This window comes from Suricata suricatta, chromosome 1, assembly GCF_006229205.1.
Source record: "Suricata suricatta isolate VVHF042 chromosome 1, meerkat_22Aug2017_6uvM2_HiC, whole genome shotgun sequence".
Classification (NCBI taxonomy): Eukaryota; Metazoa; Chordata; class Mammalia; order Carnivora; family Herpestidae; genus Suricata; species Suricata suricatta.
In genome coordinates, this window is record NC_043700.1 from 140,234,786 (window position 1) to 140,306,874 (window position 72,089).

Sequence of the window (72,089 nt, forward strand, 5' to 3'; positions counted from 1 at the left end):
ATAACGTGCAGGAGGGGGTGGTGGAATTTTCACGGGGCCAACAAATGGAGGAAGGGGTGGTGGAATTCTCCCTGGGCCATAACGTGCAGGAGGGGGTGGTGGAATTTTCACGGGGCCAACAAATGGAGGAAGGGGTGGTGGAATTCTCCCTGGGCTATAACGTGGAGGAGGGGGTGGAGCAAATCCTGGACTAAAAGGAAAGCGTGGAGGAGGAGGAGGAGGTAGTGGCCTAGGTCGATATCCTCTCCTGGGATCTCGGTGACTTTCAACAGGCTGTGGGAAAACAGTTTTTAATTAGATATTTCTAAGTCAAGCATAAGAATGTACACTATGGCAGGCAGAATTCTAAGACAACTCCCAATATTCCTGCCCTTGCTGGTACATACTGACATAACCTTATTGGGGGAGTCCTTTTAAAATGGGTTCTGCAAGTCTGATAAAGTCAGAGATTTGAAGCTGCAGCAAGTGCTCCTTTATTGGGTTTGAAGCAAAGAAACGTGTTGTGCCGTGGGCCACATAGAAGTAGATGGTAGTAGTGGGCCCCGTGGCTCATAAGCTGCAAGAAAGTAAGAATTTCAGTCCTATAAACGTGGGACTGAATTCTGCCAACAGCCATGCAAATTGGAAAAAGAGGACCCCGATCTCTAGGAAAAAATATAGTCCTGACAATACCTTTTCAGTCCTGTAAGACTCTGAGCAGAAAATTCAACTAAGCCAAGGCTAGAGTGTGACCAAAGAAACTGTTGGATAATAAATGAATTTTTTTTAAAGCTAGTAGTTTGCAGTAATTTGTTATTTAGCAATAGAAAACTATTACATACTTATCTAACTTAGACGGTCTGAAAGTTTATCTCAGAGAAAGGGAAGATTTTCACTTTCACCCTCTGAATGCCTAGGCTCTTAAATGAAAGCTGAGGCAATTTTGATGGGGAAAAGATTGTGGGTAAAATCACATCCCATGCTTTTGGTAGAGCCTGTCATTGGAATTAATTCCAAATGAGGAAAATGCCTCTATATCTCATTCAAGAGTTTGGGATTGTTTCAGGCTTTGAACACTAATAAACTATGAAACCCGTTATTGAGCACCTATTTTGTGCAGTAGGAGCTGTGGGCATGCAGCTTTGCCTTTTGCGAGTCTACAGACCAACTGGCAACAAAATGGCCCAAATGGTAGCAGAATGCTAGTCTTTCAAGTGCAATGCCAGGGTTTGAATTCTGCCTCTGCTACTTAGAGATTGTGTGAATGTTGGAATCCTTTTTGAGACGCTCCTTCCTCATCTGGAAAATGATGTTTTAATAGTGCCCACCTCCTGCCTTTTTTAAAAAAATGGTATTCATGTTTATTTCTGGGTTTTGAGATTATGGGTAGTTTTAAATTCCTTTTTGTAGCTTTGTAAAGTTTTGAACACTATTACAATTTATGATCAGAATTGTTCCCTTTTTTCATGTGTGGTATTTCAGAAACTACCCCCCTTTCATGCCAAATTCAAGTTTGAGACAACTTTGAAGTTGTCTGAGATTTGAAGTGGGTGAGATGTCTCAGATTTGTTGTGAAATATTACCTGTAAAATGTTTCGGGCAATGGCTGGCCCAGATTTTGTGCTCAATACATGTTATATACTACTATTTGTTATGTTAGCACCTCTTATAGTGGTTGCAATTTTTGGAAATTCAATATTTGGAAATAAAAATAGTTGACAAACAGTGTGGGAAACAAATACATAAGAGATTTAGAACAATTGGTTAGGGAAAGATTAAGGATCATTTAACTGACAAGGCAGACTTTGAAAGGAAACCAAAATAACATAAAATGGGGGCAGAGCACGCCGAATGGAGGGCATATATACCTATACGCTAGGGTAAGAATGCACAAGTCCTATTCTGCTGAGAACTTCTATCAGACACAGGTGTCTGCATTTCCCTCTTGCTGTTCTTAGGTCCTTCCTGTATTTGTTCATGTGGCACTTTGCCCTTGCAAATTCTAAACTTTATGTCTTCTGAATCATCTGTCTCCCTGATTCCCATTACAGGTTTCTGAGCAGTGGCAGCAGATGTGAGAGGTACTGAACCATCACCAATTTATAGTCCCTTAGCACTGCCTTGTGATCTTAAGTGTCTCAGGTTAGCTGAACCTTATTCTTCAAAGGCATATAATTTTCTAAGTTTATGCCAATTTTCTTAAAGTCCCCCCCCCCCACCTCTTCTTGACCCTCAGCCATTAGGATGATTTTCCTTCTATCTCAAAATGATGCAGGCAATTAGAAATGAACTTTGCCAATTAACTGGCCACACAACCACAACATTTTTAAATCTACATATTTCCTTTTCCCTCATGAGTATTTTCTCAGCACTCTGTCCATCTTTCCTTTTCTTCCCCTTGAACCTTAATGTGTGTCTTTTAACTGGCTTCTTTTCCTTAGGAAACAATTATCATTTATGTTCAATTTACCTTTTTAAAACAAATCTACTTTCAATCATGAATTCCCTTGTTGCTGTCACTGTCTTGTCACCTTTTTCCTTTACAGCAAAGCTATGTATTTGGAGTTAATTTCTTGTATTACTTAGTTTAGGAACAATCCAGCTAAAACATGGATACTTTAATCTAAACTTATTTCTATTTTAATGGGATTAAGAGTAGTCCATTTATTAGATTTGCTTTGAGGATTAAGTGGGATAATGTCTGTAAAGCATTAGGAAAATTATCTATAACAGAATGAAGACCCAATAGTACTACTTACCCTGCTATATGCAAAGGATATTCTACTCTGCATTTCTGTATTTCAGTAATTGCTAATCATCATCAATCTCATACAATTAAGTTGGTGACAGGCCTATTTCTATTTAAACTATTTTTTTAATGGTATTCATGTTTATTTCTGGGTTTTGAGATTATGGATAGTTTTAAATTCATTTTTGCAACTTGTAAAGTTTTGAACACTATTACAATTTATGATCAGAATTGTTCCCTTTTTTAATGTGTGATATTTCAGAGACCTCTCCCCCCCCCCCGCCCATGCCAAATTCAAGTTTGAGACAACTTTGAAGTTGTCTGAGATGCTATGGGAGTGAGGGAGAGAGACATCTTGATGACCTGTGTAGCTCACTTTCTCCCCGCCCCCCGTGGAGGACTGGGCAAGGAGAAGGTTCAGCAGGTTAGATTAGTAAAGAACAGACTGGGACCACCGCTGAGTGCTGAAGACTCCTCCTTCCATTTGTAGATGACCTTTATCTGATTAAGGAAATTTCCTTCAATCCTGTTTGCTAAAAGAGGTTTTAAAATAATGAATGAATGTTAAGTTTTACTAAACAATTTTTATACAATAAAAAATAAACGATTTATGCTAAACTGCTTATATTATTGGAACTCTCAAGTTATTTTGAAAAAAATCCTTGTTTAGATAATCAAAGCCTGATCCCTTAAAATAATGTGTGTTTCTCTTACATTCTGAGGACACGAAAATATTGAAAATCAGCTTTAGGGTCAGGTCAGTAAGACATAATATAACTTTTAAATATGTCAGTATCTTTTATTGGTTAATCAAAAATTATGTAACACTTATAATGTACTTATATGGCCAAGGTCAGACTACCTGAGTAATCTATTTAGTTGCCTGCTTTTGTTCAAGTTTCTGAGAGTATGTGGATGAAGCATTATTTCATGTTTCAGAATGCTATAGTTTTATGTTGTCTGCTTTGTAGAAGTCTTAGTCTTCTGAAAAAAAACCCACACTTTTCCCCCATTTGATGTATTAGATTTTATAATTCTTTGGTAGTAATTACTATGGAATTAATCTCTTCCCAAACTGGAGTTACTCTATCCCTGTTTTAAAGTTACCATTTTAATACTTAAGACCCAGACCTATGGCTTTTTAAAAAATCTCTTGCAACTTGGAGTATTTAGTAACTTCCGTGGTACTTAACCCAGTCCTTTATGCATGGTAGGTGTCAATACAAATGTCAGTAGCTCCTAAGTCCACCGCAAAGTGCATGCTCCCAGGTCCTGCTCTCAGACACTCTTATTCCTTTGGGAGAAGGCCTGGAATACTCTGTTTTTAATAAATGGGTCAAGTTATTTTCATTTAGATGGCACATGAACCCCATGTTGAGAAAAAATGCTCTATTTTAAGTGTCTCATTTTATTTTATTTTATTTTTATTTTTAATAGTTTATTGTCAAATTTGTTTCCATATAACACCTAGTGCTCTTCCCCACAAGTGCCCTCCTCCATATCACCATCCCCTTTCCCCCTCCCCCTCCCACTCTGAGATCCCGGGATAAGTGTCTCATTCTATAGATGAGGAAACAGTTCCAATGAAATAACATGTTCAAGGATATTCAAATAACGTCTTTAAGAATATCGGATCAAAAATTTGCAATAAATTTGTTTTACCTACTTGTGAAATTGCTCATATATACGGGAACCCATATTTATATGTGTCTGTATAATGCAGTCTGATATTATGGATCTAAATAATCCAAAATGGTAGCCCTGAGCCATGTGTGGCTATTTAAATTAAATTAGCTTTTATTTTTTAAACTATTTATTTATTTATTGAGAGAGAGAGAAAGAGAGAGAAGGGGGGAGAGAAAATGAGTAGGGCAGGAGCAGAGAGAGAGAAGGAGAGAAAGAATCCCAAGCAGGTTCTGCACTGTCAATCAGAGCCTGATGTGAGACTCAACCTCACAAACCACAAGATCATGACCTAAGCTGAAATCCAGAGTTGGCCACTTAATTGACTGAGCCGCCCAGGTCCCCCAAATTAAATTAGATTTTAAGTTTAAATTTTAATTAAAGCATGAGAACAGTGTTTCATCCATCATTAATAGTTACTAACATATAAGGAAGGGTCACATTATTAATGTGAGAAGAAATCCATAGTAATAGTTGTGAGAGAATTAGAAGATGTGATTAATGAGACTTACCAAGAAACATGCTGCAAGAGCCAGAAGGCCTGTGATCAGGCACAGTGGTTTCATGGTTACGATGACCTCTGAAAGGAAGCGCAGTGAATGGCTGATCAGCATTCCTTTAAAAAGGTACTATTTAGAATGTATTCCAACTCTTTGTTTATGGTGTAGTACAGAAAAAGTATGGTAACATTTTAAGAAATTTGCCTAAATGTTATTTTGGAGCAATATTGGTAGGTTTCTAATATTTAACTATAAGGTAGTGGAATTAGCTTTCTCTTTTGACTTGTAAATGGACACTGGAGATAATGAGAAAGGTTATTCTTAAAAATGTTTTACTTAATGGGAACTTTTATGACATAAGGATTTTGCTTTCAGAAATAACCACTTTGAAATGGTACTTATTTGGATTTGACCATCTTGTTACAATACTTTATAGATTTCTGCAGACATGTATTTGAGATATTAATGTTTTCACTAGATTGTATGTTTTAAATTTAATTTCTTGGACAACCTCAAAAATAAGGAAATGAAAAGATCACCCTGCTAGACATAGTTTAAAGAAAAATTGCCACATAATATTTTTAACAATATTCTAGTAAGTTATTTTACTTTATCATGAGCAATCTCTAACTAATTCCAAAAATCCATATATGGAACATCAAAGACCAGGGTAGAAAAAAGAGAAGTGTCCAGGTATTTTACTCTCAATAGGCTCTAAATTTAGAAAGTATTGCAAGGATATGATAGCTTGAGTTCTGGGAAAGTAACTCTATGCACCTTTGTGCAGACTGGTTTTCTGACAATCAGTTTTGACCATCAGTTAAATGTGTTGGCCAAACAGTCTTAGTCTTAAAAGAATCCTAGGGACAAAATTTCAGTGAATATTTAATTATAGGCACATATGGTTATTTCTTAAAGCATCCTTTTTCCTATGACACATTTTAATAAAAAGTTTTATAAAAACAGACAGAACTAATAATAAAAATATACTGTAGAACAGATACACAGAGTTATATCTGATAGTATTCTGGTCATTATGAAGCACAAAAATGTTAAGGTATCTTATGGGTAAAAGTTGATTCATTGTGTAATTGGATAGACTTATTGTCTCAAGTGCCCAGCATGAATGCTTTACATACAGAAATTCTTAAAATTTAATGTATTTTATGGCTAATCAAATTTTATATAAGTATATAGTATTTCTTGGTGGAAATCAAGGTTCTACAAAAGTCAATGAAAATGGCATCTTTGCAAGTCTGAGAAAAATTCGGTATTCAAAATAAGACTTCTTCAATTCATATTTCCATGTACCTACCGTTGTATGAGGATCCTTCTTAGGAGGGCTGATTAATCCGCTGGTCAAAATTATTCCTGCCAATTAGGTGACAAATGAAGGTGAGAGAGAACAAGAAATCTCAGCTCTTATATATATTGCAGTAGGTTTCTAGTGATAATAAAGGAAAGATTAGTTGGAAGACAAAATAATCCGTGGATTGATGTTCTTTAAACAGAAGATAGGAAAGTTGTTGTTGCCAATGTTGCAATCTTTTCCTGCATGTTTTTTTTTCATTTCTGAGGCGCTTTGACCCATTCAATATTTGGTGTTCCCTGAGGAAACATATACAATGAGTCATAATGTCTTTTTGTCTAATAAAATCATCTGGGGGTTGTGGTGCACTATTGCCTATTGTTTCTTTATTTTAAAGAACAAGTGTAGCTGTTCTATTTCAAATAATTTTAATGGGTCATCTTTCATTACATGTTACTATCACCATATTTCCTATTTTATCTAAAAGCTAACTAAATTATGTGAGAAATAAAAAAAATCATAGTGTTGAAATTGAACTCAACACAATCAAGAGACATTTTGGAGGAAAAAACAGAATTAAAATGAGAAGTCATTACTAAACAGGTATTACCAGTTATCACATACTTAGTACTGTGGCCAGTTATGGACAGGGTAAATCAAATATATTGCTCGACTGTTTGGACCACTGTGCTATATCTTCTGGGTTTTCCATTTCTATTCTTCTTTTAGTTGAAATAATGAAATGGTATTACCTTTTTATACTTGGACATTTATATGTATCTGGTTTTATATATTGTTTCTCCCATTTATACAACATTGATTTAATTTAGTAAATGTTTTTGAAAGATGAGAAAAAAAGAGTTCTTGGATTAAGATTTGATCTGAGATTTTAAAATGGCAAAAAAAACGTCTAGTGGTAGAAGGAAAGTAGTCAAGATTCATGCAGTTTATATTTTAATTCTCTGTGTCTGTAATTATTTAAAGATATTACTTAAAAGATCCTTGGGGCACCTGGGTGGCTCAGTTGGTTAAGTGTCTGGCTTAGGCTCAGGTCTTGATCTTGCGGTTCATGGGTTCGAGCCCCGCATCAGGCTCTGTGCTGACAGCTAGCTCAGAGCCTGGAGCCTGCTTCAGATTCTGTATATCCCTTTCTCTCTGACCCTCCCCTGCTCATGCTATCTCTCTCTGTCTCTCAAAAATAAATTTAAAAAAACATTAAAAAATAAAAAAATAAAAGATCCTTAAGTGGAATTTTTTTAGGGCATTTCCTTTTGTTAATGAAGAACAGAAACAGCAGACTGAGATTATCTTTTAAAAAGTCACATTGGTTCCTGCTATTATTAACTTGAGAAATTTAAACAAAAATATGATGATGTGAGGTTTTTGATTATGGGGAAAGTTGTACAGTAGTTTTACTTTGAGGTGGATATCTGTGGGAAAGCCACAGCTTTATATTTTTGATAAACCCAGGCTTTGAGAAATAACAATCTGATCTCTGGTTTTTACAGATTGTTATATATAATAATAATATAATAGCTATTATTTATCAAGCCTTTACCATATAGGATGTGGCAGGATGACATGAGCTCTATTATCATCTTTGTTTTACATGTAGATAATGAACCTATGTCTGTTCACTTCAAGGGCTAAATAATGGGTTAACCAATATTCCACATTACCTCCTAAATTTTAATAGCCTTCATAAACTTAACTAACATTATATGTTCTAGTATGCTGCAGAGATTAATCAAGTGAATTTATACTCAGGTTATTTTACTTCAAAGCCCAGTACCAACATTTGTTTGCTGGATAATTTTGGATGAGTTATTTCACATCATTGTGCCTTAATTCCTTCATTTGTAAAAGGTAAATATTTCTAATTTTTGTGTCACAGAATTTAGTTATTTCTTTGTTCATCTAATTATTCACCACTTATTGAGTACCCACTAGGTGTCAGACATAATGCTAGTGTTAAAGTCATAGGATATTTAAATGTTTAGTGTTTTAAAAATCTTTTGGTAGTCATTGGTGGTATGGGAACAAAGAAGCCCTAATTTGAGAGCTGATCTTAGTTTTAAATTACTGTACTTAATTTCATTTGCTTCGTTGCAATTCATGGTCTTAAGAATTCTAATGACATAAATATGTGCAATAAAATGTATTACTGGTTTGCTAATCTTAGGCTCTGATTAGTTATTGAACAATGATATGCATAAATAGTGAAGATGATTCTATCTCTAAATTAACATGGAAAGTTAAAGTTTTCTCTTGTCTGAGAAAAATTCAGTTTGTCAAAACATAAGCATCTCTTCTTTCTTGTTTTGATGCCAACATATTTATTAGCCAACTCTTTTGAATTCAGGTGTGAACTCCACTGTAATGGATCATTGGCTCTAGAGAATGAATGTTGGCAAAACTGAAAAACAATTTCCCAATGGGTTGCGAGCAGCAAAAAATTAGAGGAACACAAGCCAACAGAAGCACATGTCTGTTAAGAAATAGAAATGGTAACTCCAGTAATTATCAATTAATTCATGGCTTTAAAAGATCCTAAATGAATAGTTTCTAGAATAATACCAAGAAAAGCTAAAATTTCTGGCCACAGGAAATTCGAAGTGACAGTGGAATCACACTAGTGTTAGGGTAGAGCCTTATGTGAAAGGTGGAAAGTATTTTCCTCATATAATTATATTTAGCAGAATTAGACTGTCATACAATAACATATTTAAGTTGACTGTCCTGTTTTGCAGCTCTAGTAGTAACTCTTTCTTTGAACCCATGGAAAGCATATGAATATGTTTTTAAAAAATTATTTAGAAGTAGATGATTTGGCTTCTGGATTAATAACACACTAAATGTTTCATGCTTTTGGAATTACAGATTGCTTAAAATTTTTTTTGTGTAAATATTTGTGTTGTAGGATTGGTTAGGATTTGTTGTGTGGCATTAATAACAGGCTTTGAAGACTGAAGAAAAGCTGTAACTGACTTGTACAGCATAGATACTGTATCAGACCCAGACCAGAAATTTCTGTAACTTTCTTGAAGTTTATTACAGACTTTCCCCAGAGCTTTCATTAGACAAAGTTAAAAGAAAAATGCAATCAGCTAAAAAATTCACAACGTCCATAAAATAAACACAGTAATTACTTATTTAAAAGTACAAGAGAAGTACTTTTCCTTTCTACTCAGCACCATGAGAAAATTTCTCATCTATTTTCAAGCAGCAAGCATATTATTCTGTAGTAAATGTGAAAGTGATCTTTACAGTTTAACCAGAATATCTCCAGCATATGAATGTAAATAAGTATACAATGGCTCTTTAATTGGAATTTTGCTAGATTAATAACCCCAGTCATGTACCTAGATGAATTTAGTTCCCTTTACAAGATCTCTTTTGGGGAATATTCCTGGCTTCAACTTAATTTTCAAAATATATTTCTTTTTAAAAATATGGTTGTATACAACTTTTCTCTATAAACTGGCTTTACTACTTAAAAATTTGTAACCTGTAATACATTTATTAGTTAATAGATTATGTTCTATTTACTTTCTCATTTAATATGCCAAATAAGTTTAAGACATAGTCAAGAAAAAATTAACATCTTGGTTTTTAAATAGAGAAAGAGCCTCAGAGAGGGGCAGGGTTAGTACTAAGACTATATCAGGCTTTTAAATAAGATTTATATCTTTTTTGCTTGTGCTTGTTTTGTTTTAATAAAATTTATTCCTAAAAGGATTATTATTTATAAAAAACAAACAACATATTGTAAGAATTTGTTACTTAAAAATAATTAAGAATTCTAAAAATAAAGTCTATTAAAACATGATGAATATTATATATGTCATAACCTAAAAGCTAGTGCAAATACCTTAAATAACATCTTCATATTTTGGGGGAAAATGGTGTCTTATTCACTAAGGTGGAATTAGAAGATCTCATTTCTGGAATCAGTTTTGATCCCTATTCGTAGTGTGGCCTTGGGACAGGTCATAACCTCTTAGGGGTTTATTTTTTTCCTTTGTAAAATAATACAAAGTTGAATTTAACAATAAAGTTAAATTGTTGTCTCCATTACAGGCAGATGTAGATTTTGAGGGGCTTACAGCTTATATAATTTTGGGATCTGGCTAGAAAAAAAAGAGCACCAAATTATAACTACAAAATAGCTTTAGCTACTGCAAGGTCATCTTCTAGGAGGAATTGTGGATATGCAATTGTCTGAGCCATCCAAAGTCCATCTCTTGTGAGGGAAGGTGTGCCCAAGAAGAATTTGGACTAGTAAGAGAAGGCAGTGTTAGCCAGTGGTTATTTAAATATCTTATGAATGCAATTTTGATAAAGACATAGGACCTTGGAATGCATTATGGTAGCTGTTCAAGGGCCTTAGGATGCATCTTCTTCACTATCAATTTCAGTAGCTTTCCCACTCATCTCTTTCTGGACATCTTTAAGGTCTCACACATTTGTTCTAAATCTAGATGTGCATAGTAAGCATCTGGAAGTTGGTGATAACTAAAAATACAGAGACCCAGTGGTTGAGGTTCTGATTTATTAAGTGTGGGATAAGACCTAGGAAATTGCCTTATTAGTAGATAACCATAGATAATTCTGATGCAGATGTTTCATAAAGTATACTGTGAGCAACACTACTCCAGTAGAATACCAACTAAAAGCTGGAAAGAAACAATTCCATTTTAACTGGAGGCTGTTAATGACTGGATGTGAAGGCCAGAAGGCCTTGACTCGCACTGTATAAAGAAACTTCAAGGGTGCCTGGGTGGCTCAGTTGGTTGAGCGACTGACTCTTAATTTCAGCTTACGTGGGGACCTCATAGCTGGTGTGATATAGCCCCGCATTGGGCTCTGGGCTCTGTGCTAATAGCACGAGATTCTCTTTCTCTCTCTGCCCCTCCCACACTCACTAGCATGTGCAGTTGCAGGCTCTCTCCCTCTCTCTCAAAATAAATAAAGAAACTCTGATCTCCTGCAGTTAAAAAGGCAGAAAAAATTTGAGGACCACACTCAGGACTCAATTATTAGAATAGCAGAGGTCCAGAGAAGGTTGAGCTCTCAAACTAGACAGATCTGTAATATATAGTTTAGGGAACAATGAGACCCTGAGATATAGATTGAGTTTTAGGTCTTTTGGTGTATCAGTTAACTGTTTCTGTGTAACAAATCACTGCAAAACTTGAAGGGTTAGCACATTAACTGTTTAGTATTTCTTAAAAGTCTACATGTTTATTTGGTTGTTTTCTTTGTATGGTTGGGCGTTGTTGATATTGTCTCAGCTTATGTGTCTCTGTTCAGCTGGTGAGTTAGGTGGGAGCTGGCTAGTCTAGGATGGCTCTGGCTAGGACAGTTCAGCTATTTTCCACATGTCTCTCCTATCCCTCTAGTAATCCAGGCATGTTCTCATAGTAATGTGAGAAATTCAGAAGAAAAAAACAGAAGTGTAAATTTTTTTTTAGATCCCCTTTTTTTTTTAAGTTTGATTGATACAATGTTGTTCCAATGTCCAAAATATTTTAGTGGTGAATCCTGAAGACAGTGCAAGAGTGTACAACTGTTGGGCTTCTATAAAGAGAGTTGTGAACAGTTGGAGCTGTTAATTCAAGAAACATACTTGATGTCCCCAACTTTCTGCCTCAATTTCTAATTTTAAAGAATCTAAAATTGGGCTTCGTCTACAATAGGGTTTCTTAATCTAGACACTTGACATATTGGGCCAGATAATTCTTTGTTGTGGAGGACTGTATTGTGCATCTTTCGATTCTACCCAGGAGTTTCCAGTAGTGTTCTTCCAGTTATAATGGCTAAAAATGTCCTAGACATTGACAACTGTCCTCTTGGGGACAAAATCATTCCCAATAGAGAACCACTATTCTAGATGAAGAATAACTCCTGATATTAGCACCTAACTGACATATTCAGATTTAGCTCTTTAACAGCTATATTTGATTTTGCCTACTCTAAACATTAGAGCTATATAGAAAGTGGATAGTGAGATGTGAAACTGGTGGAAGAAAGACCTGCTAGAAAGCTGTTACAGTTGACCAGATGGCTTAGGAAATGTGACAATGGGACTACAGAGAAATGAGCAGAGTCACAAGATTTTGAAGGGATGAAATCAACAGTTTTTCTTTTCTTTTTTTTTTTTTTTTATGGACCAGGGGTATTGGGAGGTGAAGGAGAGAACAGTGTCAAAGTAAAATTATAGGAAGAAGTTGGTAATTCAGCCAAGAGGGTTAGACTTGACTAAGACACATACAGATGATTGGAAGGCTATTTTAGGACAGTAGAGGCATGTGAGCTAAGGCAATAAAAAGGAGAATAGGATGTATGTAGTTAACACTGAACCCAAACAGGAAGATATAACAGTAGTATGGATAAATGGCAAAAGCAGGGCTTCTAGGAAACCCTGAAAAGCTAACTACAGATGGAGCTTCCACCATGAAAAAAGTGAGTAGGTATTGTCAGGTATTACACTTCAGGTGCAAGTGAGATGGGTTTGAGTTTACAGATTTGTTAAGTGGAGGATATTTGCAATAGACAAAATGGAGAACTAGAGAGGAAAACTAGAGAAACTGTAATATTGTGAGGCAGCTCTGAGGGCCCCTTTGAGTTTGGAGGCCTCCAATTTTAGTGTTCTTTCTCTCTAAAGTTGTGTATTTTTCCTGAGCAGTACTAGGTAGATTGTGTATACATTCAGAGTAAGTAATTATTTCTATTAATTAAGTATTGGGATTATATTAGATGTATCAGCAACTAGAAAAAAATAAAAAGAAAGTTCAAGATATTTGCAAGCTGTTGTTTAATTTGATGGACTGTAAAAATCTAAGCTGGATATGAAAGAAAGTTGAAGAGGGGATTCTGGGGAGATGGTAAATGTCCAGGAACTGGAGATTCAAAGAGTTTAAAGAGCTGATACACTGAGAATAACTGAGTGAAATATCTGGGAAAATGGGAAGTTTTGATCAAAAATATTTTGATCAGGTATGTCTTAATATATGACTTTATGTGATATATCAATGTTATGATACAGGCTACTTGTATAACTGGAGAGAAGTAAAGATCATTCAAGATGAGGAGATTAAAACAAAGTGATCAAAGAATGGAGCTATCTGGATTTTAATGGTCAGTCAGTGTGAACTGTGACATTTCCCAGAACTATGGTGGCACTGGGGATAAACATGTTTGGTCCAAATTTCTGCAGAGTGAGTGGTGGCTAAGAGCTTGACCAATAGCAGTAATAAAGAAGTGAAGAAGGATGACTGGATAAATAACATAGGTTTTATTTAATTGGGAACAATTTTTTAGAAGATTGAAAGAGTAATGGTCTCTGTGCTAGTTGGTGTATTTACTGCAGTAACAAACACCACCACCAAAATCCTAATGTCTAACAAAAATATTTCTTTCATGTCAAGTGTTGGCAACTGTTGGCAGCATGCTTCTGCAGCCCCACCGTATCTTCCTACTTCAGGAGCAGGTTAAAGAAACAGTTTCTATTTAGGACATGCAGCTCTTTGCCTACTGTGACTTTACATTTCAGCAGCCAAAACAGGTCATAGTGCCAAGCCTGACAATGAGATAGGGAGGTATATTCTGCAGAGAAGGAGAGATACCCTGCAAGCTTTATGGCAATGAGTGAAAATGTAAAGTTCTGTTTTTATAATGGAGGTGGAAGTAAGTGATTAGGAGAACTAGTACCATCCGTCTACAGTTGGGAGGTTGCAGCTAAGAGAATGATACATCTGCCTCATTTTCCTGTGGTTAAAGATTGAGGAAAAATCACTAGCTTCCACTCAAGAGAGTACATTTGTTTCTTGCAAAGAACAAGTTTACCCATTGACGGTGATGTTAGTTGTGGGTCTTTTATGTATCTCCTTTATAATGTTGAGGTATGCTCCTTCTATCCCTAGTTTGTTGAGGGTTTTTATCAAGAATGGATGCTGTATTTTGTCAAATGCTTTTTCTGCATAAATTGAGAGACTCATATGGTTCTTATCCTTTCTTTTATTAATAAGATGTACTACATTGTTTGATTTGTGAATATATTAAAATTTTTTAAATATAATTTTTTGTTTACTTTTGAGAGAGAAAGTGACGAGAGAGAGAGAGAGAGAGAGAGAGAGAGAGAGATCGAGAGAGAGAGAGAGAAAGAACAGGGGAGAGGCAGGGAGAGGAAGACACAGAATCAGAAGCAGGCTCCAGACTCTGAGCTGTCAGCACAGAGCCTGTCGTGGGGCTCAAACTCATGAGCTGTGAGATCATGACCTGAGCCGAAGTCAGACACTTAACCAAGTGAGTCACTGATGCACCCCTGATTTGCAAATATTGAACCACCCTTGCAGCCCAGGAATAAATTCTACTGATCATGGTGAATAATTCTTTTTTTTATTAATTTTTTTAATGTTTATTTTTGAGAGAGAGAGACACAGAGCATGAGTGGGGGAGGAGCTGAGAGAGAGGGGGACACACAATCTGAACCAGACTCTGGTCTCTGAGCTGTCAGCACAGATCCCAAAGTGGGGCTCGAACTCATAAACCATGAGATCGTGACCTAAGCATAAGTCAGGCGCTTAACCAACTAAGCAACCCAGGCACCCCAATACTTCTTTTAATGTAATGTTGAATTTTATTTCCTGGTATCTCTTTGAGAATTTTTGCATCCATATTCATCAGGAATATTGGCCTGTAATTTTTTATAGTGGGGTCTTTGGCTTGGGAATCAAGGTAATGCTGGTCTCATAGGATGAGTTTGGAAGTTTCCCTTGCATTTCTATTTTTTGGAACAGGTTGAGAAGAATAGGTATTAACTCTTTTTTAAATATCTAGTAAAATTCTCCTGGGAAGCCATTTGGCCCTGGGCTTTTGTTTGTTGGGAGATTTTTGATTACTGTTTCAATTTCTTTATTGTTTATGGGTCTGTCTGTATTTTCTATTTCTCTTTCAGTTTTGTTAGTTTGTATGTTTCTAGGAATTTATCCATTTCTTCCAAATTGCCCAGTTTGTTGGCATATGATTTTTCATAATATTCTCTTATAATTTTATTTCTGTGGTGTTGGTGGTAATTTTTCGTCTTTCATTCATGATTTTATTTATATGGGTCATTTCTCTTTTCTTTTTGGTAAGTCTGTCTAGGGGTTTATCAATTTTGTTAAATCTTTCAAAGAACCAGCTCTTAATCTGTTCCACTGTTTTATTGTTGTTGTTGTTTCTATATCATTTATTTTGCTCTAATCTTTATTATTTCCTTTGTTCTGCTGGCTGTAGGCTTTATGTGCTGTTCCTTTTCTAGCTTCTTTAAGTGTAAGGTAGGTTGTGTATTTGAGACTTTTCTTGCTTTTTGAGATGGGTTTGTGTTGCTATATTATTTCTTCTTATGACCACTTTTGCTGCATTTCAAAGTTTTGGAGTGTTGTGTTTTCATTTTCATTTGCTTTAATGCATTTTTTAATTTCTTCTTTAATTTCCTGGTTAACCCACTCATTCTTTAGTAGGATGTTTTTTAACCTCCATGTACTTGTGGTCTTTCCAAAATTTTTTCTTGTGATTGACTTCAAGTTTTATACTGTTATGGTCTGAAAATAGGCACGGTATGGTCTCATTCATTTTGTATTTGTTGAGGCCTGATTTGTGACCTAGTATATGATCTATTCTGGAAACTGTCCTGTGTGCACTAAAAATTAATGTGTATTTTGCTGCTTTAGGATGAAATGTTCTGAATATATCTGTTAAATCCCTCTAGTTCAGCATGTCATTCAAAGCCATTGTTTTCTTATTGGCTTTCTGCTTGGATGACTGTCCATTGCTGTAAGTGGGATGCTAAAATCCCATGCTATTATTATGTTATCAATGAGCTTCTTTATGGTTTTTATTATATTATAAATATATAAATATATTATAAATTTATATATAATAAAGATATAAATATAAATTATATGCTTAAAATAAATATATCAAATATCAAATATATAGTTGATTTATATATTTAGGTAATTCAAGTTGGGGGTATACATATTTACATTTGTTAGATCTTCTTGTTGGATAGATCTCTTTATTATGATGTAGTGTCCTTCTTCGTCATTTGTACCGTATGACCCAGCAATTGCACTGCTATGTCTTTACCCAAAGTATACAAAAATGCTAATTCAAAAGGGCACATGCACCCCAGTGTTTATAGCAGCATTATCAGTGATAGCCCAATTATGGAAAGAGCCCAAACATCATTGACTAATGAATGGATAAAAAAGTTGTGGTGTGTGTGTGTGTGTGTGTGTGTGTGTGTGTGTGTATAAAATGGAATCTTTACATAAGTAAATATATATTTATATGTATAAATATATAAAAGGGAATATTACTCAGTCATCAAAAAGAATGAAATCTTGCCATTTGCAGTGATGTAGATGGAGTGAGAAGGTATTATGCTAAGCAAAATAAGTCAGAGAAAGACAAATGCCATATGCTTTTACTCATATGTGGAATTTAAGGACCAAACAGATGAATATAAAGGAAGGGAGAAAAAAATAGAAGGGAGCAAATCATAAGAGCCTCTTTACTATAGAGAACAAACTGAGAGTTGCTGTAGGGGAGGTAGTTGGGGGAGGCTAAATGTGCTGAACTCTAGGTGTTATATATAAGTTATGAATCGCTAAATTCTACCCCTGAAATCAAAATTACACTGTATGTTAACTAACTAGAATTTAAATACAAGCTTAAATGGAAGCAGGTTTCTTCTTAGAAAGCCTAATTCCTTCTTTTTTCTCTGGGATGTAATTTTGTTAATTATCACCTCTTAAAATTAAACAATTTCTCATTTTCAACTGGATATAATTCCTAATTCATCTTTCTTAATACAAAATTATGCTCTTGATTGGACTACTTTTTCAAGCCATCAGTTTATCTCTTTTGGTCATTTTAAAATTATTATTATTGATTTAGTTTGAGAGAGAGAGAACCAGTGGGGAAGGGTCAGAAGACGGGGGGACAGAGGATTGAAGTGGACTCTGTGCTGACAGCAGAGTCCAATATTGGGCTGGAACCATGAACTGTGAGATAATGACCTGAGTCAATGTTGGATGCTTAAACTATTGAGCCACCCATCCCTCTTTTGGTCTTTTTAGTGCAAAGCCTCCTTTATTGCTTACTCACTTTTTACCTCTTAACTTTTTATAATTTGGAGAACATTGAGACTCATTTCTAAACATTTTGTTGTTCATGTGCTCCTTAAACTTCTCTTTTTTCTTTTTTTTCCTTCTCTGCCTTTTAAGAGGTGTTTAGGGGTGCCTGTGTGGCTCACTTGGTTGAGCATTGGACTCTTGATTTTGGTTCAAGTCATGACCCCAGGGTCATGGGATCAAGCCCTGCATTGGACTCCACACTGGGCATGGAGCCTGCTTAGTATTCTCTTTCTCTGGCCCTCCCCCACCTCTCTCTCTCCCATGAACACGTGCATGTGCTCTCTCTCTAAAATAATTTTTAAGAAGTGCTTAAATATTTTTCCACTCTAGCCTTTTATGAGAAGTTTTTTAGTTCTCTCACCTCTGATTTCTTCTTTTCTGTCAACTGTCCTTGCTTTTCTTCCTTCTGTTCTAAATAGTTGTTTTTCTTATGAATCTGTCTTTATGGCTCCTCTTCCTTCTTCTCCTTCTCTCTCTCTAGTTCTGACCCCCAACTTCTCCTCTTCCTCCTCCTCCTTTCTCTCCTCTTGCTTTCATTGTATGATAATAAATATGTAGAAAAACTTGTGGTTGAAAAGAAATGTGCTCTAAACTATTGCTGATGATAAAGACATTATGAATTACATTAATGTGGAGTTTGCACAGTCCTAGTTGAATGAAACTTTTCCTTATAAGACTCTAGGATAAACAGAACACTAAGCTGACACTCCCATCACAATAGATTCCCAATTTATTTCTTCACTCCATATGTCCTAGACATTTTTGGCAGAAATGAAGAGCAAGGGCTAGACTAGGTAGGTTTGAATGCCTGCTCTTCATTACTATGTGTCCTTGGGTATTTGATTAACCTCTATGTCCCTTAGTTTCCCTATTCCTGGAGTGTCAACATTATTACTCTATAGGTTTATGGTCTTAGTTGTGCATCAAGCTCTTAGAGTTTAGCACATGTAAGAAATAAAATGTTTTTATTTTTTATAAGTTATATTTTTTTATAGACATATTTTTTATACTAACCTTCTGTGGTAAAAACTTATTTGATTCTCTCTTCTTTAGAATTATTCTGCACTCCCAATCTTGCTCCTTGATAATATGATAATCACTTTCCATTATGATATATATATTTTTAGGTATGTCATATTCATGGCCAACTTCTGTTTGGTGAGATTAGGAGCAACCTGACAGTGTGGTGTGTAGCTTAACCATTTTTGTGTTCCTAGACTCACAGGCCTGCCATATTGTGTTCACTTAGTAAATGTCTGGGGGACATGTATATGAATGCCATTTTCTCTCCAACCCCCATACATTTGCTATGTTTTTATCCAGGAGTGAGGCTACTACATTTTTTTCCTCCCTGTTGAAATCATTCCTTCATTTTTCATTTCTTCATAAAACTTACAAAGCAGTCTCCTCAGTGAAATTCCATACTACATTTTAGGGATCGTTTCTTTATGGCCCTCATCATAATTATGTACAGACCTTTACTTTCTACTTCTTTAGGACTTGATTGTGTCTCCTTAGCTAGGGAGTCAATTTCAACTCTTCAGTATCAAGATTTTGTGATTATCTGTGTCTCTTATAATAGCTTATTGATTGTAGGTTTTCCATAAGTGTTTTCTCTTCCTGAAGGGGAATAAATACCTCCTCCCCTGTTTGCTCATTATTGTTTGTACCTTTGTATATGATATTTACTACATATTCCTTATACAGTTTAGAGTTAATTTCCTGATTTCTGTCTTTGTCACTTGACCTTTGAGGAATAAGTGATTGAGTTACTTCCATTTGTATTCTTCTGTTCCCTGACCTAGATATAGGTAAATTTTACTAAATCATTTGGATGAATTAATTTGGCAACTAGAAATTGATCTAATATATGTTTGGGTGAAATGATTCATGGAGGAGTGCCTGGGTGACTCAGTGGGTTCAGCGTCTGATCCTTAGTTTCAGCTCAGGTCATGATCTCACAGTTCATGAGTTTGAGCCCCACATTGGGCTCTGTGCTGACACCCTGGAGCCTGCTTGGATTCTCTCTTTCCTTATCTCTCTATCCCTCCTTTGCTCATGTTCTCTCTCTCTCTCTCTCTCTCTCTCAAAAAGAAAAAATTAAAGATTCATAGATGGTACAAAGTGTCAGTTGAATAATCTCTGGAGAAAATACCTCTTTAGATGAAGGGATAGTGTTTCAGATATTCAGAAAAAATATCTGTAGATCTGTAGAAATTTAGCTTGTTCCTTTTATGCTTTTTGAATAATTTTTTTTGCCTTTGTAAAATTTACATTTTTTTCTAAACATATGCTTTGTGTGTTAGAGACCTACCTGAATGAGTGGAGGTGCTGGTAATACTCTGTCACTGTACCAAGAAATAAAGAGGAGACCAACACATGTGATCAAATGCATACATATAATTATCTTTGGAAATGTATACAGTATAGCAAGACTAAAGAAGAAGTAGTAAGACCCCACATCCCTTAATTTTTGTTTCTTTTCCTGAATTTTTGTTAAAATTGAAATGGTGAGAGAAGGTGATCATGATATCTTAATATTCAGTTTTTCAGGATCTGTAAAAACAAAACAAAATACCAAGAGCCATTAATTAAAAGTACATAAGCTCTTTCTTCTCCAATTGTTTTTTTTTAAGTTTTAATTTAAGTTCCAGTTATTTAACATACAGTGTAGTATTAGCTTCAGGTGTACAATATAGTGACTCAACAATTCCATACCACTTCCAGTGATCATCACAAGTGCACTCCTTAATCCCCATCATCTATTTCACCTATCACTTTTCCTCTGGTAACCATCAGTTTGATCTCTATAATTATGGCTGATTCTTGTTTGTCTCTCTTTCTTCTTGCCCTTTTGTTCTTTTGTCCACATATGAATGAAATCACACAGTATTTCACTTTCTCTGATGACTTAATTCACTTAGCATAGTACTGTGTATCTCCATCCAGTTGTTTTAAAATAGCTGAATGCTGGAAAGAACATTAGAAGCTAGAGCTTCAGAGTTAAATGGTTATGAGTTTGAAGACTAATCTGCCATTATACTTTGTGGTCTTTGGAATGTCCCATAAATTCTCATAGCTTCAATTTACTCATCTCTAAAAAGGAGACAATGGTATTAGCTTTATAGGGTTGTTATGAGTATTAAATGGGAATCAGTATAATTACTATTTAGTGCAGTAACAGCACTGGAACTACTCTAAGTGTTCTGTGGTTGGTATGTATGATTATTATTTTTATGTCACATATAGGGGTAATTCTCATTTGTAATTAGGAGCACCTATATTCAGAAATAGGAACAATATATGATATTCTCCAATTTCTTCAATATTTTTTAAGGATCATGCAGTACCATAATGTGTACGTTTCAGTCAATATAGCAAGAGAATATAGTAGGAGAGCTTTATTATGGGTTGTGATTTAGTTTATATTTCTATTCTCAAGGCTAATTGTAATAGTTGCTAAAACATTTCATCCTTTTTTTGCCTTATTAGAGTTGGTAGGTCTTGAAGGAAGGAGGAAGCATTCTCTATGTCAAGTACACAGTTTGTGGGATTTAATAAACTTTGAAGTATACACTAACTTTTATTTACAAAGGCCCTAATTATAAGTGATTATTTCAGGGAAATAAAACATATTTTAACACTGGAAACAGAAGATCAAAATACATACATATTAGTGAACTTTCAAAATCTTTCTTTTTTAGGAATCTGCTAGCACTAGGTTTTTAGACATAACCTATCAATTCAAGGAGGTCAAATTTAGTTTTTGAAATAAAGTATTAAGAGTTTCTAATCCATATGTTAGAGTTAAACACTGTATTTCTTTTTACTCTTTCTTTCCTTCTTTCTTTCTTTCTTTCTTTCTTTCTTTCTTTCTTTCTTTCTTTCTTTCTTTCTTTCTTTCTTTCTTTTTGATGTGGGAAAAACCCACCTATTTTTATTTAGACACATCTTAAAGTTACTTATTTAGTTAGAAAATATTTTGGAAAGTGTCGTTTACCTTGGTTTGCCTTGGTCTCCTTGTGGTTTGGTACATTTGTAGTCTCGGACGGCTGTGGAGTTTACTGAAGCTCTTGTTGCTGGTTGACGGCAGTAGTGTTGGCTACTGGGGCCGTGGTAGTGCCAGCCACAGGCGCACTGGTGAGGTCTTCAGTTTGGGGGATGTTGTCTTCAGCTTGAAGGGTGACGTCTTCAGGCTGGGGGCTGTTGGGAGCCGGGGTGCTGGATGCCACGCCTGCAGTTTTTCCAGCAGAGGCAGTCGAAGCAGTGGTGGTGGCAGCAGCGGTGGCAGTGGTGGTAGCAGCAGTGGTGGCGGTGGTGGTGGCAGCAGCAGTGGCACTGGTGGAAATCAGGGTTGGAGCAGTGCTAGAAGGGGCTGATGGTGCTTGAGGAGTTACAGTGTTCTCAGGTGGTGATACAGGTCTGGGTGGTGGACGATGTGGGCCTTGGGGACGGTGGGGGCAGGGAAGGGGATGGTGGCCTCTGAGGGGTTCATGCCGACCATGGTGACCATGTGGACTTCCGGGAGCTCGTTCAGGTTTTACAAAATGTCTTAACAGCTTAGCACTTAATTGTTTAGGCAGTTTAAAATGTTCTTCGGAACTTTCACTAACCTTAAAAGAAAATATGAAACCATTGTTTAATACAGGTAGGATGCATAAATTAGCCTGAACTCAGGCTTTAAAAATTTATATCATCACTGATACTTGTGTAAATATTCTAACTTCATTCCGTAAGTAATTTGATTAGTGTTTTCTACCAAGTAGAGGGTTTTGAATGATGACCTTTGGTGGAATATAAAGTAAGCTGTATCTCTGCTATTCTTAAAGCCTAATAGTTTTATTATAGATTTTCCTATCATGTGATCCATTATAGACAAAATATTGAAAAGATTTTGGTGGCCAAATGACTGTGGAAAAGATCTGGATAAACACATTTCTTTACTATAGGATTTATTAGAGTTATTAATATAACATTCTATGAATATTTAGTGTATCCAAAGGACATATAATATTTCCCAACTGAATTTACCACAGACATATGTATATGTGTAGCATTTATTCATACTAGTGATTTAGCATTTAATGGGTAACATTTTGGGACATAATGTTCTAATTTTTGTCTTAGAAAAAAACATAATGCACTTTATTCCTCTGAATAGAGAATAAGAGGAAAGCATGGAAGCTTTGCATTGCTCCATGTTCATAGGCCAAGAATGTGAGATTGATAGAACACTGCCTGAATTCATGTTGTTCACTCATTTGTACAGAATCACAGGTATTAAAAGCTAGAAGTACCTTAGATCAGGCAATGCATATCTACCCAGTGAAAGCCTCATTATAGCAAGGGCAGGGACAATTTAAATTGTCTTTAGTTACATGAGGTATTAACCCGGTGTTCCCTTTGGATTTCCATTTAGACCCTTGCTTTTCATTTTGTCTTCACTGACAGAAGTTAATTCTTGGGATTCTACATATGACACTCCTGCCTCTTCCTGAAATATTAGTTCTCAAAGTGAATAAATTCTAAGAGATAGTAGGACACTTGACTTTATGATGAAGAAACAATAAGTTGACAAAACTGTCACAAATTTTCAAGGTAGGTTTAGAATTTTTTCTAAATATCAGCACAATTTGTGTCACTAGATCTAGACTTTGTTTATTCCACTGTCTATCTTGCATTAGAAGCAGGAGAATGTTTTTGATTTTAAGGACTCATTTAATGTACTTGTCTTAGAAGAGGCAAAAGAGAGAACAGGGGATGTAAAAGGATGAGGTAACAGTATTTTCAGGTAACACACGTCATGCAGCCCACCTCCATTGTGACACAAAATGGGGATTACAAGAATTTTTTAAAAATGACAGAGGGTGGAAACAAGAATTTGTGATTTGGAAAAGTCTTCCCAATGATCTGAATTTTCTTTTTTTTTTTTTCCCATGAAAAACCATTGTTTTTGAGGGCAAAAACTATGTTTTTGTATTTTGTAGGATCACAGGAAATGTTCCTTACTAAAGAAACCGTTAATATTTATAAAGAAAAAGACATTTACATGGAACAAGCAAACATAGTTTTTGGTGCTGAGGGCTAGGTGAACTTTGCTTTTTATGTGCTAAGTTGTTCTGTTCCTCTTGCAGATTTATATGTATCAAAGTGGCAGGCAACTGGGGGCAACGTTTTGGTGTTCACAGAACTATTCCCGTTGAAGGACTCTCTTTGGTTGGGAATAAAAGAAAATATTTGTACCCTAACAACTCTTCAGACATAACTGAATTTTGATTATGAATGATAATATAAAAGGATACCTAGAAATATAAACAGAACTTACCCCGGAGCTTTTCCTCTTATGTGCACCGGCTGACTAAAATGGAAATAGAGAATAAATATGCATATAAAAAAAGTAGACCCACAGCATATATGGCATATCAGGAATAGTGATTGTAAGTTGTTTGAGGGAAGTATGTGATTGGGTTAGGTGAATGGAATGGAATATGGTTTTATACTTTGAGTGTCCTTGTTAAATGTGAGGGACCTTGTAACAGTTTGGAGCACACAGTTCATAAGACCATCAGTTTTTCTGGAGGTCTTAAGGCAGAAGTGCTCCTCTCACTCTACATTCTTGTGGATGTGTTGCCGAACAGTCTGTAGTTTACAGATTGTGCAAGATTTGGCTCCTTTCATCCTAACAACCATCATCTACTCAGGTGCCAAGCTTGGGAACCACTATTGAACCAGCATCTTTATGAACTTGATATAAGGAGAAATCAGCCTGTCTTTTTGAAAGAGAAAAATGGGTGATCCAGAAAGCTCTGGAACAAGGTTTATCCTGGATGGAAATTCTTCCTTGTCACATTTTAGCATGGAACAACAGGGAAGAGGCACTTGTGTTAGCAGTACCCGTATGACATTGGTTGTTAATGAAATGATACTGGATTAGGTTTGCAGCAATAATCCTTAGACGACATAACCTACCCTTTAGATAATGTAACGTAGGTGCAAGCTTTAGATAAACAAATCTAAAAGTGGTAAGAAAATAGCAAGCACGTTCTTTAATTGGAAAGTTATAAATGGCCAGATTTCATTCTTTCTCACATCTTCTTGATACATTCATCAGGTGATGGACATTTAGACTCTTTCCATGATTTCACTATTGTAGAAAGTGCCACTATGAACATTGGGATACGTGTGCTCCTATGCATCAGCACTTCTGTATCCCTTGGGTAGTACAAATCTGGCCATTTGTAGCAAAATGAATGGACTTTGAGGGTGTCATGCTAAGCGAAATAAGTCAGGCAGAGAAGGACAGATACTATATGTTTGTACTCATAGGTCTAACAGGAGAACAGGAGAAACTTAATGGAGGACCATGGGGAGGGGAACAGGAAAGAGAGTTGGGGATAAAGGGACCAAAACCCGAGAGACTATTGAATACTGAAAATGAACCAAGGGCTGAAGGAGGAGGGGAAGGTAGGTAGGGGGTGGTGGTAATGGAGGAGGGCACTTTGGGGAAGAGCACTGGGTGTTATATGGAAACCAATTTGACAATAAACTATGAAAAATAAATAAAATTAAATGGCAATGTCTACCCTAAAAAAAAGAAAGTTATATAACATGTCTAGAGTTTCTTAATTTTTTTTTGATCCATGTGAAATCCCTTTTATGGTTAAAACTGGATTTTATAGGGCTCATTATAGCAGTTTTTTCTTCTTCAGACATCCTTCTTTTTGAGTAGCCTACCAAAGACAAAATGTTATTCAGATGGTATTGCAGAGGTGCAATCAGAATACATAATTTGAAATCATAACACTACAAAATCCTACTACACATGTTGGGAATTCTAAAGACTAAAAATATGTGGGAAAAAATGTTGATTATATCCTAAGGTCAACAAAAAGATTACAAAGAAAGTTAAATTAAGATCTTAGGTAAAAATAAGATCAAACAGGGTTTGTGTGAATTAAAGCTACGTTGACATAAAACAATGGACTGACTGTACACCTTATGATTAAGAACTAAATTAGAAAGATATCTGATATTTACCGAGAAGCAAGCAGTGACAGTCAAGATGACACCAATCAAAATGAGAGCCTTCATTTTGTCTTAGGGTCTTCTAGAAGTAGGCAGCAAAAAGTGATGTTTTATTGGTGGTAGAAGAATAAAAAAATATCATTTTGTTTTTGCTAAATTTTAACCAAAGGAAAAACATTAATATATGTTAAGGCACGTCTATGGCATATATTATATATATGGTATGATAAAAATTATCAAATTTATAAGAAGAATAGCCCAACAAATATTTGTAAAGGTTATGAATAAGGAATTACAATGACAATACCAATAGTAGATAAAAATGTAGACAGAGTTAGCTCTTGTCTTATTGTCAAGAAAATATAGAGAATTTATTTTTTGAGCTACTATTTTACAATTACTGAAGAGTTATTTGAGAAGGTAAAATCAAATTATGATTAAGATGGTGAAGTTGATATCCTTGCATACAGCCATTGATTCTATTAATTTAGGTAATTTTTTTGAAAAACAGTATGGCAATATGCAAAAGATTAAAATGTTTGTACCTTTAACCTAAAGAATTTGTCTTGAGAATGATCTTTGGTAAATTAACCAATAGGAAAAAATTAAATCATTTTAATGTTACTTATATATAAAAAATTTGGATACTGATAATCATGAAGACTTTATAGAAATTTAAAAAATGCTTATTATTGTAAGTAAAATGTTTAACTGCCATAGTTTATGTAAATTACCAAAATAACACAAGTGAAAAGTTTAAATACCACATCATGTGTAAATTATTCAAATGGACAAGAGAGGACATGTAATTGAAAGATAAAATAAGTGTGATATGATGATTTAATACAAATGTGGATTTTCTGTTGTTAAAACTTTACAGTGTTTCATAGATTTTATAACTTAAACACATAAAGGAAATCAAGAAATTGCCATTAAAATGATCTTTTCTGGCTCTGATTTTGACCTTACATTCTTAAGGTTTTAGAGAAATGATTTTAAATGTGAATTAATAATTTAAAAGTATGACAAGCATAAACATGAGATATTTATATTAATACTGCCATTAGTATTATTTTTATTATCCATGATTTTTAGAAATTTGACATTTCTGCTAAACCTTTTATTTTCTTTTGATATGATCATTGTTGCTAGATTCTCTTATTGATAATAAATGCAAAACAAACAAAACCAAATCCAAACTTCTCCAATTGCAGTTCTTTGAGGGCTATTACAAAATTATCCTTTCTTGGGGAACCTGGGTAGCTCAACTGGTTGGGTGTCTGACTCTTGATCTCAGCTCAGGTCATGATCTCAAGGTTTGCGAGTTACAGCCCCTGGTTGGGCTCTGTGCTGATAGTGCAGAACCTGCTTGATATTCTGTCTCTTCTCTGTCTGCTCCTCTCCTGCGCTCTCTCTGTGTCTTAAAATAAATAAATAAACTTAAAAAATTTATGCTTTCTTCATAACTTTGCATTCATATATCATACTTCAGTAATGGATCATAGTTTTTTTGGTCACTATCCATTTAACTAATTCCTTTACTAAAGAAAAGTAGCTATGTAGAGGAATTAGTGACTATTTATGCTTATAAAATCTCAGGTTCAAATATAATCTTTATATTACAGCTTTAGAAACATGATAGCCATTGGGGTGTCTGGGTGCTCAGTCAGTTAAGTGTCTGACTTCGACTCAGGTCATGATCTCACGATTTATGAGTCTGAACCCTGAGTCGGGCTTTGTGCTGACAGCTCAGAGCTTGGAGTTTGCTTGGAATCCTGTTTCTTCTTCTCTCTCTGCCCCTACCCCACTTGCACTCTCTCTCTGAAAAATAAACATTAAAAAATTAAAAAAAAAACCATGATAGCCACAACATAATTGATGGAGAATTACTTCTCTTTTAGCAAGGACTTTATTAAATAGGACATCTCCTTTTGGTTATAAGGGAAAGATCACTGGATCAATAGTCACTGGAATTGAGCTTCAGTTATCAAACCCTGGTCACATTGTTTAACCTATCTGAGGCCCAATTTCTTCTTTTAAAATGGAGTGATTAGTTTATGGTGAAATTGTCACATTTCAATAATCTCAAGAATAAGAATAGAAAACCAAATTAATAAATGTATCTCCATATGTGAAACAGTCACAATCTCAAGTAAAATATAAGGTACAAATATTTAGATATTTACATGCCCTTCCCTTTGTAATACAAGAGATATAGAATGGAAACATTCAAATAGTAAAAAATTTAAAAAAATCAGGCCAAACGATTGCTTTCAAAATTTAGTAAAATATGTTTTTGCCACTGAAAACAGTTTCATTATTGTAGGTACAAAATTCAAATATGGATTCATGTCTAACAGGAACCATTTTAAAACTGGGATTCCAGAGGACAAGCAATTTTTATTATTATCTTGTTTACTAAAATTATTAACATTTTATTAATGTACATGTGTCTAGAATCTAAAGATTGATGATTTATTAAAGCAATTTATTTTCTATTTATCACATTTTCTTTCATTTTTTAAACATTAAAAAACATATTTATTTTTGAGACAGAGAGAGACAGATCTTGAGGCAAGGAGGGGCAGAGAGAGAGGGAGACAGAGAATCTGAAGCAGGCTCCGGTATCCGAGCTGTCAGCCTAGAGCCGGACACGGGGCTCGAACCTGCACACAGTGAGATCATGATCCAAGCCAAAGTCAGACGCTTAAACGACTGAGCCACCCAGGCGCCCCTCATTTTTTTATTAAAAAATTTTTAATGTTATTTATTTTGAGACAGAGAGAGAGAGAGAGAGAGAGAGAGAGAGAGAGAGAGAGAAAGTGCAAGTGAAAGGGGGAGGAGCAGAGAGAGAGAGGGAGACCCAGAATCCGAAGCAGGCCCCAGTCTGAGCTGTCAGCACAGCACAGGGCCCCATGGGCGGCGGGGGGTGGGGGTGGGGTGGGGGGGTTCAAACTCACTAGCCGTGATATCGTGACCTGAACTGAAGTTGGACACTCAACCGACTGAGCCACCCAGGTGCCCCTATCATATTTTCTTTCAAATGCATTGTCTATTAGAATTCTATGGAAAACAGTTTGAGAAATGGAAAATGACGATTATACTAATTATAAACGAGATATAATCAAAGTCTAAGGAAAACTGATTTAAATCTTTGAAATTTTAAAAATGATACCATAACAAGGGATCCTCCTTCTGCTTGTCTAGCAATGTCAGCCTTACCTCAGATTCTGGAAGTCTGGATGCTTGGAGAAATAGTACAGGTAATTCATGCCTTATAAAGAACACCCCCTCCCCCCATTATTCTTTCAATATTGCTCCTATTGCTAAGCAAACTATTATTATTATTATTATTTTAGCATTTGCTTCTGCGCTAATCTGAACTATTTCCTGAAGCAAAAAATGGAGTGTTATAATTTTCAAAAGGTGACATTTCTTCTTTTCCTTTTTTTTTTTTGAAACATTGCGGCTGATTAACTGTGCATTGGAAAAATTAAAAGCTTATTCTTCATAATTTAAAGATAATACTCTGAGGCAATTTCCTCCCTTTATTTCAGATAATGTTTTCTTAAATAACTTGACATTTTAGTAACAAAGCAGTAATTATTGAAACTTGACTAAACCCTAAGTCTGTGAACACTTTCAGAGTTAAGACTGCTGTTTATATTTGCCTTACTACTCTGTGATAATGTTGTGGGCTCTGAGTTCGCAGAAAATATTTGAAGATGGTAGCTTCTTTTGTTTTCATCTTTAGCTTTGTAAGATAAAGTACTTCATTCCTGAAAGTTAATTTTAGAGATTCTAAAATGAGCTCAACTTTAAACATTAGTAATTAGAGGGCAGCTGCAAACACTACATTCTTTTCTTGCCTTTTCTGGACATAAAAATGAGAAAAAGATAGCTAGTGAACCTTTTTGACACCACTTAACATGTTGACATTCAGATGAATAATTCTTTAAATTGTAAGTAAGATATGTTGTACACCACAGTAATTATCTTGCTCAGAAGAAATGTACCAGTTAGTAAACAATAGACATTGTGAGCAGTGTAGTAATTTGACATTTGCTTTGATGTCAGTAAATTTCACTTCCCCAAAAGTGTCATACATCATGATGAAGATAGGTAAACACTATGTACTTATAAATAAATGGTCTACTGGTGGGTAATGGGATTTGTAATGCTTTTCATTCAAGTTAGAAATTAACAATGGGTGTCTTTTGGGCATTAATTCACCCAGTGATGAATTGAAGATCAAATGAGAAACTTTAGACTTTTTCTCCTAAAGGTGAATTTGAGGGCACTGGACACAGTGTCTCCTTGGTTATTGGTTTTTCAGCTTGTTCATATATATATACATACATACATATGTGTGTGTGTGTGTGTGTGTGTGTTTAAGAATAGCTTATTACAATGAGGGTAACCTAAAATCCAAATCAAGATGCAGACCTAGATCCATGTGCTGTTACATAGAATATACTTTTGTACATGAAGAAACTGAGACTTGAGAAAATAGCTAGCTCATAGTTTTTAGAGCCGGTATTTTAACCCAAATTTGTTAATCTTCACAGCTTTTTCTTTTCCCTACAGTGAGATATTTTTAAGTATGTTTTACTTCTGCCAGGAAAATTTTGATTAATTATGATGCTGAGTAAGTTATAGACAAAGAATTATCTTAGGCATTTTAGTGTCTTGATTAACTGATAGATTTTCTGGCAAAAATTTAGGTGATAAATAATGTTTTTTACCAAGTTAATATATATTATGAACTTCCTTTCTTTTTCTGATTTTGTTGTAAATTATATCTAGTCCAAAATTCTGTAGAATGAAAGGGGTGCCTAAGAGGCTCAGTCATTAAGCATTGGACTCTTGGTTTCTGCTCAGGTCAGGATCTCACAGTTTGTGAGTTTAAGTCCCATGTCGGGCTCTATGGTAACAGTGCAGAGCCTGCTTGGGATTCTCTCTCCCTCTCTTTCTGCCTCTCCTCCTGCCTCACTGTCTCCCCCCACCCCCCAATGAGTACGACAAACACAAAAACGAAAATAAAAAAAAATTCTGTGAAATGAGAGAAAATGTGAGAATTTGAACTCATAGATGCTGTTCTCATTAAAGAGAGACAGCCAACTTGGTTAAGAACAACTACCAATTGGGGCTGATACTAGAGCTTTCAGATTTCTACCTAAAATTTTTATATTAAAGAGTCTATGTCGTTAAGGCAGTGTTCATTTTATTACCATTCTGGTTAATAGGACAAATGGAATACACTCATTGATAATTGATATTGATAATTATTCTTACTGATTCCTACTTTAGTTTCTTCTCTCTCTGCTTCTTGCTTCCTCTACATACCCAATCCAACCTTTACATATCCACCAACATAATCTTTCTAAAACACAGTTAAACATATTAGCCCCTTAAAACCTTTGATGCTTTCCATTTTATACAATAACATCTTCTAAACCATGTTATATAGAGCATTAATTCCTAAATCTATTTAAAGATTTTATTTCCTTATTTTTTATTTTGAAAGGGACAGTGCAAGCAGGGGAGGGGCAGAGAGAAGGAGAGAGAGAGAGAGAGAGAGAGAGAGAGAATTCCCAAGTAGGCTTCACACTGTCCGTGGGGAGCCCGATGTGGGGCTTGAACTCATGAACTGAACCATGAGGTCATAACATGAGCCGAAATCAAGAGTCATAGGCTTAACTGACTGAGCCACCCAGACGCCCCGGTTCTTAGGGATATTTACTGGAGCTCCTTGTAAATACAGCTCCATGAACACTTCATATACATATTCTCAAGTAACAATTCCAGGATTTCAGCAGTGCATTTTACCTCAAAAATCTTTTTAACGCCTACAAAAAAGCCATTAATTCCTGTGAAACTAGCTCAGGAATGAATTGTTATGTGAAATTTTAACTCTAAGTTGCTAACACATGGTGTGATGGCTAATTTTATGTTAATTTGCCTAAGTTATGATGACTGTGTCAAATACGAGTCTAGATGTTGCTGTGAAGGTACTTTATAGATGTGATAAAATTTATGATCTGTCAACTTTAAGTAAAGCAGATTACCATTCATAATGTGGATAAACTTTATTTAGTCAGTCAAAGGCATTAAGAACAAAGACTGAAGTTTCCTGAAAAAGAAGGAATTCTGCCTAGAGACCAAAACAGAATCCCTATCAGAGGCTCCAGCCTACAGAATTGCTCTGTGGATTTTGGACCCAAGATTGTAACACTGACTCAACCTGAATTTCTAGCTTACCAACCTGTGTGGTGGGTTTTGAGCTTGCCAGTCTCCACAATTATATGAGTCAATTTTTAAATATTTTCTATATCCATCCATCCATCCACCCATCCATCTATCCATCACTGGTTCTGGAGAACCCTGACCAATACACACAGTTTGACATAGTTTATTTTTGCTTTTATGAGGCTATAATATCAGTTACAACTTGGTGTGTCTGTTACTATTTTCTCTCAGATTGTCTTTGCTCTAAACTGACTTGAGTATTATTGAGCACACCAAGTATAGTTGACCGTTAAACAATTTGGGGGTTAAGGGTGCTAGCATCCCACATAGTTGAAAATCCATGTATAAGTTTTGACTCCCCCCAAACTTAACTGCTAATAGTCTACTGGTGAAGTCTTACTGATAACATATTCATCCTATAGACACATATTTTGTATGTTATATGTATTATATACTGTATTACCAAAGAAAAGGTTATTAAGGAAATCATAAAGAAGAGAAAATATATTTACCATACTGTATGTATTTACCGAAAAAAAAATACACATATAAATTGGCCAGTGCAATTCAAACCTGTGTTATTCAAGGGTCAACTCTAGTTTTATACTTCTGGATTTTTGCCCTTGCCCTTCCTTCTCTCAGCTTGACCCCAGTGATCCTCTTCTTGTCCTGGTAAGCTCATATTTATTTCTGAGTGCCAGCTCATGCCATTTTCCTCATAGAGCACAAATGAAACCACCATTCACTCTTTCATTTAATTCATTCATTTAATAGATGTTTATTGAGCATCTACTGTGATCAAAGCTCTCAGAAGTGAGCAGTGGACAAGAGCAATATGATCTCTTTTCTTGGAATGGGGTGATCAGCTCTGTTTACTCAGGACACTCAATGCCTGTTGTTGTGGGGCCATTAGTAATACTGTCTTCTTCCAGTCTCACAAGTATTTTGGTTTTGATAATAAATTATGTGGTCTTTTTCATTATTGAACATACAGTTTAGTAAGGAAGACAGACTTAAGCAGGTGTTGTGAATTGAATTGTATCTTCCCTTTACCTCCAAATATGTTGGAGTCCTAACTCCCAGAACCTGGGAACATAACCTTATTAAGTTTGGGGTCTTTGCAGATGTAACAAGTTAAGAGGAAGTCATGCTGGATTAAGAGTCATAATCCAATGACTGGTATGTTTATAAGTGGAGATAAATTGAACATGGAGACACACAAGAGAATATCACATGATGAAGGAGGCAGAGATTGTAGTGATGTGTCCATAAACCAGAGCGCCAAGGACTGCTAGAAACCACCAGAAGCTGGAAGAAGCAAGAAAAGATCTTCCCCTTGAAATTTCAGAGAGCAGAAGCCCTGCTGAAACCTTGATTTCGGGCTTCTTATCTTGAGAACTGTGAAGAGAATAAATTTCTATTGTTTTAAGTCATCTAGTTTGTGGTGCTTTGTTACAGCTTTCCTAGCAAATTAATACAACAGGCAATTTGAAAGATTATGTGTGTTACATGAAGCAAGGTATTTTGTGCTATGAGGCAATATGATGGGAGAATACAGAGGCCTACATGGTCAGAGGAAATAATATTTAGGGAATTTTAAGAAAGTTTCAGGAAGAGTCTAGAATGTTCAGTCATCCTGAGATAAGACATAGCTTGATGTTCTAAAGAAACCAATAGAAGATCTATATAGGTAAGATTTAAGAGTAGATTTAAGAGTAAGATTAAGATTTAAGATTTGACAGTAACATATCATAAGGCTGCATAGATTGACAATGTTGTGGTTGTGGAGAATCTGACAAATAGCAAAATGATTTTGGACTTTATTTTGTTTTTTTAAAATAGTTTATTGTCAAATTGGTTTACATATAACACCAGTGTTCTTCCCTACAAGTGCCCTCCTCCATTACCACAACACCCCTTTCCCTCTTCCCCCTCCCCCTTCAGCCCTCCGTTCATTTTCAGTATTCAATAGTCTCTCATGATTAGTGTCCCTCTCTCTCCCCAACTCTCTTTCCCCCTCCCCTCCCTATGCTCCTCTTTTAGGTTTCTTCTGTTAGACCTATGAGTGCAAACATATGGTATCTGTTCTCTGCCTGACTTATTTCACTTAGCATGACACTCTCGAGGTCCATCTACTTTGCTAAAAATTGCCATATTTCATTCTTTCCATTGCTATGTAGTACTCCATTGTATATATACCACATTTCTTGATCCATTCATCAGGTGGTGGACATTTAGGCTCTTTCCATGATTTTGCTATTGTAGAAAGTGCTGTTATGAACATTGGGGTACATGTGTTCCTATGCATCAGCCCTTCTGTATCCCTTGGGTAAATCCCAGCAGTGCTATTGCTGGATCATAGGGGAGTTCTATTGTTAATTTTTTGAGGAACCTCCACATTGTTTTCCAGAGCAGCTGCACCAGTTTACATTCCCACCAACAGTGTAGGAGGATACCCGTTTCTCCACATCCTCGCTAGTATCTATAGTCTCTTGATTTGTTCGTTTTAGCCACTCTGACTGGCATGAGGTGTTATCTCAATGTGGTTTCGATTTGTATTTCCCTAATGATGAGTGATGCTGAGCATCGTTTCATGTGTTTGTTGGGCATCTGGATGTCCTCCTTGGAGAAGTGTCTCTTCATGTCTTCTGCCCATTTCTTCACTGGGTTATTTGTTTTTTGGGTGTGGAGTTTGGTGAGTTCCTTGTAGATTTTGGATGATAGCCTGTTATCTGATATATCATTTGCAACTATCTTTTCCCATTCCGTTAGTGGCCTATTGGTTTTCTTGATTGTTTTCTTTGCAGTGCAGAAGTTTTTATCTTGATGAGGTCCCAATAGTTCATTTTTGCTTTTAATTCCCTTGCCTTTGGGCATGTGTCGAGTAGGAAATTGCTACGGTTGAGGTCAAGGAGGTTGCTTTCTGCTTTCTCCTCTAGGATTTTGATGGTTTCCCGTCTCACATTCAAGTCCTTCAGCCATTTTGAGTTTATTTTTGTGTATGGTGTAAGAGAGTGGCCTAGTTTCATTCTTCTGCATGTTGCTGTCCAGTTCTTTCAGCACCACCTACTAAATAGGCTTTCTTTTTTCCATTGGATACTCTTTCCTGCTTTGTCAAAGGTTGGCCATACATTTGTGGGCCCAGTTCTGGGTTCTCTATTCTATTTCATTGGTCTATGTGTCTGTTTTTGTGCCAATACCACACTGTCTTGATGATGACAACTTTGTAGTAGAGGCTAAAGTCTGGGATTGTGATATCTCCTGTTTTGGTTTTCTTCTTCGATATGACTTTGCTATTCGGGGTCTTTTGTGGTTCCATACAAATTTTAGGATAGTTTGTTCTAACTTGAGAAGAACGCTGGTGCAATTTTGATGGGGATTGCATTGAATATGTAGATTTTTTTGGTTAATAATGATATTTTCACAATGTTTATTCTTCCGATCCATGAGCATGGAATGTTTTTCCATTTCTTGGTGTCTTCTTCAATTTCTTTCATAAGTTTTCTAGAGTTTTCATTGTATAGGTCTTTTGCATTCTTGTTTAGGTTTATTCCTAGGTATTTTATGGGTTTTCGTGCAATGGTGAATGGGATCAGTTTCTTGATTTCTCTTTCCGTTACTTCATTATTCGTGTATAGTAATGCAACTGATATTTGTACATTGATATTGTACCCTGCAACTTTTCTGAATTCATTGATCAGTTCTAGAAGGCTTCTGGTAGAGTCTGCTGGGTTTTCCATGTAGAGTATCATGTCATCTGCGTAAAGTGTAAGTTTGACTTCTTCTTTGCCAATTCTGATGCCTTTTATTTCCTGTTGTGTCTGATTGCTGATGCTAGGACTTCCGGCACCATGTTAAACAACAGTGGTGAGAGTGGACACTCCTGTCATGTTCCTGATCTCAGGGGGAAAGCTCTCAGTTTTTCCCCATTGAGGAGGATATTAGCTGTGGGCTTTTCCTAAACTGCTTTTATAATGTTTAGGTAAGTTCCGTCTATTCCGACTTTCTCAAGAGTTTTTATTAAGAAAGGGTGCTATATTTTTTCAAATGCTTTTTCTGCATCTATCGACAGGATCATATGGTTTTTATCTTTTCTTCTGTTAATGTGATGAATCACACTGATGGATTTGCGAATATTGAACCAGGCCTGTAACCCAGGAATGAATCCCACTTGATCATGTTGGATAGTTCTTTTTATATGCTAGTATCTTGTTGAGTATTTTTGCATCTGTATTCATTAAGGATATTGGTTTGTAGTTCTCTTTTTTTGCTGGGTCTTTGTCTATTTTGGGAATCAATGTGATGCTGGCTTTGTAGAATGAATTTGGAAGTTTTCCTTCTATTTCTATTTTTTGGAATAGTTTGAGAAGAATGGAATGGTTTGGTAGAATTCACCTGGGAAGCCATCTGGCCCTGGGCTCTTATTCATTGGGAGATTTTTGATAAGAAATTCGATTGCTTCACTGGTTATCAGTCTATTCATACTTCTTGTCTCTTCTTGTTTGAATTTTTGTAGTGCATGTATGTTTAGGAATTTGTCCATTTCTTCTAGATTGTCCAGTTTGTTGGCATATAGTTTTTCATAGTAATCTCTAATGATTGTTTGTATTTCTAAATGATTGGTTGTAATAGATCCATTTTCATTCATGATTTTGTCTATTTGGGTGTTCTCTCTCTTCTTCCTAAGGAGCTTGGCTAGAGGTTTATCAATTTTGTTTATTTTATAAAAGAACCAACTCTTGGTTTCATTGATCTCCTTGACTGGTTTTTTTTTTGTCTCTTTTTTTTCTGAGGAGTCTGGCTAGAGGTTTATCGATTTTGTTTATTTTTTCAAAGAACCAACTCTTGGTTTCATTGATCTGCTCGACTGTCCTTTTGGATTCTATATTGTTTATTTCTGCCTTGATCTTTATTATTTATTTTCTTCTGCTGGGTTTGGGGTGTTCTTGCTGCTCCCCTTCTAGTTCCTTTATGTGCTTTGTTAGATTTTGAGTTAGTGCTTTTTCTAGTTCGTTGAAATAGGCCTGGATTGCAATATACTTTCCTCTTAGGACTGCCTTTGCTGCGTCCCAGAGACTTTGGATTGTTGTATTTTTGTTTTCATTGGTTTCCACATATTTTTTAATTTCTTCTCTAATTTCCTGATTAGCCCAAACATTCTTTAGTAGGGTGGTTTTTAGCCTTTACATTTTTGGAGGTTTTCCAGACTTTTTCCTGTGGTTAATTTCAAGTTTCATAACATTGTGATCTTAAAGTGTGCATGGTATAATCTCAATTTGTATACATTTATGGAGGGCTGCTTTATGCCCCAGTATGTGATCTGTCCTGGAGAATGTGCCATGTGCTTTTGAGAAGAAGGTGAATTTCCTAACTTCAGGATGCAGAGTTCTAAATATATCTATCAATTCCATCTGTTCCAATGTGTCATTCAGGTCCATTGTTTTATTTCCCTACTCAGTGATATTTGGGACTCTCCATCATGCGTACTTTGGCTTATTTCTTGGGGTAACCCTGAAAAGGAATACAGACAGACAAACACACAGGGAACAAAAGCACACAAACACATAGATAAACAAACAAATTAAAAGGGTAAAGGAAGAAAAGAAAAGAAGAGAAGAAAAAATAAAGGGGGCAGCGATAACAAAACACAATGGACAGTCTAAAAGCATATAACCAGTGGAGGGGAGAGATAAGGATGAGATAAGGGAGAATATATCTGGATGACAAGAGAGAAAAGAAAAAACAATGAGGGAGAAAGGAAAAAGGAAAATAAAGAGTAAAAATAAAAAAAATAAAAATTAAAAAGAGTAAAAAAAGTAATAATAATGAAAAATAAATACAAAGAAGCATCAGCTCCCACTCTAGGATAGGCATGGTTTGGTGTCTGCAGGTCTCGGGGGCAGCTCTCAGAGGCCCCACCTTGGTGGTTGCAGAGAGAAGAATGGCAGTGCCCCAAGCTCTGTTTGAACTAAGTGCTGGAAGCCACTCTTATGAGTTCAATTTCCTTCTGCCACCGGCGAGCCAAGCTGTATTTTCCAGGTCTGCCTTGCTTCAAAACCCTACCACGTTTGAGGTGTACTCACTTTGGCAGCCGGCTTCTTAGTCAAGATCTCATGGGGGAGGGACCTGTTTCTCTTGGTGCCGCAGGATTCACGCCACCGACACCGGGGGTGAGGTGCGCTGCCAGAGGCGAAGTGCGCGCCCCTGTAGCCCCTGCCACTGCCAACTCCCTGCTGGGATGGTGAAGGGGTGGGGACTGGTTTTCCTGGTGCCACCAGGAATTCACTCTGCCACTGCCGGAGGTGAGGTGCACTTCTGCGGGCCACTGCCTGCCTCCCAGCTGGGATTGCACAGGAGGAGGGGCCTGGGTTTTTTTGTTTTCTGGTGCTGTTCTGGGTCAGCATAGATGTCACTGAGCCCAAGGAAGAATTCGCCAGCTGTACGGGACAGGGTTCTCTCCCGGAGCTCAGTGGTTTTATATGGGGTGAGAGTTTTTCTCTCTGATCTGGGTTAAGTTCTTTATCTCTTCTCTAGAGACAGTACTATGAGCGTATTCAGTTTCTCTTTCTCTTCCCTTTGTCTCTCAGGGGCCCCATGCGCCTTCCCTGTGTTAGGCTGGGGCTCCCACCTTCCTTGCCCCTCCCGGGCTGGCCCGTTTTCCAATCTCCCCAGTTCACACTCACTCACTCAGTCATCTGTGAGGTTGTCTTCTTTCTGGAGTCTGTATTTTCTCCTTCCACTCTTCCAGATGAGAGTAATGTCCTTCTCAGTTCCATAGATGGGGCAGACGAAGTTTACAGAGCTCCTCTCCTCTCCACCATCTTGCCTCCTCCCTCTGGACTTTATTTTGAAGTTGGTGGAAAATCACTAGAGTATTTTGGTATGGAGTTGGAAGTGGCATGATTCATTTGTGATATAAAATGATGTTCTTGCTTAATAAAACTTGGGATAAAGAAGAAGCAGTGGGAATGGAGACAAGCGGATTCCTGAAAGCCCCAGAGGTGAAAACTTTGTTTTTGTTGCATGTGGGAAGTGGGAGAGGGGTGTGAAAGAGGAATGCCAGTTTCCAGCTTGGACAACTGTGCATGTGGTACCTTTTGCTTGAGAAACATAGTATTAGAAGAGAAATATGAAGGAAGGGGAATGGCAGTTTCAATTTAGACTTCTGTTATCTTTGAAGTGTATGTGACAGATGCAAAAGAACATACCAGTGACATTGTGGAAATAGACTGCAGACTCAAAGTTTAAGTCATGTATCATCTATTTATTTTTAATATTCAACAGGCAGAAAAATTGGATAACACACATGTATTACACACATACTGGCCCAGTTCCCCCTATTTTCTTGATACCTTGAAAATATAAATGTTCTTTAATGCATCCTTATGTAGAACATCTCTTTAGGAGAACTTTCTTTGTGACCAGGGGTCTTTTTGTTTTACAGCTGTTCTCTCTCTTTCTCTCTCTTTCTCTCTCCTTCCCTCCCTTCCCCTCCCCCCTCCCTCCATTTCTCTCTTCCTGTCTATCTCTCATATTGGATCAGGAATTCCTTAAGACATGGAAAAGAGGTTTATGTCACAGGGTAGGGGAAGCTGTGGTAAGGGCTACAGTGCAGATTGTGAATATATGAGGATTTGAACAGGGGTTACATCAGGACAGAGAGAAACTTTGGACAGAGGTATCTTGTGTCAGAGTAAACTATAGATAAGATTATCTTGTGACTTAGGAGTATCTTTTATGAAATACAATAAAGTATAAGTGATATTATTCAAGAATGTATATGGTTAGTGGGGTACACAATAAGTTATCACACCTAGAGGTGGTTAGAGAAGCTAGTACTTGAGGTGGGTCATGATAGATTATTAAATCTTTACCACGTGAAACTGCAGAGAATTCTAGGGACAGAAACTATGTCCTTCTTCTTAGAAAGACACAAGAACTTGAAACTCTTTGAATTCTTAGTATTAGGTCACTTCAGTTTTAAACAACAGAAAATTTCAACCCAAACTTGTTGAATGGAAATGTATTGTCTCAAGTAGATAAGCAGACCAGACTTATATGAGGGTTTGATACATGATGTGACTAGAACTCATTTCTTCATTATATTTCTTGGCTCTTATTTCTTCAGCATTGGCTTTATTTTCAGTAGTATGCCTCCTTGTGATCCCTAGAAGGTTTCAGAAGCTCCTTGCACTACATGTTTCTGGCCTGACATTTCTTTCAGAAGTTTATTTTCCACAAATTTGTCCTCTTTGCTCTGATTGGTTTATGTACTTATTCTTGAATGACTGTGGCAAGGTGTATGAGACACTGGAGTAATTCGGTCTTTGATGGAATTGAAGGTGGAGTCTAGCTCATTAAAATGTGTGGAAGGAAAAGGGTTGTATTACAAAGAAAATTTTATAGCAGGCAAGGGTTAGAAGCTAGGTCAAAAACAGTAGATGCCATGCACATTAAGGAAACTTTAATTCCTCTCATTTCTTCTTTTATTAACACTTATTGAGTAGCTCAGTAGTCATGGATCCCAGCTGTCAGGGGGTATACATTTAGTACTTGTATAGATAGATTGTAGTGTGAAAGGTGCATTGAGGAAAAAGGTGGGTGTAGGGAAAATCACGCAGAGGCTTATGGGCCTTGCTGAAGAATTTGGACTTTATCATAAAGACAATAAGTAAAGACAACAAGTAGAAGGCTTTAGAAGAAAGACGAGGACTTCAGGGCATAATTAATTGGTGGGAAAGAAGACAAGAGGTGGATTTCCAGTTACAGGATTGCAGGCAGGCTTAAAGAAGGGAGTGGCAGTGGAAATAGAGAAAGAAGAAGGATTATAAATTGACAGTGTGTGACTTTGAAGTTGGAGTCTAGAATCCTACAGATGTGGAGAGCTAAGCTTTGCTACTTACTGACTTGGTTATCCTGGTCCAGTGGCTTTTCTGTTTTTTCTATGGTCATCAGTAAAATGAGACTATCCAAAATGCTCACCCACTGTATGCCCCAAACTCTTTTCTAGAATCATTGCTATTTAGTACATTGGGGAATAAAACTGTTTCACATTTATTTCTTAATTCCCTATCTTAGCTGTGATTCTTGGGCTCATAAATTCCTTTAATCAAGAATTGCATTTAAGACCTTGTTTCTTTCAGATGTTTAATGAAATTTCAGGGTAAGGAGAAATTTTACTATGAAGTTGCACAGTTTAAAATTGATTATTATGCACCCATTCTTTGTAAAGTCTAATGTCCACTGGTCACCAATAATCTCACTGGCCACTGCATTTTTTTTTAAATTAAGGTTTGCTTGACACACAACACTGGGCACTCTTATTTCTGAACTCTAGCCAGTTGTCAACATACTCTGTTCTTCCTATCTTTGTCCAGTCCTATCTGTAAATTCCCGTCATCTTGTCTCATAGTGCACATTTTCTTTTTAATTGCTTACCTGTTCTAGTCCAGCATATGCCTTACTCTCTCTCAGTCAAATGGGACTACCAAACTTTTGTTTCTTCTTCCCTCCCTCCCTTCCTTCCTTTCCATTTTTCCTTTCCTTTCCTGTCCTGTCCTTTCCTTTTTCTTTTTAAGAGAGAGAGAGAGATAGAGATAGAGCAAGGATGTGTAAGCAGAGGAGAGGGGCAAAGGAAGAGAAAGAATCCCAAGCAGGATCCAGGCTCAGTGCAGAGCCTGGTGTGAGGCTCGATATCATGACCCTGGGATCATGACCTCAGTTGAAATCAAGAGTAGGACACTCAACTGACAGCCACTCAGGTGCTCCCAAACTATTTTTTATTTTTATTTTTTTAATGGTTTATTGTCAGATTGGTTTCCATATAATACCCAGTGCTCTTCCCCACAAGTGCCCTCCTCCATTACCACCACCTCCCTTCCTCTCCCCCTCCCCCTTCAACCCTCGGTTCATTTTCAGTATTCAATAGTCTCTCAAGTTTTGTGTCTCTCTTTCCCCCAACTCTCTTTCCCCCTTCCCCTCCCCATGGTCCTCCATTAGGTTTCTCCTGTTCTCCTGTTAGACCTATGAGTGCAAACATATGGTATCTGTCCTTCTCTGCCTGACTTATTTCACTTAGCTTGACACCCTCGAGGTTCATCCACTTTGCTACAAATGGCCATATTTCATTCTTTCTCATTGCCATGTAATACAAAGGAAACAACCAAACTACGTTTTAAATAAAGTTCCTGAAAAGAACTATGGTTGCAGTTTGTAAAATAATGATGCTTTCACCTTGCTGCTTATCTCAATACTAAGGTTGATTTGAGGACAAAATCATTAAAACCTGTAATAGCTTTCAACAAGCACCACATGATTTGATTCTTTTCGGTTTTGACTTGAAGCATTTTTCAACTGATGACCCATTCCAATCATGTGGTCTATTCATTTCCTTGAGAAACTAGGGCCATTTCTAGCCTCAGGGCTTTGAGCATGTTGTGTCCCCAACTCTTCACATTTTTCAATCTTAGCTTAAATCTCACTTTCTCAGAGACAGTGTCCCTGGATTTAAATTTGTGTGAAGTCTGCAGTTATAATCTCTTACTATTTTTGTTTGTAATACCCAACACAATATGTAGTTGGCATTGCTTCATGTGTGATTATCTGAGACTATTTGTTTAATATTTATCTTTTCCAGTGGATTAGTTTCCATGATGGTGGGGCCTTTGTCATTTGGTTCACTACAGCATCCACAAGAAGATTTTGCGGTATTTGGACCATAGCAGGTACACAATAAATATTTTGTAAATGAAAATTGATGTTGACAATCATTCATCCACCCTGGTGTACAATTATATTCTGGATTTCATGCATTTATGAATGCAACAAAATCATCTGTATTTCCTTCCTAGAGATAATCACTGTTAAGGTATTGTTATATATATCTACGTATTTATATCTATCTATCTATCTACATATTTATATCTATCTATCTATCTACATACATACATACATATATATATGTCATATGTATCACTGTATAAATTTCATTTAGAAGTTTAGTATGATTTTTTTCCTTTTCCCCTATGTGATTAAATTATTTTATAGACCATTTAAAAATGCATACTGTTGCTTTATATGGGTATACAGAAATGTAACCAATTCCATGTCACTAGAGTTTTAGGTGACATTTGGTTTTTCTCTTATATAAGCATATACAATCAAATGAATGCCATTCTCAACATCCTTTTTATTGTAAAACTGTGAGAGCCAGGAGAGCATAGTGATTAAGAGAGCCTGAGCTATGCAGAAAGACTGCCTGGTTTGAAGCCTTTACTGCAAAGTAACTATGAAGCTTGGGGATGTTATATAGATTTGCTGACTCAGTTTCTTTATCTGTCAAATGGGTATAATATTGTTCTTTCTTATAGGATTGTCATGAAAAGCAAGTGTTATTCTAAATGTAAACCCACCAAAACCTGTAATAACTATCAGCTATTTTAAAGAAATTTTAAAGAAAATTCTTTGTTGCAAAATAGGCCAAAACCTTTAAATATTTTTAATACAGTAATTGTTGCATTTACTGTTAAACTGCCTCCCAGAAAGGGTGGAGAAATTTGCATTAGGCAACAGTGAATATTTAAAATGATTATTGTTAATTGTCAAATGGATGAAAAAAAACATATATATAAGATAGTTTTACTTTCTTTAAATACTATTGACTTTTTCTTATGTTTACTGGCAATTTGTATTTCATGAATTATCTATTTATTTCTACTGCCCATTTAAAATGCTTTCTTTTCAGGAATTCTTCATAGAATAAGGATAGTAATCTTTTCACTGCCATGTATAATGCAATTATTTATCCACAGTTATCATTTGCTTTTTAATTTTATGTTCATTTTCTTTTGTACAGGATTTTGCTTATTTATGGTGTCAGATCTATGAATATTCTTTTTGCCATTTCTTATACGCTTAAACTTCTTGACTCCATTTAAATAAATGTACAGATGTTTCCTTCTACACTTCTGTATGATGTTATATTTAAGCCTCTTGTCTCTGTAGGATTTATTTTAGGTTGTGGTCTTAACACTGTAGCTTAATTTTTCCTCAAATACTCAGCTGTCAAAAAATGCTTAATTCCTCATCATATTTCATGGTTTTGAAGTGCACTTTACCATGTACTAAATTTTTTAGTTAAAATGTGTTTCTGGGGGCACCTGGGTGGCTCAGTCAGTTGAGAGTCTGACTTCAGCCCAGGTCATGATCTCACGGTTTATGAATTCGAGCCCCACATCAGGCTGTGTGCTGACAGCTCAGAGCCTCGAGCCTGCTTTGGATTCTGTGTCTCCTTCTCTCTCTGATCCTCCTGACTCATGTTCTGTCTCTCAAAAATAAATAAACATTAAAAAAATTTTTTAAAATAAAATGTGTTTCTGAGTTTTAATATGCTACCTAATTATTCTAGTCAATAGTCTATCAAATGGTGTAAATCCCTCTTCCTCCCCCACACCAAGTATACCATTTACTATTTACCCACTGCTTTGGCTTTGTTTCTCTTTTTAAAAATATAATAAAATTATGAGCCTCTGTAGAATAATTCTGTCCTTGGTGTCCAGAGCTAAGTTGGGTTTTTTTTTTTTTAATTAAAAAAAATGTTTATTTATTTTTCAGAGAGAGAGACACACAGAGTGCAAGTGTGGAGGGGCAGAGAGAGAGAGAGAGGGAGACACAGAATCTGAAGCAGGCTCCTGGCTCTGAGCTGTCAGCACAGAGCGCTACGAGGGGCTCAGACTCACGAACCTCATGATCATGACCTGAGCTGAAGTTGGACACTTGACTGATTGAGTCACCGAGGTGCCCCTAAGTTGTTCTTTAACCAAATAATGGATTTTAATTTTACAGCCAACCCTTGAACAGCACAAGTTTGAACTGTGCAGGACCACTTATATGCGGATTTTTTATGGCACAATACTTTAAGAGTAATTTCTCTTCCATGTGATTTTTTAAATAACATTTTCTTTTCTCTTCCTATACTTTACTGTATGAATGCAGCATATAACAGATAAACAAAATATGTGTTAATTGACTCTTTATATTATTGATAAGGATTCCAGGTAACAGTAGACTATTAGTAGCTTAGTGTGGGGGGACTCAAAAGTTACAGGTGGATTTCTGACTGGCAGAGGAATCAGTCTCCCTTATCACCATGTTGTTTAAAGGTCAACTGTGCTTATGTATTTTTCATAATTTGAGAATTCTGCCCTGGAATATCAAACACATCTACACAGTAAGTCAGTTGTTGTCAAAGGATTTATTGAAGAAAAGTCAGCAAGATGAAAACAGACCCATTTTAAAAGTCTGTGTCAGAAAACAAGGAAGATACATGTCCTTGAATTGCTAACCAAAAGCATAAGAAGAATGGAATATCAGTGCTTAAGACCTGGAAAAAATTGACAAAAATTCAGGAAAGAAATTTTACATAAAGAAAATTAAATTGATTCATATATTTATACAAAACATTGTTTTTCACAAATTTACATGCTTATGAAATAATCATTTTTTCCTAGTTTGCCTCCAACATAACCCAGGAATCCTATAATATTTCTTATATTTCTTACATGTGGGTTCTAAACAATTACTAAATAGCCTTAGTTCTTAGTGATGATTGCAAATATACTTTTTAATAGAAGAGAATTATTGGCTGCATGAAAAATATCTGTTTAGAATTAGCATTTCAGAACTTTTAATACTACAGCATTTTTTTTTGAGATAAGTTAATTCAATTCTCTTCAACTCACACTAAAATGTGCTATTGAGGGTTAACTAAAATGACAAACATCATTAAATGTAGTAGGAAGTGAGCTTTCTTTGTTGCTCTCTCTTCATATCCCTGAAGGCTGGGATTAAATATTTTTATATTAAGATAAATAATTGGAAAACTAAATTAAGCTTTCTGATACAAAAGGAACTCTTGTATACTGAATTTTTGAAGTTTCCATAAATATATTCCAGTGGCTTAAAGACACCCATTTCAGTTGTAACAGCATCGTCCTTGTGGGTTAGGGTATCTAGATCAGAGGTAGCTCTTGAAAGTGGCTCGCTGTCCTTAGTTACAGATTCCACTGTATTATTTTCAGACAGATCTTTTGTTGTAAAAGATGAATCTTTCATGAGGTTCACATCTACTGATGTAGGGACTACAAAGTTATATATAATTTCAATAAAAGGAAGCAAATTGGGATGGTTTTCTTTTCATTTGTAATATTTTTCTCCATCCAAACATTGGTTTCATCCATAGACTATTCAGCAGTTGGCAGAATATCTTCTGGGTTATTGTTGCCCCTTTTGACAGTGGTAGTGAGCTCAAACAGACTGATGAATGTTTTCTCATCAGAGTCTATTAGTGTAGGCACAGCATCAGGGTTGTCCTCTGGAATACTTAGGTCAATTTCAGTCATTTTCTCTTCTGTAAGGGCAGCTATGTCTGGAATAGTGATGAAGTATTTTTTAGCAGCAGGAGAGATTTCAGCCTCAGGAACAGATGAGTTGGTGATCTGGACAGCCTCTTCAGCAGTGATGTTGGGTTTAATTGAGGAACTGTAATTGTTAACATCGGGTTCATCCTTCTTAGCTGGAAGGGCAGGGGTGTCCACAATGCTGGTGGTTCCATCCTTCAGGCTGCCAGAGACTTCAGAAGTTATTGAGACATCTTCATTCCCTGGGCCAGTGATATCCAAGAGAATGTCTTTTGCCACGTTAATGGAAAAGCCTATTAAAGAAACAGTAGCACTAGGTGACGAGATATTACCAATTTTAATTGGAATGAAGTTTTCAGTAATAGAGTCATTAGCCATGGAGTTTGCTGTGCCTATCAGAGTAGTAATTTCTTTCTTCAGATATGTTGATGACTTAATAAAATGAGGCTCAGCATCATCTTCTGATTTTTGTTTTTCCTTTGGAGATGTAAACTTGTTGCCTACTGTTGAAAAATTATTTTCTAGTGTATAGTCATATACTGAAGTAATGTGGTCTTCTGAAGTAATGGTTGTTTCTGATTTAGGAGTAGTGTTGTTAACCCCAAGTAAAATGGTTGCTTCAGTTGTTTTGCTGTTTTCTGTTGGAGGATGAGAATAAGTTTTTGGCAAACCATCTTTAGCCATGGGACAAAATGGCATGATGCACACTCACAGGTCTTTCTCTGGGCCCAGTGGTATTCCTAGGCAGGAGAGGGATGTTCATGATAGTCAATGAAGCATTAGTCATCATGGTGGTTGTTGCATCAAACATATGGCCAATGGCACTGGGTCTCTTTGGAGGTTGTTTCTGTGCTCTGACTGGGCAACTAGCTTGAAGAGTATGGATATCAGATGAAAAAACAGTAGAATCCTCTTTGATTATGAAATCAACATTCACAGCTGGATTTATTTTGTTTTTGTTTATAAGGGATGTGCCTTCCAATATGGAGCTAATGTCACTTGAAACAGACATAGCAGAGTCTGCCAGGTACTTTGTGGGTTGAGTGTCAGTGGGGAAAACTTTGGAAGCCATGAGATTATCAGCATTAGCTTCAAGTTGCCTATCTTTCAAGTGAGTTAACAATATCTTTTTGAGCTGTAGTTTCTTCTCTTCAGATTTATGATTATTTAAAGGTCTAAAAACATTGATGACAGTTTTGGCAATGATTGTAGCATGCCTAAGGTAATTAGGTAGGAAGGATTCAGTTATCCTCTTCACTTTTTCAGTTAGGATAATGAGTAAATAGTATTTAGGGTTTTTGTAGTTTTCTTCTTCATTACAATTCATATATTTTTGGGAATTAACATGCTTTACAAGGACAATATCAGGTTTTGTAGATTTAATTTCTTCAGGAATATTTTTCTATAGAGTGTGTTACTTCAACCTAATGCCAGAGAGTTGGTATTATATGTCAGAATTCACCCAGAAACAAAATTGAAGTGTGGAATAGTTGCATTAGCCTTAAGAATTTTTATCCTCAAATTTCAGAGGGAATGTTTTCTATAATGATGTTAGTTAATTCAACCATTATCATTTTGTTATCATTCTTAATGTGCTTTCTAATATGAAAGGAGATTATAGTCTGGTGTTAGCTATTTAGATGAAAAGAGATTATAGTCTGGTTAATATTTTCCCAGTGATAGAAGAAAGAGAATTTTCAGACTCCGATACAATTAAATCTGAAAAGGGGCAGCAGTATCAGCCAGAGCGGTGGTTTCCATCTCAAAGGAAAATGTTTTCTCTTCACTAGATTTGGACTCAACCTCCAACTTTACAGTGTCTTTTCTAGATTGATTGGCTTGGTATATATATATTTCATTTTAAATATACAAGTAGCTTTTCCAGAAATGCTTTTGCTTCAAGGAGATATCACTATGGAGGGTCTCAATGTCTCTACTGACATAGGAAATGCTATCAACATCAGGGACAAGGAAGAAAGGTTTTTAAGTTAGTGATGGGCATGGTTCTTTATTTCTAAGTCATATCCAGTGGCAGGAAAGGAAATCACAAGGCAAAGCTATTCTTTGGGTTCAGTGGGGGGTTTTTGTAACCTCTACTACCCAACACCCCTCTCCCCCTATTATCTAGTGTTTATGAGGTTTAATTCAGAATAAACATTCTATAAATGAAAGATTGGTGTCCTTTATGGGGGGGAATTCTTTTTTTGTGTCAAAAAGGGAAAAAAATCGAAGAGTTAGAAATGTCAGGTGAAATGATACTATCTTTTAGAAAGTAATTTGTCAAATCGTCTTTAATTTCAGGAATTACTGGGGCGCCTGAGTGGCTCAGTCGGTTAAGCGTCCGGTTTCAGCTCAGGTCATGATCTCACAGTTCCTGGGTTTGAGCCCCACGTCTAGCTCTCTGCTGACAGCTAGCTCAGAGCCTGGAGCCTGCTTCAGATTCTGTGTCTCCCTCTCTCTCTGACCCTTCCCTGCTCACACTGTCTCTCACTGTTTCTCAAAAATAAATAAAAAACATTAAAAAAATTTAATTTCAGGGATTACTGTTGTGCTCACATCAACTCTGCTTCAACTGTGAAGTGGGATCACATTTATTATAGCATATGGAATAATAGCATATGAAGGAAATAATAGAATAGAATAATAGAGAATATTATTATCAGTATCTTTTTTTTAACCATTGATCTCAAAAAGGACACTTTACATGGAAAGTGTGGGTCATCCATCAAAGAGCAGGAAGCATATGATTAAAATCCTGGTGGGACTGTGGGAATTTTAGCAATTTTGAGGGCAGAACTGGAATTATCTGCTCTGGGGAATATAGGATACTCTTATTGGATCAACAGATCATTACCAACAAAGATACTGGTTGAGTTAAGGAGCAGATTCTTAGGTGAGTTTCATTTTATCTGAACAGTACTTTCTTCTGTTGTTGTAGTGTCTATTACACTAATGGAAACAGCTTGCCTTTTCTCTGAAAAGCATCACATTTATATTTAAGTAGCAACTCCTTCAGGTCCACGATAAAAAAAAAAACCCCTTTTTATAAGTGAAAAAAAAAAAAAAAAGAGGAAGCTGTTACCAAAAGAGGGAGAGTTCGCAGTAAGGCCTCAGGAATGTTATCTGACAATTTAGGATTTTCAATGATAGTTGGCTAGAATGAGTCCTCAGATAATAGACTTTGAAAATGCTGATGTCATAGTGATGCTCACCCAGTAAGACTGTCCTTGTATGGAGAATATCTTCAGATTTATCAGATGAAATGTAATGCACTATTTTAAAAGAATTAACTGAGACAAGTGGTATCTCCTGTGGACAATAGGATTCTTACTTTATTATTATTATTTATTGTTTTTTGTTTTTTAATATTTATTTATTTATAATATAATTTATTGTCAAATTGACTACCATATAGTATGTAAAATGTGCTTTTGGTTTTTGGGGTAGATTCCCATGGTTCATCACATACAATGCCCCGTGCTCATCCCAAGTGCCCTCATAAATGCAATGACCCATTTTCCCCTCTCCTCCACCCACTCCCCCATCAACCTATCAACCTTCTGCATTTAAGAGTCTCTTATGGTTTGCTTCCCTTTCTGTTATTTTGCCTTCCCTTCCTCTATGGTCTTCTGTTAAATTTCCCAAATTCCACATGTGAAGTAATATGATATCTGTCCTCTGACAGACTTATTTCACTCAGCATAATACCTTCCAGTTCCATCCACGTTGCTGCAAATGGCATGATTTCATTCTTTCTCATTGCCAAGGAGTGTTCTATTGTATATATAAAACACATTTTTTGACCCATTCATCAGTTGATGTACATTTAGGCTCTTTTCATAATTTGGCTATTGTTGAAAGTGCTTCTATAAACATTGCTCCAGTGAATCAGCACTCCCATATCCCTTGGATAAATTCCTACTAGTGCTATTACTGGGTCATAGGGTAGTTCTATTTTTAATTTTTTGAGGAACTTCAACACTGTCTTCCAGAGCAGCTGCACCAATTTGCATTCCCATCAACAGTGCAAGGGGGCTCCTGTTTCTCCACATTCATGCCAACATCTTTTGTTTCCTGAGTTGTTAATTTTAGTCGCTCTGACTGGTGTGAGGTGATATCTCAGTGTGTTTTTGATTTGTATTTTCCTGATGATGAATGACGTTGAGCATCTTTTCATGTGTCTGTTTGCCATCTAGATGTCTTCTTTGGAAAAGTGTCTATTCATGTCCTCTGCCCATTTATTCACTGGGTTATTTGTTTCTCAGGTGTGGAGTTTGGGAAGTTCTTTATAGATTTTGGATACTAACCTTTTATTCAGTATATCATTTGGAACTATCTTTTCCCATTCAGTTGGTTGCCTTTTAGTTTTCTTGACTGTTTCCCTTGCAGTGCAGAAGCTTTTTATCTTGATGTGGTCCCAATAGTTCATTCTTGCTTTTAATTCCCTTGCCTTTGGAGATGCGTTGAGCAAGAAATTGCTACAGCTGAGGTCAAAGAGGTTGTTGGCTGCTTTCTTCTCTAGGATTTTGATGGTTTTGTCTCACACTTAGGTCTTTCATTCATTTTGAGTTTATTTTTGTGTATGGTGTAAGAAAGTGGTCTAGTTTCATTCTTCTGCATGTTGCTGTCCAGCTCTCCCAGCACCACCTGCTAAAGAGGCTGTCTTTTTTCCATTGGATACTCTTTCCTGCTTTGTCAAAGATTATTTGGCCATACTTTTGTGGGCCCAGTTCTGGGTTCTCTATTCTATTCCATTGGTCTATGTGTCTGTTTTTGTGACAACACCATCCTGTCTTGATGATGACAGCTTTGTAGTAGAGGCTAAAGTCTGGGATTGTGATGCCTCCTGTTTGGTTTTGTTCTTCAATATTACTTTGGCTATTCTGGGTCTTATGTGGTTCCATACACATTTTAAGATTGTTTGTTTTGGTTTTTGAAGAATGCCAGTGCAATTTTGATTGGGATCACATTGAATGTGTAGATTAGAATTTCTACTTTAGAAAGAGTCCTTGTATCTTCAAATTTTATAAATTTACTTGAGAAAATAGAGTTATAAATCTTAGGTGAGGTGATTATTCTCATTGTTAAATGTAGCTGCTGAGAAGTTTCAGGTTCAATATCTTCATTCATGAGAGTTGTCAGCTTCAGAAGTAGGGAGGTGAGAGGAACAATTACATCTTGAACTTTGGTTAGAGCAACATCCACATTTTTGGCCTCTTCCTCTCCAGTGATTGGAATGTTGGGTGCATGAGTAAAGAAATTGTAATTGAAGGATGTGTTGGCCTGTGGTATCACCATTTTTGTTTTTCAAAGAAGATGACGTAGATAGCAGGACCAGTTCTGACTCTCATTTCTGCTTTGTTGTTTGTAGGCCCCTCAGGGATATCCTTTGAAGTAATTATTTCTGTGACTGAAGAATATCAGCCTTAAAGAAAGCATTTCCTTCAACCTCTTTGTTAGCTTGTGGTACAATAGAAATTGAAATCTAAATAATACATATTTTTTATCTTGACAATTGATTAATATGTATCATTTGTGCTTTCTGAAGCTAGAAGTTCAGTACGTGTTGCTCTGAAATTGGCTAATTTAATTCCAACTGAGAATTTCCTTCTACCATGGAAATGATCTCTGTGTAAGATAAAGATTTTTTATCAGTAGGAATAATGGTAATTGCTTCTGTGAGCAAATTTGAGTTCCCAGTAATGAAGTAGGTTTCCTGAGGACCAGATCTGTCTGGGAGGGAATCCTTTGGCATGTGAAATCTTGAGTAAGCTGCCACAGGGACAGAGTCAGAATTTTTATTCACTGATTTGTTATCAGCAATGACATTTTTATTCACAAGATAAGGCTTTAGATCAGAATCTTTTAGAGAGTTTGTTTCCACCTGAATGACTGGATCATTTCCTATTCTATTTACATCTGTAAGGTGATTCACTTCAGCTATGTCTTTCACTGCAGAAGCTTTGGTTATTTCCCTTGTGTAATAGAAATTTGGTTTACTATATTCATTAGGAAGAAGAGAAGAAAACTTGGTGGTTGTTTTCTTGGGTTCTTCATTTTGATCACCAAAGGCATCAGTATCAAAAATTTTGCTCTTGGTGACAACAGTAGCAGATATGCTAGGTTTGACATTAGCCACGTTGTCTGAAGAACCTGTGGAATCAGCTTGGAAGAAAGGGTAGACCAAGGGGAAAGGCTTTGGGACTATTTGACTGTTAGTATTTTGTCCTTCTGAGACAATGCTTTTATTGAAGTAAGGCGAGTCTATAGACACAGGCTGTGATGATGCTACTATTAACACTGTTGGGTAATAAAGGTTTGTGCCTTTTATAAGTTTGGTAGATGCAGTTTCCTTAGTAGGGGCTTTAGAAGTTAAGATGAGAATTTCAGGTAGTCCCATATATGCATGTTTTAGAGACCTGACACTCTCTGATGATGGGAGACTATAATGACCAATGTTATTTTTGTTCTTAGTAGGAATAGCAGAGGCATTTGGCATGCCGGTAGACATCTTTTTCAAAGGATAAAAGAAAGTACGAGCTCTCTTGATTGCATCTTCTTTGTTTTCTTTCACATTGGACGTATCATCACTGGAAAGTTGAGCTGAAGGAAAATTGCTAAATCTTGAATCATATACTGTAGCTATACCTGTTTGATCTTCAGTAAAGTCTGATATACTGGATGTGGTAGTGTCTCCTCTCCTGGGTGTAGATGTCTTATAAATGAGAGGTAATATGTTTCTCCTGAGAAAATTATCACTGTTTTCGAAAGCATGGTTAGTAATTTCAGTTGTGAATGTCTTGCTATCAACTACGGGTTTTATGTCTGGAGAAAGGGAATACTCAATTATTTTATTTTCTAAGTCAAAGCCTTCAGAAGGAATTATGGTGCCATCATCATCATTTATGGTACCTTTTCCCACTGGTACTTTGTCATAAAAACTAGAAGGAAAATTTGTACTTGCATCAATTAGAAAGTGAGTTGTGGGTCTGTGAGCTTTGGTATTGACATTGGCAACAGAATCCTTGAGAGCAATGGCATTAGTGTCAGTGCTGTTTTCTTGTCTAAGAATCATATTTTGGTAGTTGTCCTTGGCTTTGACCACTGGCGATATTGTTTTAGATAGACTGTCTGGAGGAGTAACTGTGGTATGTTGTTCATGAGACACATATGTCTTGGGCGCATATGTGAGTGTGCTCACTTTTATCAGGGACTTATTTGCTGTATCTTCTAATTCTGTGGTTTGCATATCTGAGACATGTTCAGAACCACTGTCATCAGACATAATTTTTGTATGGTTCAAATATGCTGGAGTGATTTTACCTGCAGAAGAAATGCTATCCGCTCTTTCTGAAATGTCTTCTGTAAAATAAATGATTTCATACTCAGCTGCTGTCTCTTTCTTTTTAAGGTCCTTATGCTCAAATATATTCTCTTGTAAAGTACTTGCCATGTCTTTTTCAGAGGTAATAATAGGTGAAATGATAGCTTTATCAGATGGAATAATAATTTTCTTGTGTGGAATATTATCAATATTTTTGGTCCTATCTTTTCCCATACTAGTAACAGGAACAAGTTCAGAATATTTGGAAGTCCCCATGGATGTTGTGAAATCAGAAGGAGGAAAATGTGACCTCCATCGGAAGCTATGTAGTCCAGTTGGAGTGTTTGTGATGGACCCTCCTGTGTTAGTAACTTCATCATGAGAGGTAGGCCTAGGTTCTTCTGGAAGAGTTAATGTGGGATTAGCTAAAAAGAATCCTTTTAAATTGGCGGGTATTTGAGGTTTGAAGGAAGTAGCATCGAATTTAACAGTAAAAGAATCTTCCATATTGCTGATACCCTTGGAGGGAGGACTGGGCTCAGCTCCTGATGGAAGGATTTTCCTCATAGCTGGGATGACAACTGTTGTATTTGTAAAATTATTTAGTTCTGATTTAAAACCTGGATCTCCTTGATCAAAAATATTAGCTATTTTCCGTCTTTCATAGACACTATCTTGAGAGTCTTCTGTAAGGGAAAAGGCTTTCATCATTGCTTTTTGAGATTTGAAATACATTTTTTCAGTCTTAGGTATATAATTCTCAGGAACATCTCTATTCAGAGAGAAAAATGAGTCAACTTCATCATCTATGGTACTATCTGAGAAAGTAGTTGATCCAATTGGAGAAACATTCCAAGCCAATGGATATGAATGTATGTCAGCTTGAGTTATTATGACCTGTCTCCCTGAAACATCATCTCCATTAATGGCATCAGCATATTCAGTTGCTCTTTCTAACATTTCTGACCTATTTATTAAAGATTCAGATGAAGATTTATCTGTCATTAGGCCAGAAGTTTCAGGATTTTCAGGCAAGGAATTAGGGATCAGCATGGCAGATGTTAATAGAGATGGGAATCCTCTAGGTTTAACATCTTCTCCAGGTAACACGGAATCACTTCTTCCATAACTATGTTCAGTGGAAAGATCAATGGAATCAGCCATAGTGCTGGTTGCCTTATTCATAGATGAGGAAAAGATTGAAGCTCTGTTGTTTGCTTTCTCAGTATTTTTACCAATGAAGGGAAGATCTTCAGCAGGAATGACATTGAACTCACCCAAAGGAATAATGTTGTTCTGCAAATGATGTATCTCTGCCATGTTTGGTTTATGTTTATTTGCATCCAATTTGGCTGATATGGTGGTTTTTGTTTCTTCTGGGGCATCATTATTATAAAAAGCAAATGATACACCTTTCCTGTTAAATTGGTTTTTATAACCTATAGGATAGCTGATCACAGCAGGATCAGTGGAATCAGTGAATATCTTGCTCTCTCCCATTCTTATCATTAGTTCTGGGTCTGGGACAAATAGGTACTCCATTCTTTTGCCTTCAGGAATAATGATGATGGTGTTATCACCAATTAGAGAAGCATTTTTTACAATTGTTTCATCTAGAAATTCAGGTAAAAAAATCCAACTTGAGTCAGGTGGAGAATAAATCATGGATCTGGGAACCTTAGTGTTAAAATTGACAGAAGAACTTTTGGGAACAGTAGCATCATTGTCAAAATTAAGATTTTTATCTTTGGGAATGAAGCTTTGGTACTTTTTGGTAGTTTTGATAACAGTTGGAGATCCTTGGGATGCATATTCAGAAACTGCAGCACTGGCATGGGGTGAATGAGAGCGAAATACATTCGAGTCATTACTGAATGTGATCTTTCTTATAAGGGGATCATTTCCTTCCCTCACTATTTCAAAGACATAGTTATCTGCAACATAGTCAAGGTCACTGTCAACAGGTATAATAGATACAATTTCCTCATCATTTGGAATATTTTCCCCTTCCAAAAAGGTGTCATGTGCCTTTTCTGAAATGTCTTCTGTAATAAGAACTACTTCAGTGGATATATCTTTCTCTATTAAAGTCTTGTCTCCAAATTTATTATTATTATTAATAGGATTAATAGAGCTTTTCATGCCTTTTTTTGAAAGAATGGTAGTGGGTGAGATAATGATTTTGTCAGATGGAGTATTTCTTTCTCCAAGTGGAATACTATTATTAGTCTTTGTAGTGGTGTCTTTTTTCCTTTTGATAACTGGATCAAGTTCAGAATACTTAGATGAACTCATGAATGTTGTGAAATCAGAAGGAAGAATTGACTTCCATGGTGTTAGGCCATAGGTCCCAATGGGAGAGTTTGTGACGATCCTTTCTCCAGTAGCAACTTCAGGAGAAGAGCTTTGATCATTAGACCTAGATGTTTCTGGAAGAGTTAATGCAGAATGAACTGTACCGATTCCTTTTAAATTGGGGTATGCTTGAGGTTTAGTAGAAGTAGCATCATATTTAGCAGTGAAGGAATTATCTTTCAATGTTCTTGCATATTTTGGAAAAACATTGCCAGCTTTAGAAATATATACTTCCTTTTCCACATTGCTGTCACTTTTTGATAGAGTATTCAGCTCAGTTACTAAGGGAACAGTTTTCTTCATAGCTGAATTAAAAATGGTTGCATTTGTAATGTGACTTAAATTAAATTTAGTGAAAGGATCTTCTTGATCAGAAAAATTATCAATTTTTCTTTCTTCAGAGACCATATGTTGAGAGACTTTTGTAGGAGAAAAGGCTTTCATGATTCTTCTCTGAGGTTCAGCATATATTTTAACTGTCTTAGTTTTAGAGACATCAGTAGTTTCTGTATTTACTGAGGGCAGTGAATCAAACTCATTGTTTGTGGAATTGTCTGAAAAAGTAGTAGAGCCAGTGGGAAGTTTTGTTGAGGTTAAGGAGTTCGGCTTGAAATTAGTTTTATTTTTAGTTGAACTATCACCATCAGTAACAGAATTAGGGTATTCAATCATTGTCTTAAATGTGTTTGACAATGCGATTGAAGAATTAGTCAAGGAGTTATTTGTCACTGGGTCAGAGATTTCAAGATTTTCAGTTGAGGCATTAGGATTGAACATGGCCTTTTCTAGGATTTGTAGAACTAGGAATCCCCTGTATCCAATATTGTCTTCCGGTGGCATAGAGTTACCTCTTTCATAACTACTCTCAGTGGAGGGGGTGGTGGTTTCATCCACAGTGTTTACTATATTCCTAGATAAAGAAGGGATTGAAGCTCTTTTGTTTAAAATTTTAGTATCTTCATTGATGAAAGAAAATTTGGCCTTAGGGATGACATTTAACTCAGCCGAAGGAATAATGCTATCCCATAAGTGTTGCATTTCTGGCATATTAGTTTTACCTTTAACATTGTCTTCTTGGGATGATAAGATGTTTTCTGCTTTACTTTGGGCATCAGTATTATACACAGCAGATGAAGCTACTTTCCTGAAGAAGTGATTCTTATTCTTTAATGGAGAGGTGATAACAATTGGATCCATACGTTCATCTGGGAACAGCCTTCCTTCTACCATGGTTACTGTTTTTTCTGGGTCCGGAATAAAGGTATATTCCACCATTTTGTCTTTGGGGAAAACAATGATAGTGTCATCTCTTCTTAAAGTGTCCCTTTTAAGAGTTGATTTACCTAGAAACTTGTGAGTACTTTCACTTGTGTGGGTTAGGGGGTGAGTCATAGATTTGGGAGCCTGATAACTTGAGTTGTCAGTGGAACTTTTGAGAACAAGGGCATCAATGTCAGAACTGGTGTTTTTCTCTCTAGATACTAAATTTCTTAGCATTTCTTTAGTTTGAATCTCATTTGAGGCTCCTTGAGATAAATGTTCAAAGACATCAGCACTGGAGAATTGATGAGGCCCAGCTATTTTGGAGTCATAACTGAGAGTAGTTATTTTAATAATAGGATTGTATTTTTCTTCCTGTGGTTCTAGGACATATTCATTTGTGACATACTTAAGAGCTCTGCTGTCAGGCACAGTGCTGATCACATCCTCAATATTTGAAATATTTTTACCATCTGAAGTAATGTCTGAAATTTTTTCTGTAATAGGAACTATTTCATATTCATTGATTATATCTTTCCCTAGAGAATTTCTTTGCACAAATCTTTTATTAAAAATAGTATTCAACATGTCTTTTGTTGAAGTATTGATACTAGGTGAAATGGTGGCTTCGTGAGATGGAATATTTCTTTCTTCAAATGGAATACTATTATAAATGTTTGTTGTGGTATCATATTTAATTTTGACAACTGGATCAAGTTCAGAACTCACAGACGTTGTGAAGTCAGGAGGAAGAATTGATTTCCGTAGTAGCACATAGAATCCAGTGGGAGTGTTATGAAGCAAACCTGCTGTACTTAAGTCTTCATCAAGAGGAGTGGAATTTTTGTACTTAGGCTTTAAAGTATTTTCCAGAGACATGGTGGAATCAGCTGAAAGGATTCTTTTAAAATTAGGTGGAGCTTGAGATCTAGCAGAAATATTAAATTTACCAAAGAAAGGATTATCTTTCAATATCTTTGAATCTCCTAAGACAAAATTGCCTGCTTCAGAAATACTGAGTTTCTCTCCCTTGTTATTAGTCTTGGAGAAAGCACTGGGCTCAGAGGTTGAGGGAAGTGTTTTTTCCAAAGTTGGAATGAGAATTGTTGCATTTATAATGTGATTTAAATCAAATTTAGCACCTGTGTCTTCTTTACCAAATGGTTTAGGCATTTTTTCAATTTCAGAAGGGAAGGAACTTATTTCTGTAGGCAAAAGCACTTTCATCATTGTACCCAAAGGTTGAGCATCTGTGTTAATTTTAGAAATGTTAACAGTTTCTCTCTCCACAGTGGATGCTGAATCGGCCTCATCTGTGGAATTCCCAGTAAAAGTTGATAAATCAATAGAAGGAATATTTGAGTTCAACAAGCGGGGCTGAAGGTCTGTTTGAATTTTAATGTCCTGATTTTTTGAAATACCAGTTCCATGAATGAAGTCAAGGTATTCAGTCCCTGTCTCTGAGTCCACTGATACTGACTGTAAGGGGTCAGACAGGAAGTTATCACTCATTAGCACAAAATCGTTGGTTAGGATTTTAGGCATAAGAATGATGCTTTCAGTTGTTAGTAGAAATGGAAATTCTCTAGACCTAACATTATTTTTATTAGGTTGCATAGAATCACCCCTTTCATAACTGTCCTCAAATGAAAGAGCAGTGGTATCAGCAACAGTGTGAGTTGTCCTCATAGGTGAAGAAGAAATTGAAGCCCTATTTATTTTATTCCCAGAATTTTCATCAACAAAGGGAAGTTCATTATTATCAAGGTTGATGTCGAATGTAATTGAAGGAACAGTGGCATTCTGTGAATGATGGCTCTCTGCATTGAAATTTTTATGTTGATTATATTCTGATTTGGGTGACATTGCAGGTTCCCTTTGGTAATAAGGAGCTCTGAATGTCACATATCTCCTGTAGAGCTGGTCTTTGTTTATTATTGGGGTTGTGCTAATTGTGAGATCAGTCATTTCATCTGTGAATATCGTGCTTTGCCCTATAGTTTCTATTGATTCTGGATCTGAGGCACTGATATGCTCAATCCATTTATCTTCTGGAAGAGTGATGATGTCATTTCCACTTAGGGTGTCTTTTTCCAGAGCTAAACCATTTGCAAATTTGGGGAAAATTTTTCTATTTCCATCTGTGGGTAAGGGAGTTGTGGTTTTAGGTGACTTGCTTCTGAATTTGGCAAAATAAACTTTGTGAAAAGTGCCATCTTTGTCAGAGTCAGGGTTTTCTTTTCTGGAGATCAACATTTGATATTTTTGTTTAATTTTGGGTTCTACAGGACTTTCATTCAGGAGACTCTCAGTGACATGTGCAGTGGGGAAGGGAGCCTGAGATCCATGTCTATGGAGCCCTTGAACAGAGGTAGGTATTTCTGCTCTGGAGCTCTTTCCTTTTTCTTCAACATACAAGGTATTTTTCTCCAATATGTATTTAAATATATTGTCATCAAGCCTAGTGGTCATTAGGTTCCTATTATTTGGATTATTTTCCTCTGCCAGAAAAACCACATCTGCCTTTGTTGAAAAGTCTTTTGTAAAAGGAATGACTTCAAATCGAGTTACATTATCATTTTCTGTAGAATATACATGCCTTTTTTCACTTGTAACATTTCTTATCTCATCAGTAGAATTAATATTGTCAGGTGGAATAATTTCTTTGTCAGGTAGAACAATGATATCTCTAGCTATAATAGACTCATCAGTCATTTTTATGTTGCTCTCTCCTTTAACAATTACTGGATTAAATTCAGAATTATTGATTTTAATAAAATCAGCAACAAAAGTAGGAGGAGGAAAAGTTGGTTTTATGGATAGATGTGATTTATTATAAGAGTTTGTGATAGACCTGTTTAAGTTATCATTACCAAGAAGAGAAAATGAACCCTTAACCCTAGCCTTTGTCAGCTTTGTTATACTCATTGTGGAAGCAGGGTAAAATGTTTCTTTTAAAGTTCCAGGTGCTTTCTGTTCAGCAGAAGCAACATGAGGCTTAAGAATAAAAGGATTAATGTTTGCTGAATTTACCTGTTTGAAGATTATTGGAATTTTGGCTTCAGAAATATAGGATTCATCCTCTACAACAGCCTTATCTTTACTGAGGACTGCACTAGCCTCAGTTCCTGAGGCAGTGTTTTCTTTTGCTGATAGATTGATAACGGCTTTACTTATATGGTGATTTATAGCATAGTCAGAACTTTTATTTATCTGGTCTTTTTTGTGAATTACAGGCAGAAGAACTGTATTAGGCTCAAAGGCCATGGTGCCAGTTTTATCATAAAAGCCCTCATTTCTGGTGGTGGGTGTATCATTGACTACATTTATCGGGTTATCTGAAAAAGTAGTAGGATCTTCCAGAAGAACAGAGGAGACCATGGAGAAGGGCCGAGGGTTACTGTGCACCTTGGTGATTTCCCAGTTTTGGTCAGTGATAATAGAGTGTTCACCCAATGGCTTTAAGGCCACTGATTTATTAGATAAAGAATCATCATTTTGACTAACAGCATCTGCAATTCTATGTCTTTTCTGATTAGGAATTAATAGAGATTTTAATTTTATGGACAGGACATCATCTATCTCAGGTATGGTAGAGTCACTATTTTCATTGCTTTCTTGAGAGTCAAAGGCAGGAGCATTAGGTGAAATTGTGGTAACATTTGTTGACATTTGGGTGTCCCTATCAGGATTAAGAGAAGCTATTGAGGTTTCTTTGATTATACCCTTAGTAACTTCATCAACATAGGAGATATTCTTTGCTTGGGGGGCAATATCCTGAGCCAAGGGGTAAATGTGATCCTGTGAAGGCATCACTTCAAGTAAGTCCAATGTATTTTCATTGACTTTTGATTTTTCTGACTTGATGGTGTCTGCCAACTCTGGGGCAGCTGTGTTACCAACTTTGGATGAAATGCCTTTCCTGTAGAAATGACCTTGACTTTTTATTGGGGTGGTGATCACAGCATGATCTGTAGGCACAGTGCCAAATGCACTGCTCTCTCTCATAGTAACAACTGTTTCTGTGTATGGTACAAAGAAATACTCAATTTTTTTATTTTCTGAGTCAGACACTTTAGGGAGAATAATGATGATATCATCTTCACTTAGAGTTCCTTCTACAGATGATCTTTCTTGAAATTCAGAGGGAAAAGTCTCAGTAGCATCAATTAGGGAGGGTGCCATGGTTTTTAGATGTTGAGTGTTGAAGTTTTTGAAAGAAGTGGCAACAATATCAGAGTCAGAATTTTCTTCTTTGAGACTCATAGTTTGATGTTTTTCTTTAGTTTCAACGTTAGGGTGAGTTATTCTATATAGAAGACTCTTTGATGTGCCACCATTAGGGGAGGTTGTATGAGATGCAAATCCAGTTGGTCCATTTATAAATGGAATCTGTTTTTTAATAGAACTATTTTTTTCCTTCTCTAGTTTAAAGGGATGCTTATTTGAAATAAATTCAGAATCACTTTTATCAGGTTCAATGATGATCAAATCCATAGCTTCTAGATTATTTTCCTTTGCCAGAGTAGTCTCAGGCCTAAGAATAAAGGAATCATCTCTTAATGTATTTGCATATTCCAGTGATAGAGGAGTACCTGTTCCAGATATATAGTAATAATTTTTCACATCTGAGTCTTCAGAGGAGATAGGAATGGAAAAGGTCACAGGTATAATGCTTGTGTGAGAATTCATTGTGCTATCTGAAGCAATTTGGTCTTTTTCTGTTCCTGGATCAGTTTGCTCATCAGTATAGGGTGCATAATTTTTGTTGGAAGTTTCTTTACCTAATAACACAGTGCCTTCCAGAGCAGGGTTTAGATTATCTTTCAATGTAATTCTAAACTCTGGTGTTGTAAAGGTAGATCTTCTTTCAGGGGAAAAGAGATAGCCTTTCGGGACATTTTCTTTCATCATTGGATAAAGAATATCACCACCAAAGAACATGTCATGTTCAGCACTGCTATTGCTGTTTCTTACAATTACTTTTCCTTGAGACTGAGGAGTAAATTTTCTAAGTAGAGGATTTGAGACTTCAGTTATATAGGTTGATGCAGGCATTTCAAATTCAAGTTGGTTAGCTGTGGTTTTGGTTGTTCCTTTGAGTCTGGTAGAATTATACGCATCAGAGTTAAAGGAGTAATGTTTATTATGTGAAGGTGGAAGGTCTTCTTTAATCTGAAAAATACCATCTTCTTCCACTGAAGATTTTACATCCACATAAAGAATTGATTCCTCTTCATTATCCCCTTTTTTGTCTATTAAACTTCCAAATATTTTTTTTGGTGTAAGAAAACCAGCTTTTCTTGTATGCAAGGAGTTAATGGCTACAGTGGGCCTTTCTTCTGGTATGCTGGCCTTATTAATCATCAATTCAGAGCTGTCAGTCATATTTGTGGTCCTCTTACCTGCACTGGGAGTTGTATTGTATTCATTGGTGGGGGAGGTAAAAGAAGACTCCATTGGAACGTTCAATGGATCTACTGAAACTTTATTAATTTTCCACTTTTGTATAATGGCATCATTAATGTGATGAGAATTTTTAGCCACAGGATCTGATATCCAAGCACCAGCCAAGGAATCATCTTTAATTAGCAGGGAGTTTTGAGCTTCATTATTTTGGGCTTTGGGCAGTAGGGTAGATGATTCAGCTACTGATGGAAGAGTATATCCTTTGTTCATGGGAAAGTCTATTTCAGGGATGGGACCTATACCACCACTGGCATGATTATTATTAGTTGAGAGACTAATGATTTCATCTGCAGAGTCAGTAGATTTATCTGAAGGAGTGATGCTGAGCTTTGAAGCTGAGGTCATGTCAGCTACACTGTCTTCACTAAAATAGACAGGCCCAGTAGTCCCAGGGTGAGTGATGCGAGGAGTGATATTACTCTGAAAATTGGCCCTTCTAAACACACTAGTTCTTTTAATATCCATCTTGGCTGTGGCATCATTTGCAGTAGTTGAGGTGGGGGTTCTATGGTTACCTCTCTTGTTGATGAGGTTAGTGCTACCTGTCATAAAGGGCTTTATTTCATTTTTCAAAACAGGATTGAACAAGTCAGAGATGTCAGAAAGGAGGATGATTTTGTTTCTTGCTGTTCGTGCATAATCTGCATTAGGGTTAAGAGAGTAAATTTTTCTTCTAATTTCTGTTGTGGAAGTGTCTGGTTGAAGAAATATTACTTCCTCTATAACTAAATCATCTTGGTCCATATTTTCAATTTCTTGGACCACAGGAATGACTTCCTCAATTTCATCATTGCTCACAGACTTAAAATTATTCCTATTAGGTTTAAAATGCACACTGGCAGAAATATTAGAATGGGGCTTAATTACTGAATCAGTGACTGTAGATCCAGTTGCTCCAGCAATATTGTTATTGTTAGGTGTTATGATGTTTTCCATCTGTAAGGTGTGTCTCCCTCTTATTATTGTATCTTCCTTCAAAGGCCAGGTTATTTTAAAGTTAGTGTTGGTGTTGGTTGTTGGCTCTCCGTAGTTAATGTTGGCATAATGCTTTGTAGAAGTGATGCCATTTGTCTTGGAAGTAATTAAATCTTCTGGTTGCATAGTATTTTTAGCTACATCCAACATTGTCTTGGTATCATAGAAATTATTGATAACATTATCACGTTCCTTATGTATTCTATAACTAAGAAGAGAATTTGTAGTATTAATGGGATTGATATTGGAAGGAGCTTTATCAGTGTCAGTGGCAGTCATGCTAGATTTGCTATCAGCCTTGTTGTGAGTACTCAGAATAGGGAAAGATTCAAAGTCATTACTGTTTTTTGCAGAGGAAATGCTAGGTGTTCGAGCATTAACTGTAGTTCTATGATACTTCTTGTCTCTGGCATCAATTACAATAGAATTGTCTTTCTGTGGAACATCTGGAGCACTGCTCATAGGTTTGCCATATCCTTCCAGGTAAGTATTGTCAATTATTACATTTTTGTCTTCCAAGTCAGGAACATCAAACAGAGTTGTGTAATCTTCTAGAATGTCTATGGCAGCAATGGTGGCCATATCACTTTCTTTCATAAGGGTGGTAGCATCATTAAAGGATACACTTTGTGGCCCTGCTTCTTCCTCATGAGTAGTGGTGTAAGTCCCAAGGAGGTTGTTTGCATCTGCTGTGACAGCAGTGCTGTCATCTGCAGAGGCTCCGAACTCATTCTTAGGGTTTTGTATGTGTGCAGCAGGATTAGGGACGAAGAATGGTTTAGATCTTCCAGTGGGTGGAAAAAAGGGTCCAAGACTCTGAGTTGCTTTGGAGTTTTTGCCAGTCTGAAAGTGGGGAATAGCAATGGAATCAGACTTATACCAGTGGGTGGTTATGGATATAGGTGCTGAGATGTTATTTTCCCCAGAAACAGCCATTCTGCTCTGTGTTATTGTGAAGTTGGGTACAGATCTGGAATTTGTGATACTGACAGCAGAAGTATCCTGCATAGCAGCAGATGAAGGTGAAGCAATACTCCTTGGAACTGCTTCCTGAGTATAGTTGCCTCCTATACTCTCGACATAAGTGAAGTTAGCTGAAGTCTGGTTAGTTGAAGGGTTACTTGGTATATCATCCCCAAATGGGGGAAAGTTATATATGCTAGCTTGAAGAGTCTCTGAGGGGTTTCTCTTTGAAAGAGATCCAGAGTGCCTTGTTACTGTATCAGTAGACTCAGAGTAGCTGTTTGAATCATCTGTAGGTGCAGAATTATTTTTTGTTCTTAGTATGGATGAGAGTCGACTTGCTGTGTGGCTCTCTGATGCAGACAAAGGTGGATTGGCAGACAAATGATATGTGTGACTGTGTGTTTCCTGATTCCCATTATACTAAAGGGAAAGAAGTACAACATTTTTGTGAGGTTCTTCCTACTGATTATACTTTACTAAGAACCTGAAATCAGTAGTCACAGTGCTAAATTGATCAAGTAAAGCAACATTCTGAAGGTCTCTGCTTTCTTTTTTAATCCATTATTGTTAGGTTAATCAAATCAGAACTATACAATGTCATTGTACCAAAAGAACAGCTAACATATTGAGGTTAAGTAGCCTTTGTAAATAAAGCAAATATAAATCCAGGTGTTCCACAGCAAATTTTCAGTATAGAATCTCTTGAAGTATGACAGGTATAGAGAAGCCTTTTAAATTATATGCTATCATGCATTATAGTTTCTGTTATTTTTACTTCATTATGTACATTATTTATTTCAAGGAAAGGAAATTTATAAATATAAAATAGAACATAAAAGTACAATGATGCTTTGTTTTGCAAAATAGTCTTTTTTGCATTAAACATAAGCTAATGATATAAATCCTTGTTTTCCTGACATCTAATTTTTAGCTTTATAAGAACTCTTTTATCCAAAATACTGAAACTTACCGGGAAGCAAGCCCCAAAATTCAAGATGGTCACAATTAAGACTAGAATCTTCATCTTGTCCTGCTATTCCCTGCAACTAAGTGCAAGATTGTCCTGTTACATTAACTCATTGACAATTTAAATGACAATTTAAAAGACACCAAAAATAATCTATATTATATTCTAATATTAGATAATTAACTAAACATTAACTAAAAGGATGGCTTCCTAATAAGATAGTGCCGAGTTAATTCTAGCACATTATTAAAAATGACAATATGTGGGATAGAATACTGTTTGCTAAGGTCAATTTTAATCAATCAATGAGAATAAGAATTTTGGCTATTTTTGATAACTTACAGAGAATCAAGGAGTATCAAGTACATTTTGGACAGAGTTCTTCAGTGGGGACGAACTTCATCATACAAATTCATCCTTATTCTCATGATGATATCTACTTGAAGCATTTTTTTCAGGACTGTTTAGACAAAAGCCAATTTACTGAATCTTTCTTCAGCCAGAGTTTAAAATTTATCTAAGTAGACCTCTTTAAAAAAGGGTTTTAAGAAAGTATAGGTATTTGAGGAAAGAATGGCTCCAAACTTTCTGACTTAGTCAGGCATTACCTTGCAAAGGAGTCTTTCCTTTCAGCTGCCTTCTAGCTTTGACTCTTGATCAAATTGGCCTGGTTCAGCAGTGCACGATGAAGATGAACTCCATGATGAAAAGTCTAAATCTCAGAAAGAAATGCAAGCTCCTCTTTCTTCCTCCTTCTTTATTTCAATGGGGGAGAGTAAAAGCTTTGCATATAAGGGATTTCTTCTGAGATAATCCCAAAACAAAAGAATAGAAAGGAAGTGTCTATTGGCTTTTGTGCAAGCACCTCTCAAGCACAAAACGAACCTATTAGCTTATCTTCAAATTGAAAGGGGCGAGGCTCATATTTTAAATCTTATGAAGTCTTTTAAAAATTAACTCTCTAGGGAAACAAACTTAATGAAAGAGAACAAACTGTGTTGATGGAGAGAGGTGTGTGGGAGATGGGTTAGATGGGTAATGGGTACAAGGGAGGGCACTTGATGAGCACTGGGTATTGTATATAAGTGATGATCACTGAATTCTACTCCTGAAACCAATATTACACTGTATGTTAATTAAAATTTAAATAAAAAAAGAAATAGAATAAAAAATAGTAAAAGAAAAAACCTCTAGCATCTAGTGCCATTTCCTCCTTTTTTTGTTTTTTATTTTTTTTAACATTGCTCCTTCTTCTGCTTCCACAGCAAAATTTTGATTCACTATCATCACATTTAACAAGTATTGTCACTAATTAATTTATATTAGGATTCACCCTAAGAGGCTGTTGTTTTTGTAAGGACAGAACTGTGTTTGGTTGAGTGTTTGAAAAATATGTTTATAGGAGAAGAAGAAATAAAAAAATAACATGCCCATTATAATCTTGTTTTTCTTTTCTCCATGATTTATATAGCCACCATGCTGATCTTCCTGGCTGATATAGCTGTGAACTCTGGTTTCTGAAGCTAACTGTCCATTTACATGGAATCTACCAAAATACATCATCCCTGTTGTGTCACTTGCTGAGGTGATTCATTGGTATATATTCTAAAGCCTCCATAAAAATCTGAACGTAAGTTGTTATTGACTTTCAGTTCATGCCATGCACGGCATGGTACAATAGTACTTTTATCAGACATAGAGACTCAGTCTGAACTTAATTGGCTTGCTATTTCTTCTCATTTTAAGATATCTCAAGATTTACTTACTGGCAATTACATTTTTCATTTTTTTATCCTGAATTCTTCTTTCATATCAGGTAACCCTAAAATTCAATAATGGTTGTGATGTATGGATGTTACTAAGTAGATAGACAAAAGAAGCTGAGGTTTTGTACTTTTTTTTCCCTTTAGGCTTTCTCAATTTTTCCCTATCCTCTGGCTCATCTTAATACCTTACTGTAGGGGCACCTGGGTGGCTTAGTCGATTATGCATCCAACTTTGGCTCAGGTTATGATCTGACAGTTTGTGGGTTTGGGCTCCGTGTCAGGCTCTGTGCTGAAAGCTAGCTCAGAGCCTGGAGTCAGTCTTCGGATTCTGTATCTTCCTCTCTCTCTGACCCTCCCTTGCTTACACTGTCTCTCTCTTTCTCAAAAATAAATAAAACATTTAAAAAAATTTTTAAAAATACTGTTCTGTAGCTGACATTCTTTTATTATGCATTGGAACAAATACTGAATCCCCAAGTTATAACCCAGATTGTCACTGGATTGTTTTTAATCAGGCAAAGTTTTGATGTACAAAGCCTCTATGTACATCATAATTACCTTCAGATCAAAAGCAATGTGTCATGAGTTGAACAATTATAATGTTATCACTTTAGTAGCTTGGAAATACCATTCCCATGACATTAAATATTGCTCTTTATGGCACTTGAAGTAATTGTTGGAAACGAGTGCAATAATACATACTTAAAGATGGAATGTTTATTCAATTTGAGATAATATTTCAGATCTTTTCATTTCAAGTAGGCTGCCAGACTCAGATTCAGAATCCCTGGCCGGCACTAATGCATCTTTATAAAATCTAAGATAGCTAAGATTTCTGTATCATGGTTTCCAAAGTTGAACCTGGGACAATAAAATCAAGACTTTGTTAAGTAGCTTCATCTTTAAAATTCTTACCCTTCTCCTTCTTCTCCTTCTCTCCCTTCCCCCATCCTTCCTCCTCCCCCCTTCTCCCCCTTCCTCCTCCTCCCTCCCTTTTCTCCTTCCTTCTTCTTCCTCTTCCTCTTCTCCTTCTTCTTTTGTAGTCCAAGAAGTTCTATTCCATCGTTACCCTTCACTGAGGTGAATAGTTCATTTCTTTTTCCACATACTTTCTAGTTTATGAGCTGTTCACTATTTCTGGAAGTTGTCATCGTCTATAACGTATAAGTAGGCTAACACCAGTGCTTTCCGTATACTACAATAGTTATATTGGAGGGGAACTACAGATTCAAAAACAGGTTATTGGCATCCATATACAGTTATGATTCTTACATGGCAAAAGTGAAACCTACAGGCATAGCCCTAAGTAATTTTTATAGAATGCTTGCTTTATTTTATTGAATTGCCAACCTTATTGGCACCATATGTTTAATGGATGAGGATACGTATCAGTTCAACAAGTATTATTGAGTGTCTGTGAAAGGCACTGGTGGAAAAACAGAAGTAGAAGATATAACACTGATTCTCAGAGAATTTATAATATATAAAAGTATGTACAGGTAATCATATTTCTTGCCATGTGTTTATTTGTTCGTTGAAACATTAATTGAATGCTTGTTTACCTTAAGATTCAGCTCCAGGCTCTGAGTGACATGATGGGTAACAAGATAGGCAAAATCTGGTCTATGAGTTACATAATCAAAGGACTATAATCTTGGGATTTCAACAGAGAAGAAATGATTGTTTAAAAGGCTCTTGGCTTTGAAGTTTGGGTGTTTTGAGACTAGAGTTGGTGTAGAGGGACTTATCAGGTGTAGGAAAAAAGTATGAACAATGGCAAAGAAATGAGAATTCGACATACAACTGGGGTTAACAAGAGAGAATGTCTGATCTCCATACTTCTCCCTAGCATTAATGGCCTAGGACAAAAGTAAGACCAGCAGAGATCTAAAGGAAGTCCTGGGAACTCTGAAGTGAGTAAGTCTTCCCTTCCCCATGGCATTACACTCATGGGTCTCTAGGTAAAATCTCATACGCCTGGAGTAAGACTTGCCCTTTTTGGGCCTTCTAATCTGAGTATATAGGAGTGAATTCAAGGCTGCAAGACTTCAACCCCTTCTTAGTCTCAAACTCAATACTGATCATGAAACCAATCTTATTTTGTCCTTTATCCTTTATGATATACCAAACCTAACTTCCCCAACCTGAAGACATGGTTTTACATGTCACTATTTTAAGTCTTGCTTCTTTGCCTTTCCATATCCCTTATACTTTTGAACCTGGAAGTGATTTAGGGATTTCCCTTGCTCCTTATTGGTGTTTCAGAACATTTGCACCTCTGTTCAAACTTTTAGCAGCTTAGACTCTTGCATCATTATCTACTTTCCACCACATATACAGTTAGTCATCTTGGGATACTCAAATCACTCTCCCTCTTCCTATAAAGATTTTGTATTCATTATGGTTCTCCAGAGAAAAAGAACCATACGTTCTTTATATATATACAATATAAATATAAATAATAAGGAATTGATTCACATGATTATGGAGGCTGAGAAGTCTCATGATTTCCCGTCTGCAAGCTGGTGATTCACAAAAGCCAGGGGGCAGGAGTAATCCAATCCAGTTAATGATATATATCCTGGTCCAGGGGCAGGAGAAAATGTCCCAACCATAGCCAGTAGTAGGAAGCAAAAGGGGGCAAATTCCTTCTCCCTTTATCTTTTTTCTTCATTCAGGCCTTTAAAGGATTGGATGAACCATTTCAATCTTATTTTTATTCAGAAATTGCCTCACAGATAAACCAAGAAATAGTATTTAATCTGAGCACCCCTTAGCCCAGTCAAGTTGACACACAAAAAATTAACTATCACCGATTTTATCTCTTGGCTCACTGTAACATTTTTTATGCTGTAACTTTTTTCATACCACTGTTTTGTGAATTCATGGTGATTTCAATGTCTACATAGAAAGTCTTTCCAATGTATTATTCTTTCAGCTCATGGACTCCTTTTTTTCTATATGCTTATTGTTTACTTATTTTTAACTACTCATTCTCATAGCCATAACTAAAACATACCATTACTAATAATCTGTTACAAAAAACTCACTTTCTAACCTCTCTCTTGTGCTCTGATTCTAATATTTCTGTAACCTCATGAATTTCTACAGTTCATGAATCATACCAAATTTTAACACTTTCTTATTTCCAGAATCCTCACTGTTTTCCTTATCCAGTTCACATTTTATAAGGAATCACTATAATCTCTCTTTTTTGTATGCAATCAATTCCTTTGTCCTGTTCTTGCTATATTGTAATTGCTTGGAAAGCATCAATTCAGAGTAAACATAACTCTCCATCCACTTTGTTCCTGTGCCAAGAGAAAACAATACTTGATTATGACTTCTAAGGGCTTATTAATGCTGACTGGCAATCAGAATGGTCAGTTTGAATTCATTCACCTTCTCAATCTCTTTTTTTTTTCTTTTTAAATATTTAAGTTGTAGTTAGTTGACATACAGTGAAGGCAAGGTTGGTTTCAGGTATAGAATTCAGTGATTCATCACTTAAAAAATTCAGTGCTCATCATAAAAGTGCCCTCCTTAACACGCATCACCCATCTAGTGCATCCTCCACCTCCTCCTCCGCCAAAGCTAAATTTGTTCTTTATGTTTACGAGTATCTCAAGGTTTGTTTCCCTTTCATTTCCCTCTCCTATCTGTTCATCTATTTTATTTCTTAAATTCCACATATGAGTGAAATCATATAGTATTTGTCTTTCTCTAACTGACTTATTTCGGTTAGCATAAAACACTCTAGCTACATCTTCATCATTGCAAACGACAAGATTTCATTCCTTCTGGTGGCTGAATAATATTCCATTATATATAAATACACCACCTCTTTTTTTATCCATTCATTAGTCATTGGACATTTTGGCTCTTTCCATTGTTTGGCTGTTGTTGATATTGCTGCTATAAACATCAGGGTTCATGTACCCCTTCAAATCTGTATTTCTGTAATTTTTGGGTAAGCACCTAATAGTGCAGTTGCTGGATCATAGGTTGGTTCCATTTTTAACCTTTTGAGGAACCTCCTTACTGTTCTCCAGAGTGGCTGCACCACTTTGTATTCCCATCAATAGTGCAAGAGGGGTTCCCTTTCTCTGCATCCTCGCTAACACTTGTTTTTTCCTGAGTTGTTAATTTTAGCCATTCTGACAGGTGTAAGCTGGTATCTCATGGTGGCATTGATTCATATTTCCCTGATGATGAGTCATGCTGAGCCTCTATTCATGTGTCTGTTAGCCATCTAGATGTCGTCTTTGGAAAATTGTCTATTCATGTCCTCTGCCCATTTCTTCATTGGACTTTTTGTTCTTTGGATGTTGAGATTTATGTTATTTATAGATTTTGGAAACTAGTATTTTATCAGATGTCATTTGCAAATATCTTCTCTCATTCTGCAAGCTTCTTTTTAATTTTGTTGATTGTTTCACTTGCTGTGCAGAAGCCTTTAGTTTGATGAAGTCCCAATAGTTCATTTTTGCTTTTATTTCCTTTGGTTCTTGAGATGTGTCTAGTATGAAGTTGTAGAAGTCAAAGTGGTTGCTGCCTGTGTTGTCCTCTAGGATTTTGATTGTTTCCTGTCTCATCTTAGGTCTTTCATCCATTTTGAATTAATATTATGTATTATGTAAGAAAGTGGTCCAGTTTCATTCTTCTACATCTTGCTTTGCAGTTTTCTCAACACTGTTTGTTGAGGAGACTGTCCTTTTTTCCATTGGATATTCTTTCTGCTTTATCAAAAATTAGTTAGCCAGATAGTTTGGGCCCATTACTTGGTTTTCTATTCTCTTCCACTGACCTACATGTTTGTTTTAGTGCCAGTACCATTCTGTTTTGATGACTACAGCTTTGTAATATAGCTTGAAATCTGAAATTGAGATGCCTCCAGTTTCGTTTTTATT

The 72,089-nt window shown here is 36.2% G+C and overlaps 1 protein-coding gene across 1 annotated transcript; it reads right to left on the reverse strand.

Annotated features, from left to right (window-relative positions):
* Window positions 1-21,467: 21,467 nt before the first annotated feature.
* Window positions 21,468-46,793, reverse strand: CABS1 (calcium binding protein, spermatid associated 1). Its single transcript, XM_029951847.1, is given in 4 exon segments — window positions 21,468-22,019; window positions 37,764-38,117; window positions 45,601-45,872; window positions 45,875-46,793. Coding segments are annotated over 4 exon segments (2,085 nt in total). The 5' UTR covers window positions 46,782-46,793.
* Window positions 46,794-72,089: the final 25,296 nt, after the last annotated feature.